We start from the raw sequence: 70,739 nt of genomic DNA, 5'->3' as shown, positions 1-70,739 counted from the left end.
GCAATGATGTTGACGTAGTCTTTATTTTCGTTCTCACGAATCCTAATTTTTTTTTATTACGATCATTTTATATTGTTTCATAGTGCAACTTAAATTGTTGGAATATTTTAGGCGATAAAATATTTTATATCTGTCCTCAATAATATTACATTACGGGAAAAGTTATAATTCTGGTGGTCATATTTTCATTTACGGATTTTCGAAAATCCAATGGTGCCTCTGCTGAGCCAAGCTGCCACTAACCACTGCTCCCTCAAGTTCGCCCACCCGAATCCTCCTCTCTTCTCCAAACGCCGCCCCAATTTCTCTCTCTCCCGCCGCCTGAGGCCGGTCACGCTCGCCAACGCTGCCGACTCTTCCGGCGGCGCTGCCACGAAACCCGCCGCATCCTCCAGCAACGTCCCTTCTGGGGACGAGACTTCTAACTCTATAGCTTTTGTTGGACAAGAAAATGTGCCGCTTGAAGGCGTTATTCAGTTCGAAAAGCCTAGCTCTACTTCCCTTCTCGTTAAATGGGGGTATGTATATGGTTTTCCCTCTGATTTTTTTTGTTTCTTTTATGAATTGGATTGAAAGTTTGAAATTGCAGCGTTGTGGCTGGACTGGCTGCCGGAGATGTGGCGGCGTTGGTTTTGTTCTCTGCGATTGGAAGATTTAGTCATGGATTCCCCGTTTTCGACCTCGAAACGTTGAAAACTGCTGACCCTTTTATTGCTGGTACGTCCTCTCTTTTCAATAAGTATGTTCTGAATAACAGTTTACTCACTGTTATTTATATTTCCACTTCTCCTTTGATTTCTGCCACATTTGTGGATTGAGAAACTGTGTTGTGGACTTTTTCGTTGTGTTTACCTTTCTTGCATGACAGGATGGTTTTTGAGTGCATATTTTCTTGGTGGATATGGAGAGGACGGCCGAGGAAAGAATGGTCTGTGGAGGGCTGTTACTGCGGCTGCCAAGTCCTGGTCTTTGGGTATTCCGGTAACTCCGAGATTGTTCTTATGTTCCATTTTGTTTTCAAGCTGTTGCTATCTGTTGTTCATTCTTTTCTTCTGGAGAGGAGAGTGAATTAGTTATATTTTTTGCTTCCTCTTGTAAGCATATAATAGCATAGCTTCTTCGTGGGTTGTCATGAAATTAGATAGTGGGTTAAGAACTAGTAGTATTTGTGGGTTCTGGTTTAATGAATTTGATGGGAATTTTGAATTGGCACTCAAGTTTACTTTGTTTGGTCTGTGATCAAGTTGGAGGATTTGCATAGTAGTGCTTTTTTATGGAGTTTCAATATTATTTTCTGGAATTGTTTTAATTGATGGATGAACATGATTAGAACGTGATTGTGAGAGCATCATCGAATTATAGATGCTTTTCTAAGGTTTAAACTATCCCGTGTTTGTTAGATGGTTGTGTTTTTATAAGATCATACAAGAATGATCAACTTCTTGTTGGATAACTATAGTGATCTATTATGGATTAGCTCCTTTTTGGCATACCAAACTGCCAAATAGAACAGTTGAGATGATGATTAGCATTTTCTGAAATTTCTCTGATCTTGCAGTTGGGATTAATCATAAGGGCTGCAACAATTGGACATGCGCCGCCAACCAATTTCATCTTAGTGACAATGGGCAGCACCGCAGTACTACTTGTTGGATGGAGAGCACTACTGTTTAGCATATTCCCTACTAATAAAGGCAAGAAGAATGATGTATATAAGCGCGGTAGCCCTTTCGAACTTTTTGAGGTGTGTTTTTTCTGCTTCCAGTTATCGTCTTAATGACATCGTAAAATTCTTTTACCTTCGCTCTTCTGTTGGTTTTTATGCTTCATTTGTTTGTCCCCATAAACTTATTGAACACATGATGAGTCGAAGCTGTTTCATTTATTACATTTACTTAGTGGTGTTCTTCTTGAGTTAGATTGAGTCTATTAAACGTCGAATAGTTGTTGTCTTAAAACCAGCCATAATTATGTAGTGTTGAACAGCCCGTAGTCTGAGTCAGTTACCATCTTAATGACATTGTAAAATTCTTTTACCTCAGCTCTTCTATTGGTTTTGATGCTTCATTCATGTGTCCGCTTGAACTTATTGAACTCATGACAAGTGGAAGCTGTTTCAGTTTTTAGATTTACTTGGTGTGCTTGTTGAGTTAGACCGAGTCTGGTTAACATTGAATAGTTGTGTCTCAAAACCGGCCATAATTAATTTTGTAATGAAGAACTGCCCTTTCACAATTTAAAATTCTGAATATTTTGGCAGAACTGACATTAACGAGCTGGTATCGCACTACTTACTACTGTGTGAAAATCATCTCTTTTGGACGAAACTGTCTCTGAGTTAAATGTTTGTTTCTTAGTTCCTATGTTGAATACATAACAAGTTGTTCTGTAATATAGATTTGCTATGATTTTAAACCTTATTTCAGTTGCTGTTTCATAATTGAGATAACATATAAATTCCTTGCAGTTGCTTACATCATTAGTGAGAAGGTGGTGAAGTTTGGTAGCGCATTGCCCCTTTTGAGCCTAACTATGATCCTTGGACTTCTTAAAGGTAACTGTATACATGTAATCCTTCTTGTTCTAGTGGGGGAAAATGATGTAATATACAGATACTAATATCTTGTATATCATATGTTCATTTTTTTTAATCATGTGCCTATATCTGTTAAAAGTTTCTACAACATGTACTCTTCTTTCTGTTCCATTTTAGTTGGAGTAATATGTTTAAGTTCTACAGTTTGTCTTGATCTTTTGTTTACTATTATTATACACCTACTGCTAAAATATGGCATATCGAACAGTCTGATTAATCTACTAGAGTTTAAGAAAAAAGTTTCAAATCAAATAATATGCTTGTTAACAGGTTGTTATGTGTTTCTTTGAATCCAAGGGTAACAACATTGATCACAAACATTGATATTAGTTCTCCTTGAATGAACAGTCATCCAATCTTATACTTTTCGTATGCTAGTTGCTTTCACTTGCTGCTTTACACTATCATACTCAAGCAAAGGGGTTAAAATTTACAAACAGATTCTATTCCCTTAGTTGAAGGTGCCAAGATTCATATATTCTTAGTTTGGGAAGACAAAGGGCCTGCAGAGGTCATCTAAGCAGTAAGCTCGATTCTTGGTTACACATACAACGCCAAATGATGTATTTCGCCTTGTCAATTGTATTGTTGAGAGCCTCAAATATAATAAAAGAAGCTTGGTGGAGGGAAAGACGAGTGTTGGGAGTTATTTTGTCATCTAAAACTTGCTCATTTTCATGTGAGGTGGAATGATATATATATATATATATATATGTATGTCCTTGTATTCCTCTATCTCATACCATACACATAATGTAGGGTTGAAAAGAGGAGGGACTTAGGTCTGCGAATAGGATGCTAAGTGGGCTGTGTGTAGCCGTCAGCTATGTGAAGGTTAATAGGATGGCTGAATCTCGTTTTGATTCTTTGAATGAATGAAACCACTCACTCATTCATGGATTCATTTTTTGTCACTTGTCAATATGTCAGACCACAAATCTTTATCTCCCATTTGTTTGAGTAATCACATCAGATCTTACCCTGCACTGCAGCACTGCATAGCAAATCTATCTCCCTCAATTCTCTAAGTCAAAAGCTTTCATCTCCCCTTTTTCTATCAACAACTACTCATTTGTGAATCAAACCTATCTTCAAACATGATTAGCTCTGGAATTGATCTCTTCCTAACAACATATCTTTAAAAAAAAAAAAATTGGGCGTCGCACAGTTTAAGTCAAAACAAATAATACCTCAATCAAATTAGAGTTAATCAATCGGTATGGGCTAATGCAACTCCTATTATTTGCGGCTATATATGTGTATAAGCTTCAAAGTGTCGTCGAGACACTTTTCGAACTCGATTTAAACGGACAATATCTCCCGGTAGGGCTATCACTTTGTCTAGAGGATAAATAGTATTTAGTCTTTAATATTGAAGGAAATTTAAGTACAAGATATTTGTATTTTCATAAAACAAGTAAAAAAAAAAAAAAAGTAAAGGAGAATCAATCAAATTAAACCTCATATTGAAGTGGGGCCATGAACAATATAACTGGCAAGAAGCTTTAAATAATGGCAGAGTACTGTTTGTCTTTGATTTCCAGGTTTAGTTCTTCCCTATTAATTCTTTTGCAGGCAACCTGTGACATGTTTGCTCTTCAAATCTCCCAACACCATTCTGGGGAAGGAAATCTTCTACGTATTTCTCCTTTTATATCTAAAGCAAATTCTTGTAATTGCTCAAGACTTTAATTTGCATTGTCAGCCCATTGCATCAGCATAAACATTAACTGCACTGTTGTAGGTGTTTGTGTTCTTGTGGAATAATTACATTTTAAGTCCCTCATCTTCTTCATGAAACTAATTGCAGTACCCTCTAGTCACATGTTACCAAATGGTCCAAATGTTTAAATTTGAGAAGAAAGAGGACCTAGAGGGGCTAAAATTGAATTAATAAATAAGGGTTAATTGCACTTAAACTCCTTCTGAAAATATGAAAGTACACTTTCCATCCAAAAAATTTTAAAATTATACTTACATCCTGCTATGAAAAATTTTCATTTATATTTGACCCTCTTTCGCTAGAGGTTGGAATGAAAATTCTGATGTCAAGAAAAAAATATTATATAAATTTTTAATTTTATCCTAATTTAATATTCTCATATAATATTTTTATGCTTATAAGAGGGTACACATAATATATAACGTCAAAAGGGTGTAATTGTAATGAAATATTATTTGTGAATTATAGTCATTGGATAAAAAGTAGCCGTTTATGAATGAAAAAATTGATCATTTTTTTTTTAATTTTCTATATATGGGGTGAGGTGAATACATTGAACAAGATCAAGAAATAGATAGAACAATGATGTTCACCCCACTTTATAGAAGATAAAAAAAATTAAAAGTTGACTGAGGGCTAAACTGAAAATTTAGCCCCTCATTAGTATAAAATATTATAGAAAAATATTGAATGAGGGATAAACTAAAAATTTATTTATTTATATTTTTTTTGCTGACGTCAATATTTTCCATCCAAATTCTAATGAAAGGAGTTAGATGTAAACGATCAATTTTAGAAAAGGGTGTAGGTATAATTTTAAAAAAATTAAAAAAAATTATAATTTTATATTTTTTGGGGAGTATAAGTATAATTAAGCATAAAAGAATTAAAAGAAGAAACATGTAGTTATCGGTGTCATTGTATTTAAAGTTTGAAATGGGACAAGTGCAGAATACAGAATTAATGTGTGATACCCCACGCATTTGGAGTTTTATGGTTAGCAGAAGAACGCTTTTAGAAGAAATGGTTGCAGCATGGAGTGGTGTCTTATTGGAGCTTTGTTTTAAATTCGTGTTAGCGTTTTCATAGTGGCTTATAATAGGGTATATCTATTCTGTCTCTTAGGTTGTTACTCTATTTGTGTTAAAGAGAAGCAGTCAATTTATCTACTCTGATATATATATAAAGAGAGGGGGAATCTATGGTGATTGCGACCTCACACTTAGCCTTAGATCATGACCTATCATTGCTGCTTCTCAGAGAGAGAGAAAGGTTCCAATTACTCTTTAATACTAAAAAGGATTAATTACACTTACAATCCTTATTAAAATGCGAAATTATATTTTTCATCCAAAAAAAAATTAAAACTGTACTTGCTATTTTTTCAAAAATTTATCGTTTATATCTAATCTCCTTTTGTTAGAATTTAAACGAATATGTTGATGTTTAGTAAAAATAAAATACATAAAATTTTAATTTTACCCCTCATTCAATATTCTTTTTTAATATTTTTATATTTGTAAATAGTAAATATAATATATATAGAGTCAAGTAAGTGTGATTATAATAAAATATATTTCTCATATTATAACTATTGGATTAAAAACTAGTTATAGGTGAATGAAAAAAGTTGTCACCTTTTAGTATTTTTTTTTTCTACTTTTTATATAGAAAGTGAGGTTAACATTATTATTACATCTATTTTTTGACAATGTCTTGTTCAAATACCTCATTCAGTACTTCAACAAACATACGGAAGAATGATATCCACCTCAATTCATATATAGAAAGTACAAAAAAATATTAGTTTTTTCATTCATAAAAGATTACTTTTTATTCAATGGATATAATTCGGGACTAATATTTCATTACAAAACACCTTTTAACTATATATGTTACTTTACCATCTTATAAGCATAAAAATGTACAATAATGTTAAATTATGGGTAAAATTATAATTTTGTGAAATTTTTTCTAACATCAGCATTTTCGTTTCAAGCCACAACGAAATGGAGTTAAATGTAAATGGAGAATTTTTATACAAAGTGTAAGTGTAACTGTGAAATTTTTTAAAATAAAGTATAATTTCATATTTTTAAAAGAAATGTACCGTTAATTAACCTTTTTGTTTTAACATTGAACAGGTAATTTCATAAATTGTATTGAGCACTGAATTTCATAGAATTTTGTAATATAATTGTCCTGTTGAAAACTTGTATTTGACAATTTTTTAATATGGATTCTTGTGGATGAGAACAACTCGAGACCTTAGAATCGCATTTATTGAAGAGTTTTAACATTTTGTCTGCTGATTTCATCTTATATGTGTGGGGAAAAAAAAGAAGAATAAATAGGCTGCACCTACCAAAAATTTTGATTGAGGTATTTGTTGTGGTGTAGTATTTTAGGGGTGGAATCGAGTATTTCGGATCTGATCTGACTTGAACGGTTTCGCCTCAAATTTTCAAATTTTTTTTATGAAACAAAATTCAGGTATTGGGTAATCGAATACCTGAATTAAAACATCGATTAGGAGAATCCTACCTGAATTATCCGATTGGGGACCCATTTTTTTTTTAAGTGTAATATATTTTTTTTTAGGGTTTTATAACTAAAATAACTACACAAAAGTCCGGGTATCCAACCCGAACTATCCAAATCCGCACTACCTGACCGAACACCCACTCCTATTTTAGAGTGTCTGTAACAATTTATGTATTGTGGTGCGAATAAGTTGTAAAAAAAATTGAAAATTTTAGCAGTAGTAAAAATGAAGAGTATTTAAAAATAAAAATTAAAAGTAAAAAATAAATAGAAGTTCGAGTGTTTTAAAAAACAACTTAATGATTACGATCTTACAAATAAATTACAGAACTTTATATGGATTTCTTTATAATTTACTTAAATCAACTTAATTTAAATAATTTAAAAATAAAAATAATAATTTCAACTAATTTTAATAATAACTCAATATAAAATAAGCGTTTGCAAAGAGGCGAGCGTAGATTTGGTTTTGGATTGTGTGTGTGTGTGTGTGTGTGTATCCCTCACACTTTTGACGTGAACACACTCTGTTTCTTGTACCTTTGCTTCATTTATTCTTCTACACATATCTGCCTCTCTCTCTCTCTATCTCTCTCGACAATAAATATTGTGTGATTGTTGGGCACTTGAAATTTAATGTGTCGGAGCATATAGATATCTGTGATTATTACTATCATTTAGCACCGTAGCCTCATAAATTAAATTGCAACATGCAAACCACATAAAATTGATCTAATACTGACAAAAAAATTAATTGAAATTGATTTATGAAAATTCATTTTGATTCGATTTGTTAAACTTAACGAATCAAATCTCTACAGATTTTTTTTGTTTGATAATTTTTTTAGTTTAACTCGAATTCGATTTGATCAGTGTTAACTAACAAAATATATTTAAAATTACGTATTCGAGCTCGACTCATGATTGATTCAATTAAAATTTGTTTGAACTCAATCAGATCAGCAATTTAACCAAATTTAAACGCATTTTTAAGTTTCTATATTAATTCAGACAAGATTGAAGAATAGTGTTTGACTCAACTCGAATCATTTGGTTATATTAAAGAATTTAAGGGGGAAATTTATAAATAAATTAGAAGATATTATAAAAAAAAAAAGGGTTATAAATACATGGAAATAGTAGTGTAGGGGGTGAAAGTGAGATGAAAAGATGGGATGGTGATGATTTGGTTTGAGGAAAAGGCAAAATATTTGTGATTAATAGTGTGGGTGGATTGAGTGATGATTACCCATTATCAAAAAAGAGAGCTCCTCATCTCCATCTCCATCTCCTTACAACTACTTTGCCTTTTTCCCTCCCAAAATCCCACTCTTTTTCTTCCTTCAAAGCTTCAGACAAAATCATTCACGTTTGAATATATGTCTCTAAAGAAATCCTACCTCTTTCATGCATTTCATGCAATCAACCGCACGAATACATCAATTCTTTCCCATCATTCATATTCTTCACTTAATTCCTCATATAAATAAACTTATTTCTTCATCCTATTCTACGTCTGCTCCACATTTTCCATTGCCATAATTTAGGACTACAATCTATCTTTTTCAACTTCAAATTTTATTTCCATCTTCAATTTGAGTTAATTATATGTTAGGCGATCAATCACATATCAAGTGTGATATACTTGTTTTGATGATTAAAATTTCATCCAGATAAGAATTTTCTTTTTAAACTTATCATAATGGAAATTCTAACCTGATCTTGCTCGAATTTTGCGACTTTGAGGGTTGACCTCTCAGTTAAATGCTAACTCCACCAAGATAGTATATTGGGTTCCTGAGAATAAAACAAGAACGTGAAGCTCGTCGGGTGCATTCCCGCCAACGACCCTCCAATGCTCAAGTTAGTATGATCGAGGTAAAAATGTGCGATTAGAAGTAAGCAGGTCGAAAAGTCTATGAATCAGTTACCTCGAAATATAAAGTTTTGGGGTATTTATAGGTCCTATATAGATACTGTTGTAAGGGATATATGTCATCATCCTGTTGACCATCATCCTTAATTGGACGATCTCATGCCGAGGTCCTCATATGGGGTTCGGATCCGAGTCTGGAGTCACCCGACCCGTCTTCTCAGAAGCACTCTGGTTTTGAATAGCGTAATGACTTAATTACCCTTCATTAAGGGTATTTGAGATATATCGTATAGAAATGGGTTTTACCCATCATTACCTACATCGGATTTGATCGGACCTGATCTAATTATAAGATAAATACAATATATTTGTAGTATGATCAATATACAATTTAGGAAAATAACTCATTATATAAAAAAATATATTGGGATTGATTTGGTTCATTAGAATCTAATGTGGAAAAATAATTTCTTAGAGCCAGTGGTCAAAATACCATATTGTATATGTACCTTTACTCTTAGAAACTATCAATGAATTGCATTTTTGCCCCTCAAAAACATAGGTAGACAAAAAAATATTACAATGGAGTTCTTACATGTAAGTGCTGTGTATTTTTTATTTTTATTTTATTGTTGGTGCACTAAAAGAAATATGCATTTTGTTATAATTAATAATCATGATTAAAAGTAAATATTTAATGTGAATACTAATTATCTACGACTACACAATAATTATTAGTCGTTATTTCTACAAGCAAAGCCAAAACACAATTACAACTAGAAATTATGGCAGATGTTTCAACTGAAGATAAAATCACAATAAATATTGATTGATCATACTAAAACTTTGAATTAGATAATATTAATTTATTATGATTTTAAATCATAATGATTTATAATACTAAGAATAATTATTATTATATTTATATTGGTAAAATATCCTTCACCGGCCTGAACTAATTATTACTTAATATTCTAATCTAGTAAGTTGTAAGGGCTGATTAGTCCTCAATCATAATATGTATAAATATGTTTGCCAACGCATAAAATAAGAGATCTTATCAATTTAAGATGCATCGTAATAAAAGTATTATCACCCAAAGCATTGTGATTTTAAAGGGCCCTTTGATCATCATTCCGGGAATATATGGGCGCGAAAAGAGGCCCATTCCCGCCTTTTGCATGCAAGCAGATGTTGACTAATACACCACCAATCTTAATGGTATGATTGTTTTAGTCAGATTAAACGTACATTCTAATATTTACGTTCCTTTTTAGATGGTTAAGTTTTTAATTTTTTATTATAATAAATTAAATATAGAAATTTAAATTGGGCGTAAATGTGATTTTTCTTAATATTGTTACTATTATTTTCTCATTTTTTAATAAACTTTTACATTTGTGCCATACAATTATTTTGTTATTTACGAATTTATGGAAAAGTAATATCATAAGGTTATAGGCCACCATTTTATACTCATCAAACTCATCACCTCACTTTGTTTTAGAACAAAAGAATTGATTAAAAATATACATTTGAAATTTCAAATATAATAATAGAATTATTATTACATAATGGAAGACGGTAATAATTCTATGTCCAGTTGGAGGTCGAAAACTGAAAAGTCTAGACCTCCTGCTGCTGTTGTCGAAATTGGACTTTTAGAGTGTGTGTGTGTGAGAGAGAGAGAGAGAGAGAGAGGGAAGAGAAAAGCTGTAGTGCATGAAATGACTGGATGGGCAGGCAGATCTACAGCTTCTGCCCCTCAAATCTATCCAAAGCCCTACTCCTCACCCACCCTCTTCACTGTAAATTCAAACCAATCTTGTTTTCGTTTTATATTATCTCTCTCCACTCATCTCTTTTATCCATTGGCCCTTCAAATCCCCCCATCACCATTCATCAGGACAACAAAAAGACTGAGTTCTCTATGGCAGCATACATACGTACATCATTTATGTACATGTTGCATGTAAAGTTTATTTCCTTATGAAAACGAATTAAGTATTTTTGACCGTATTTCTACCGTATATGACTTAAGTATAGTTCCATGAAAAGAAGTACGTACATACATATAGGTACAAGACAAATAAGGCGTCTACTTTATTGAACAGAATAGCTATAACAGTTCTGGCCTTGAAAAGGAGCCGTCTGCGGCTCAAAGAAAAGTGGGCTTGTAGAAAGAACTATTTGTTTAGTACATAATTGTTTTCTTTTAATTTATAAGGATGTTAGAGCGCTTAAGACAATCATTATAACTGCAGGGGTTATCTTCAAAGTGGGAACTGGGAAGTTAATTATGATCAGTGTTAATGTGGTTCGGGTTTTGTTTTCTTATGTTGTTAAGAGATCCTGGGTTTAAGGAAAGGGGTTTAAGAGTTGAGTAAATGTTGTTTGGGAGAGAAAAGAAAGTGAAAAAAAGGGTCTTTTTTCCTTTTTTTTTAATTCTTGGCTACCTCATATATATATATATATATGTACACAGATCCCTATGGAAGGTGGGGAGGAATACCACCCATTTCCCAGCATATGTTACTTGCTGAAATTCATTCTTTTTGTTTAGTTTAAAGTACTATATATATATGTATCAGTGTGGGTGTGTCTGAGAGAGAGAGAGAGAGAGAGAGGAGGGGATTGCATAATTGCATAGATAGGAGAGAATTTCTTGTTGAGGTGGTGGGCTTGTGTTCTCTTGTATTCATGGGCGTTTCTGCAGCAATACTACTAGAAACGCAGATTCAAGTGTTCTTTCCTGATGGTTGAAATGATTACTCTATTTTCTACCCAATGATTGATTTTGTCTAGAGAAGAACACTAGTGACAAGAAGTGTAAGTGTGTGTTTGTTTGTATAAAAAACTGAGAGAAACTATAACTCAAAGATGATGCCTGTGAAGGATGACAACAATGGCAGCAACGTTCCCACCAACTGGTGGGGGTTTTCTCTCTCACCCCACATGAAAATGGAGGCCAACACTTCTTCACCAAGCTTCTATCTTTCCTCTAATCCCCACCTCAACACCGCTGCAGTCTGTTATGGTGTGAGTGATCAAAATAATGAATTTCACTCTCCTTTGCAAGTAATGCCTCTCAAATCAGATGGTTCTCTTTGCATTCTTGAAGCCCTTTCCAGATCTCATTCACAAGGTTACTTATTAGTTTCAACTGTTGATACTGTTTTTTCTTTTCAACTCTCTTTAAGTCTTTGTTTTTGCTCAGGTTCTTCTCCCAAACTGGAAGATTTCTTGGGCGGGACAACAATGGCTCATCAGAGGGATGCCATGGTTTTGAGCCTTGACAGTGCATTTTACAACCAAGAACAGCAGTACTATTCTGGGCTTAACTTCAGTAGTAATGGGCTTCCTTCGATGCCTGAGGCTGAATTTCCATGCTTGAAAACATGGGCTGATCATGGCCAAGAACTTGAACATCAGCAGGTTAATAACAACACAAGTGTAGCAGAAGATAGAGGTGGAATGGGGTTTGATGAGTTGAAGTCTTTGAGCTTGTCCATGAGCCCTGGTTCTCAGTCGAGCTGTGTTACTAATTCCAGGCAGATCTCACCCACTGAGGCTACTGAGTGTGTGGCCATGGAAACTAAGAAAAGAGGGTCTGAAAAAATGGCACAGGTTAAGCAAACTGTTCATAGGAAATCTATTGACACATTTGGGCAGAGAACATCTCAGTATAGAGGTGTAACAAGGTCAGTTCCGTGCCTTTTCTTCTTTAGATTTCTTGTTCATTTTTGGCATAAGTTTGAACAGTTTTCAACTATTAGCGTGATTCTTGTGCTTTTGTTTTCTCTATTTCTGTTTTCAACTTTATTTGGTTTGATTTATTGCTGTTATGTCTGTCTTCTCTTCAGACACCGGTGGACAGGTAGGTATGAGGCTCACTTGTGGGACAACAGTTGCAAGAAGGAGGGGCAGACTAGAAAAGGAAGGCAAGGTTAGTAGTCATAATAAACAAACGCCCTTCTACACTATTCTTTTTTTATGTATTGGTTTTTCCACCTTATTTTTCTACAATTTCATTGTCTAACTGTTGGTGTGAATGTTGATGTCATGCTCCTGCTTCTGGTCTTTTCCCATGATGTTCAGTTTATCTTGGTAAGAATATACTTCTAACAAGAATAAAATTACGTAGTTCCTTAATGTGGGAATCATTTATATGTGAGTTACTGTTATTTATAACTGGTAAAAATTACTCAGGAGGCTATGATATGGAAGAGAAAGCTGCCAGAGCTTATGATCTTGCTGCTCTCAAATATTGGGGGCCGTCGACGCATATAAACTTTCCGGTATACACGATCGATTTGTACAATTGTATCCCATGTGTGTTTAATAGGTCTTGGGAATTTTTGCGAGTTAGCAGAGTTATATGTTGTGCTGTTTCTGCAGTTGGAAAACTACCATCAAGAACTTGAGGAAATGAAGAACATGAACCGACAAGAATACGTTGCCCACTTGAGGAGGTGAACTTACTCAAAAAACGACAGCTTCGGTGTCTTCCTGAGAAAATAACACTGGAAAGCAGCTGTTTTTGGGTTTAATCTTATGTTTGTCTGTTTGTTTGTTTCAACTTCAGGAGAAGCAGTGGATTTTCCAGAGGCGCTTCGATGTACAGAGGTGTCACGAGGTTAATTTTTAATCTCAATTTCCATTACAAATCGCAACGTTAATCTTCTTTAAGATCATGCTGTTCGTATCGCTTAAGTTCATTTTTTTTGTCCAGGCATCATCAGCACGGAAGATGGCAAGCTAGGATCGGGCGTGTTGCCGGGAACAAGGATCTCTACCTCGGAACTTTCAGTAAGTTTTTCTGTTTTTGTAAGCTTTGAGAGGTGCTGTATGGTAAAGTTGCTTCAGCATTATAGATTCTTGATTTGTGTCCCATCAGGTTTGGAGAAGTTGGTAATAATTGTTCATCTCATATTTCAGGCACACAGGAGGAAGCAGCCGAAGCCTACGACGTGGCTGCAATCAAGTTCCGGGGTGTTAATGCGGTTACTAATTTCGACATCTCCCGATACGACGTTGAGAAAATCATGGCGAGCAATACTCTGCCAACGGGGGAGGTGGCGAGACGGAACAAGGAGAGCGAGCCTATTGCAGAGACAGTGCAGAGAAGTGAGATTTCTGCTCAAGGAAACGCTAACGTAAAATCAACCACCGGTGGGAATTACCATAATCCTCTTTTCTCAGTGGCCCTGCAGCACGATCTGATTAACACTGCTTCAACCCAAATGGCCGCCCCTCCTCGACATTTCTCAAATTCGTCGTCTCTGGTTACGAGCTTGAACAGCTCGAGGGAAGCTAGCCCCGACAGAAACGGTGTCCCCTCTGCGAAGCCTGGTACCTTTGAGACTAAGTTCATCAACTCCTCAACCAATCTGAATTCCTGGATTCCGGTAGCTCAGCCGAGGCCTCTCCCGCTCACGACGACTCATTTGCCGGTTTTTGCTGCTTGGAATGACGTTTGAAACGCATCGGTGTATCGTCTTTCATGTTAAGTTTTTGCATGGAGTAGAACAAGGGGAAGAACATGTAATTGACAAGGGTGGGATCCAGTTATCTCTGTGTAATCATATCTTTTGTCAAAATCAAAAGACCTTTAATTAATTAGCTCAATATTGGAATCAAGATTTTGGCAAATGGAGGGAATGGTAGTAAAGATAGGTTTGTCTCATGATGAACTCTTACATATGATTGAATCTGCTTTTTCTGTTAGTTCATGTCATGAAGTACAAGAAACCAGCTCATGTTTCCTAATAATGTTAGAAAAAGCTAATGGTTTGACCACAACATCAACATTTTTCCCTCTCTATCCACATAATCCATCATTACAATTACCCCTTTTTTCTCCTCGGAGCTTTCCCCAAAGGCAATGGACGTCTGTTCCCACCCATAATTCATAAAGCAGATTCTTTCCTGAGGATAATCCTCTCCCTCTCTCTCCTTCTCTTCCTCTTGATGTAATTATATATTAATTTTTTTAATTTAAAAGGTTATATTTAATATCATTAATTTTTTGATTTCATTTAATAAATAAATTTCTTATTTAGTCAATCTTTATAAAATTTGCTAACATTAGCAAAAAAATTTAATAAAAATCTATATTTAGCTTGATTGGACTTTCAAGCCAAACAAATACTATTTTATCAAACCATCCTTATACATATTTATAAGTATAATTTGATTGAAAAAGATTTATTTGACCTACAATATTAAGTTAAACAGAGTTAAATATGGACTTTCATTCTATTTTTTTTAATATAATCAAATTCTGTGAATTTTGACTAGTGAATGGATCTGTTTATTGGCACAAATACAAACATTAGAGATACTACATGTAATTCACTTAAAATGTGCGCATAATTATACAAATTTTAGGAGAGGACAGTGTAATTATTCCAAATTCTAATTTTTTTTAAAAAAAAGTGGTACTTGTTAAAAAAATTGCAATGTTATTAAACATTTAATAATAAAATAGAATAACCAATCATGCCACATTTTATATTTTCTATAGAGAAAAAAATGAAAATATAAAAAAAGGAATCAAATTCTTGCAAACACTGGGGTAGCATGCTTTTGGATTTGTGGGGTCTGATTAGTTATAGTATTGTCTGAGTCTCCTATTTTATGCAGCACTCTGAATTGTATTGTACCCATAATAATTTCTTTCCAACCCTTTTTTTGCATTCCACTTGGGGGCTGTATTAGGTTTGGAAAAGCAGGTTTATGTCCTAATATGACATTTTCACTAAATAATGATTTTACCCTATTCTGCACAATCACACACGTACACACACTCATCTTCCCACGGCTGCATAATATTTATTAGCTGTTGTTTTTATATATGAAGATAAAATATTAACTAAAATTTAAAATTACTGCAAATAATTGTAATTAAAATTTAGTTTTAATATTAATTTTATTTGATCGTAGTAGATAATTTTAGTTTATTATAATTTAAAAAAATGCAATATAGATAGTGGGGTTTCGTCAAATAGATCGAATAATTCAACTTGTTACATTAAACAAATCAAATTGAAACAAAATATTTTATTCGTTAAACTTTTCAGCTCGATCCCATCTCGATGCGATTAGTGAAAAGATAATAAAATATATTTAAAAGAAAATCAAATTAATTATTTAAGCTTGATTCATGTTTGATTCAATAAAAATTCATTTTGCGCTTGATTGAATTAATAATCGAATAATTACAATAATTCAAATAAATATGAAGAATGATGCGTTGGACTCGACTCGAATAATTTACAATAGCAGAGGAGAGTGGTAGATGAGATTGATTGAGTATAAAAGATTGGTATATGGTGCATAATAATGTGGGGGACAATGAGGAAATAATGGCAGAAAAGCTGGGAAAAATGGGAGGGCAGTAAAGGTAATATTTAGGTAAGTGTGTGACTGTGTGGTAACAGGGAAAAGGAAAAGGCAAAGGCAATGCCCCCAATTTTGGATGTACGTGCAGCAATATTCACATTCTCCACAATTAGCCAAGTGATTGACGTAGACTTAAAGACGTAATATTCACATTCTCCACAATTAGCCAAGTGATTGACGTAGACCAAAATTAAAGACGTCATATTCAACTTCATCTGTAATCATTATGTTATTCTCATCACTTATAAACCCTCATTAGCTGGCCATCATCCAAATTAAACTTTTATTTCATTTCTTCAATATATAATATTTAGGTTTAGTGCTACACCATTTCATTTCATTTTTTTTGGTCGCATACAGCGGTTTAATCCTATTAATGTGATGGAGGTAAATTATTTATATTGATTAAAGTGGATCTCATGCTTGACTTTGGATTAATTTGTCCGTATGGGATATTATTAGGACTCGGGATCTTTTTTTAATTAATTTTTTCGGTAAATATAAAATACCCACAAGACGGGATTCGTGTATTTTTTATTTGGGTATAGGTATGGACATCTAATCTTATAAATATCTGCAACTAATTTGGGTTGTAGAAAGTCCTTTTTTATTTTGAACGAAGCATTCTTCATATTTCCTTCGATCTCATCTGAACTGACTTAAGTATTGAAGGATGTTATCTCCCACCTCACAACGAGCCTAACAATATGTTTCTTCTTATTAGGTATCCAAAATATATACTTGCCGATTGCTTTTAGGATCGTCCAGATCTTCTACTCGAATCAATACGCGATTCAACAATATTAATTTATAATCTAAAATCATATTAATTGTGTTAACTTATCTCATAATAATTGCTCTTGTGATGGAGTCAAAATAAAAAAAGACGACTGTTAAATTGCCAATAACTATTAATCAATAATTATTATTATAATAGATTAATACTCATATATTAATTAGACTCGAACACACGACCTCTTAATTATAGAACATCAATTTCATTAATTGAAGCGGGCTAATTGGCCCAATTACGTAAATACTTTAAACTAGCACGTCATGTAGTTTTGGTTGAAGACATGCATATCTACACATATCTTCATTTTTCAACATTTTCTTGTGCTTTTCCAACTTAAATTATTCAATACATTGTTAATCACTTATCGACAAATTAATAGGTGTATGTGATGAAGGAAGAAATTCCTCACTACAAAGAAATTGAAGGTCAGAAAATTGTCTAACTTTGATGGGACATTTGATAACAAATAAACAAATATATAGCAAATTAAATGCGACATACTGTAGTTTCATGTTAGCTAGATGGCCCAATCGAGCGTTCGATGGTCAAAAAGACCACAACTCACACCCGAAATTATTGAAAAAAGCACAAAGATACTTCGTCAATTTATGTGCAAAAGTTGGAACAACCTGATTCCAAATTCTTCAAACTTTAAGCTTAGTCAATATTAATGATTACGTTTATGTTGGATTTATTGCGAATACATATAATTAAGTTTTGTGTAAGACAGTTGTGTAAATAATGTTAGTGCACGACGACTGCATGGTTTCTTACAATAATAAGAAGCTTTAATCTATAAAGTTTTTATAATGTTGGTTTAATGGACCTGATCGCAATTGTTGATTTAGATCTCTTGCAAAATTCCAGCTACACTCTTTAAGGGGTGTTGGTTTAATATTTTTTTTGAAAAATACAACTACACCTCCTAAGGATTGTTAGTGTATAATTTTTTGGGGTATTCATGTAAACTTTGCCTTTGAATAGGGGTGTAGTTATAATTACGACTATAACATCAGGAGGTGTAGCTGTAATTTTGTATAAGTAAGGAGCATTTATATATTTTGACCTAATCTTAAAGGATGTCAATATAATTTACCTTGAAATTGAAGATCTTGAGTTTAAACTACATGAGGAGCGATTGTTGGCTTGTGAGGCCAAGACAAGCCTCATGACAATTGTTGGAGAGTAAATTGTATGTTTGTTTGGCAATAACTACTCTTATGATAGGGTCACAATTGAAATATAAGATTTGAACTGCTCGACGCTTTAAAGAAAAATGACTATTGATGCGGGATTATAGTCGAAAACGCGGTGTTTAAGCTGCTTAATGATTTTCTTTAATAATTTAAAATATGGAGTTGCAATGGGGCTATTTTAATTGTTCCCCGTGTAAAAAATTGAATTACACCACATTAACAATAATCTTAATTTTGAACACAACAACAATGTTGATTGTAAGTTTGTGCAATACACAACATCTGTTATATTAAGATGATGATATTAAACATAGTACTCTTTAAACATCTACTTCACTTTATATTTTGTTTTCGAAAATCACAAAATTTAGGACCACTAAACTAAAATGTATATGTTCGAGAAAATATAGAAGATTTGGACAGGAAATATTGTCTTAGGAAAAAATTATATAATAGAAGACAACCATGCTATAATCTTTAGTACCCCATGAAAATGATGGGACTAGTATAAGGTTCCAAAATTTCAAATATTAGGTGAAAGGTTTGTAACAGGTGTTTCCCCTACAGGGAGCTTGTTTCCTACCATGAAACTTACCTCTTTTACTAATTTCCAAAATTAATGGTCCCTCTTTTTTGTTTGGACCCCCAATAATTTATGCTGTTTTTTGGCTTATGCTGACAGTAATTTCTTAGTGCAATGCCAAACAGAGCGACAAATTATGTCCAAAAGTCTTGCATATAATTGTCCCATTTCAATCTTGTACGCGTATTGACATGCCGACACATATAAAATCATTCATAAACTACAATAATAACTTGTATTTGTGAATTGAGCATGGAGATAAAATTGATTTTTCAGATGTATTTAAGTATTTTATAGTTAGGCATCATGGGTTTCGACATCTTAAAATTCTCGTCGTGCGTCATTGTTCAAAATTTATATGTATGATTATGACGTTTCGAAACTAAATAAGACGTAATTGATATAAAATATTGTGTATCATATTCTTCTAAAGCTGTAAAGCTAACCAAACTACTTAGCCCATTTATGTGATTAGGCCCTTTGTACAACCATCCTATAGAATCGGGCCCAACCAAGTAACTAAATGACGGGCCATGTGTAAGCCAACTAGCCAAGGATAGAATTCTTTACTGTTCACGGCAAATAACTGATCCGTTGTCGTTAGACTCTCTGCAATGTATTCTCCTTATTTTGTTTTTTTCATTAATTGGGAAAAATGAAAAGGAAAATGTTTTTTTCTTTTTGAAATAATATTTTTACTCTTTTATTTTTATTATTTTACTTTTGTCTGGCTGAGAGAGTAAAAAGTTGCTTGTCCAAATATGTTCAATACGTTGTCTTTGGGCTTGACTTTTTTAAAGTTTTGAAAATGAGACCTATAAAAAAATACATTAGCACTTTGATATCCAAATTAATAAACACTAATAGAAATAAGAATTGAATTTGAGAAAGCGTTAAATCAGTTGATGACCTGGTGCAAGAGTGATTTTAGTACTAGTGTGTCTGTGCGTATGAATGTTAACAAAAAACGTTATCTTAGAATTGCGGGTACCAAGGTAAGTTGGTCTTTACTACTTTTGGGCTCCTTCAAGATTCCTCACATTTGTTTATTTTCTGACTTGCCATCCTTGGAGAGCTTTCTACAGTTGGCAAGCTTTGGCTATATCACTTGGGTACCACTTGTATCTTGTGTAACGAAGGGGCTACTGAAACACACAATCGCCTCTTCTTTCATTGCCCCTACTCAAGACACTGCTTGAGGGTGATCCGGCGCACCCTGTGTTTTCACTGGCCCCACCGTGACTGGACTACTGACGTTCTGTGGGCAGCAAAAAAGGTGGCGAGGAAAGCATTGTATCTCAACATCTTGTCGTGCACTATTGGGCTCTCTTGTATACCACATATGGCTCGAGTGCAATCTTCGACGATTTGATGGAGGAATACGCGGGGCACCTTCCGTAGAAAAATTTATTATTGAAGATGTTCGACACGGATACTTAATGTTGATTTACCTCCTTCTATTAGTACTTGTTCACTTTTTCGCTTATGGCGGATCCCTTGGCCTGTTGAGATGACTGCCTAGCCTTTCATGTCGTATTGTACTGATGTACTACGATTTATTTAATAAAACTTACATTTATCGAAAAAAAAAAATATTATCTTTAATGGAGGAATAAACCCTCTTTCATAGACCTCACCTTTTGTCGCCTAGAGGAGTCCAGACCTCCAGGGACTGGGGAAAGCAATACCCGCAGGATAGAATCAATTCTTTTCTCCTGATTTTTTTTCCATATTTTTAAATCGAGAAAGATTGAAACTATTGATTTTACACTTTGTAAACAACAAAACTCAAATTTACTGCACTAATTTTTGTGGAAATCCCTCACTGGCACCATTTTCATTTGAAAATAATGGGATCATTGAATTTTGAGGTTGCTCAAAATGTGGAGGATGCAAGTATTGTGTGTTGAGACTTAAATTGGAGAACAAACCTCCTCTCTCTTTGTGGACTTATTCCTTATTCATTTATTGAGTTGTCCTCTCTCTTTGTGGACTTATTCCTTATTCATTTATTGAGTTGGGTTTTCTTCATGTGGTGGTTTCAAAAAATTTTATTGTTATACATTTAATATCCTTGTGTGATTTTACAGAAACCACATTCGTTTATGTTATTAACATCATCATCTTTGCAGGTGTATCATAGAAAATATGTTGAAAAATTTATATTATACAACAATGAATTATTTCATTTATGAACTTTGAAACTAAAATGCTATATGCTAAAATGTTGAATAGTTGTCTAGATGCCAATTTAATTTTTTGTGAATGGATTAAGGAAATACATCTTTAATGATCTAATTTTTTGCATTATACACGTTATATTATTTTTTCAGAAAGAGTTAAAAATAGAAAAAATTATAGTACAATACAAGAGTTCTTTAAGTTAATTTATTCACCATTACCCTTAGTGTACCCTATACGAGCACGTTGATATGTGAAACTCAAAAAATACATTTTTAGCATTGTACTTTTGTGAAAATACGAGTTTTTTATTCTTTGTTTAGCACTATCCTTAAAACACCCTGTAGCACCCTCTGATGGTACTCAATTGTATCTCCCCTAAGTATCATACTTACAGTAAACTCTAATTTATATATACAAAAATATGCACATAATACAATTCTTGTTGAATATACATACGTAATCTCATCATTACAACAAACACAGTTAATTTCTCATCTGGAAGATTATAAATATATATATATATATATTCGCAAATAAAATACCACAAAATGAAACTATTATAATTAGTTCACACGTCATATATGTTCTTAATTTGTATTTATATATTTCCAAAATGTGACTTCTATTTTACTGATGGGTGAAGAAAAAACTACGTATTGTCGGTAGACCTCATAAAATAGGATATCTATTGAGCTGCAGAATCTGCAAAAATATGTTGAATCTTATAGTTATCTAAGGCAATAGAAATAACGAGAGCACCATTATGGGCTTAATGAACTCCCTGAGTATTATTAAGTCCAAAGTTGATCGTGGGATTCTTTGCTGGTGCTTTGTGGTCAATCTCCATCATGATTTGGGCAGCACGATCATGTGTACGCCTAGATTTCATGGAGTCCCATCCGTAGGTCTTCGACTATCATGTTTATCACCTCTTTGGCCGGTGTGTTATCGTGTTTTGCTCCTTAGTAGGAGCCTTATCCTTATGGCGCTCGACACTGCTTCCTAGAGGGATCAACAGGTTGATCCTCATTTCTACGGGAATATCTATGGCTAGAGCATTTCTCTTGTAGTTCACAATGCCAATTTTTGTAGATGTAGTCCTTTAGGTAACCAGCTTGGATGAACCTTTCTATCTTCTATCTTAGTTGGCGACATTTATTCGTATCATGTCTGTACTTTCTCTAGTATTTGAAAAGTATATAGATGTGGGAAGTTGTGGTCCTTCCTCAGCACCCTTAGACCACTACAAAATAGGGTGTTTGTTTATGGCCATCAGCATCCATGTTGAGCTAGTGATAAGTGGGGTGAAATGTTCGGTGCTGGGTCAACGGGATTCAACTATCCTCGTGGTTCTCTTCTATTTCTGAGAGAAGAGGTGGCTTCATAATCCCATCTTTTATCATAGATGTGCTTAGCAGGGAGTGTGGTGCCATTATAAGCAAGTTGGTGCTAGGGCATCTTGAGGTGAGCAAGGAGCTCTTCCGCCATAATATCTGCACTAAAGGGAATACTCGCTCTAATAGCGGGGCCTCCTTCCTTACCTGTTGACAGAGTTCCACCACTTCTTTCTTGAGAGAACTCTAGATTTATGGAGGTTCGTGATTGGCCCTCTCCTTGCAGACGAGATCAACTAGTGTAGGTTCGTCTTGCTGGAGTTGGTCATCGGTTCCTCGATTTCCTTGTGTGTTGAGCCTCTCCTGGTGAGAAGATTGTACTGCTCCCTTGGCTTGGGAGCCCCGAAGGGCTGAGTTGACGGTCTTGCGATGAACTGGAAAAACTGCTAGAGGAAGAGCGGGTTGGTTGTAGAAGACATGCTTGTCGGATCAAGAGTGAGAGCAGGGGTGTTGATATCCCTTAGTGTTTGTTCTGGAAGTGGAACTAAAAAACCTGCTGCAGCAAGGAGAGAAATGTTTCCTTAAAAAAAGCCATTGTCACATCCATTTTCAAAGTTGGACATTTCTTACATCTCTAGCTCAAATATCCCACAAATGGCACCAATAATGTGTACCAAGATCCAACACATCACAATGGTTGAAGGATCTTCACTGAAAATGAGGACTAACCTACAAACAGTTCTGATGCTTACGTGGATCTTCACTGAAAATGAGGACTAACCTACAAACAGTTCTGATGCTTACGTCAATAATGGATTTACTGAAGAGATAATTGAAAATTTTGAAATAGCATAAGAGTAATAATGAAATAGTTGAAACGACTTGACAAAGTATCAATTTAAAGTGGGAATAATGTTGGAGAGCGAAATAGGGCGAGAAGCTTACTGAAAATCAAGAGAAAAGACTAATTACATGAATAATACTTGATTCCCTCATGAATGCACAATGACCTTTATTTATAGGCCGATGAAGAGCAAATTTAAAAGTTGTAGCAACTTGTGATACATCGTTAGAAAGCTGCATGGTTAGATTACTAATAAAAAAGGAACAGATTGCTATTTGGACTTAACTTTAAGAAGTTATGACTATTTGACCAGTCATGTCAGTCAAGCCTACTTATGCATATTTCATTTACCTACTAATACCAAGTCAGCCACCATCACTTTAGGAGTTTGTTGAAAGTTTTTTGGCATGATATGTCTCATGGTGTTAGAAATACGTATAACTTGTCATCTCTAATATTTGTCGAGTTATCCTATTGGATTTGGCTTATTAGCCTGCCATGTTAGTATAATAGATGGACTATGGACATGATACCTTGCTCATGGGCCATTTGAACTAGGCCTGCTCGACCGATTATTTGTATTAAGTCTACTAGTTGGATGTGGCAAATTTGATGCATATGTATAAAAAATTTATAATAATTAAATATTATTTGATAAAAAATTTTACTATAGGAAAAATGATAATATGAAAATAATTATGATAAAGACTAAATAATTTTGTGAGAGAATATTTAAACGTAAGAAAATGAGAAAAAAGTTATCAACTAAAAATAAATAACTATTTTAAAAAAGTAGTTTTTTCCACTTGTAGATAGTGGATATATGAGAAGTTAGTGAGTAGAAAAAAAAAGGCATACTAAAATAAAAAAATACCAAAAAGATGCTCTCCTTTAATATACAACATAAGTACTCCATTTCAAAGGTTTCTTCTTCTTTTCTGTTTCATTTTAGTAATTTATTTTAGGAAAAATTGCGTAAAATCCTCATGTGTTATGAAAATTCAGCTAAAAAGCCATGTGTTAAATATATAGGCAAAAAAAATCCTGTATTTTTTGAAATTCTGCACACGCTCCTCTGGCCATTTGTTTTACTTAACGGTATTTTTCTTAAATTTCCGTTATACCCTTGTTGATATAAATTATTGTTATTATAATGATTGTTGGATCTTTTATGATTGCATCAAATCCATAGGATCTAATCAACTTTTAATAGCCATCTTCAATAAATAAAATTGAACGGTCCAAATTTTGTGTATTTTAAAAATGTATGTTACACATATATATACGTACAATTATGTATATGTATATGTATAGTTGTAGATGTCGATGGAAGGCCGTCGCTCCACCTCATGCCTAGATCTGGGTGGCCGACGATGCTCGTATCCGCCCAGATCGATCGTAGAAATAGGAAAATTTTCAATTTCTTTTTTTTAAAATAAAGTTGGGCTCTCCTATGGACTTTGTATTTTCAAGCATTACTTGCATAAAAAATCAATAAAACATTCTCACTACTTTTGAAAAATATGGAAGCTGAAACTAAATATAAAAACATAAAAAAGGGGCTATAATTTGCTTAATGTTTACTATTATTTTATGCAATGAATCTAACTCGTCTTTGTTGGTGGAATCCATGCCTTTTTGTGCACAATTTTTATTTCATAATATTTGTTTACTTTATGGAGTGTCTTTAACATGATTATTAAAAAAAATATTAAATATGAAATTCAAAGGACATCATATGCCCCCACCAACAAGGCTTTCGGCCTCTAAGTTTAACTCTCTCATAAAAAAAAATATGAACTGAGTCTAAATTATCAAATCGTGTAACTTAAATTATAAACGTACGGCTCAACTTTTATCATTTAATATTTTCGCAATAAAAAACTTTCATTATTATAATATAATATATAGAATAAATACAATTTTATTTTTACTCGATCCATATATGAAAAATCGTTATTACATCATATAAAAGAGAAGTAGGAATTTGGGGGATGGCTGAGGAAACGTGGGAGTGGTATTAAAATGATTATTGTTTAGGTAAGTCTGAACATGATGGAGGAAGATGAGATGCGAAGAATACTAAACGATCATCATGCTTCGTTATTGTTTTCGATTTCTTAAAAGCAGTCCCACCCCCCCCCCCCCCCCCCCCCCCATCCCAATCCCGTCAATCATTGCTTCTCTTCCGCGCATGCTTCCGTTTCAGTTATTCATCGATATGGGTTATGATTTACGACTCACTAACATGGAGAATTACATTAAGAGGAAGAGAACGACAAAACTTGGGAAAATTATAATCCGAGTCGGGTTTAGCTAGACATCTAAATCAATTGTACAGTGACTATAGTATATTTGTCATTATATTAATATATAATTTAAAAAAATAATTAATTACATATCAAGTATATATGATTAGTTTGATTCGACAAAACTTTAACCACCAACTAAGAATTGTTTTCAGAACTTGTGAGAGTTTTAGATTTGTTGTTGCGATGATATAACGATTTTAGTGTAATAAAGAGGCAAAATGATGGGGAGTAAGGACCACATCGTACATGAAAAGAAAGGGGCATTTGAAGGGCATGGCATAGCTCAGGCGTGATGCTGTCTGTGCCTCTTTTATATTTGCTTCACCTTTACTGTTTATTATTTAATATTACGTTACTTAAATATTTCAAGTACTACTACTATATAATGTTCACTCGTCTCATGATTTGGGTTATTTTCGTTTTTTGTTTTTTTATGCATATGATTCATTACAGTGGTGGTACTCAAATATTAAATGTTGATTGAATATTTAAAGGAATAAACGAATCAAAATTTTAATATAGAAATATGTACATGCTCATATTTATAAAATTTAAATATACAATTTTCTGATTGTGAGACTTTAATCTTAATTTCTATATGATTGATACAAATTGTGATTTTTCATTTTGCAGGTGATACGAATTATGATTGAGAGTCTTTATTCAAAACGTGGTTAATATATTATTTTACATGTTAATGATACGAATGAGAGTCTTAGATCATAAAAATAAGATTCTTGTTCAAAATGTATGACACTACTTTTTTACACGTTAATTTAAATTTAAAATTTATTGTGAAAATTGTGTGATTTGTGTTTATAATCATATCTCAAAATAATTTTATATATAAAATATCATTATATAAATTATCACAATTACATATAGTGTGTAAATGAATGAAATAAATTTAAAAATTAAAAAAGTTGCAACGATGAAAAGTCACAACATTGTCGCTAACCTAAAGTCATGATTGCCTCCCTACGTGCAGGTTTTAACGGTTGACCATGACTCCAGAATAAAATTTCATTAGCTCTCAGCAGACTCTCATCCCATGTGCACGATCACGATGTGACTAGGAACCAGTCCACAGTCACGTTGCAAAAACTCTACTAAATACTTGTGGGAGTATAAAATATTTTTCAACTCATAAGCTATGTAAATTCTATATGTCTCTCAATGCAAATGAAAAAAGTTAATGTCCCTTTAAATAGTTGTAATAATTTGACCGTTATAAAACATTAAGTGACCTAATTAAAATCATAATATTATAATAAATTCAATCATAAATAGACCACATAAATATATAAAATATAACAGTTAAATACTTATTAAACCTTATAAAATTACAATTAAATCATTATAATAATAGGGCCATAAACCTCAAATAGATATCAGATTAAACTGGCAAATTAAGATCAAACAAAGTGTTGGAAATAATTTGACAATGTAAAAAATTTTAAAGCTTATTTCCAACAAAATCTTATTATAATTTCTGTATAATTGATGCGAATTATGACATAATGATTTCTATTTAATTTGTATCTAAGTGCCCACTCTCCATCGAATCTACTAAATAAATTTGACAAACGAAAAGTCTATAAAACCTAACCCAATTAGTGAAATTGAGATACTTTAAAATTATGGTTTGAATCCCATTAACAAGTGAGATGTTACTATATTTTAATAGTAAGTATTGATTAGATATAAATATTTAATATTAATTATTAGTATTTGATTGTTATAATTGTCTGTTGTTATTAGATATAAATATTTTACTTTAATAATTGTACTGGATTCATTTAATAAATAATACTTTACTATTTTCATTTAAAAAAATAAAAAAACCAAAACTAAAAAATCCTTGTCATACTATCTCATGAAAAGCAATAAAAGTAGCAAAAAAAACAAATGGGCACCGACCAATAAATTATTCCGTTTTCATATAATTAATAATAATAGTTTGTCTCGTAAATAAAACCTTAAATTATAATGATTGAATAGAAATAGATGGATGTAGGATGTAGATGTCGAATCTAAGCCCACAGACTGACAACTTACGTCTTCTCTCTCTGTCTCTCACACAGTCATCCTAATTTTTCTCCTTTTGCTATTCTTATTTTCCCAGTGAAGCAATAGCTGTGGAGCTCTACTTCCGTACTAAATTATTATTATGGTTTTATATTATATTCCTTGTACTCCTCAATTATTTAATGTAGTTTGAAATTACAAGAATTAAAATGTTTAAATCAGTAACCAAAACATGTTATATATATATATATGGATTGTTTTTGTGTTGCTGACTTAGATATGCATGTACTAAACGTTTGTGGCTAATGAGGTGTAGTGTAGTCGGCAAAATTGAAATTCTATGATTATAAAATTGTCACTCACCCATTTGTAGTCGTTATTCTATTTTAATAGTAGTTATATATCGGCTCCTTTTATTGTAGTTGTCGATTAAGTATCAATATTTGATATTAATGATTAGTATATATTGATTGTTATGATCATGAATAATTCAAATTATAATATGATTATAATTGATTTAATCGAAAAAGTATCGAGAGTCGTGGCGTGACATTTTTATTACAGATTACCTAATTAAGAAGAAAATAATTTTGGGATTATATTTGATTTTCTTTTTATTCTTGTTCTATCATATGACAAAATTTATCTCTCTCAAACAAAAATTAAAATAAAAAGTAGTCGAGTTTGAAATTCAAAACTCCATCCATTTGAAAAAGTCGACTCTAGTCTGTTTTTGAGACGGTGAGGTCTTTCATTATTTCAATTAAGATTAAAATTTAAACATATGTTAGAACATTCCAAAAGGTAGAAAAATAATAAGATCGCATCTGAACGGAAGAATTTAAATTTGAGAAAGGATTTAGAGTAAGAATTTACACAAATATAGCTCAAAAAAAAATTAAAAAATTTCAAATATTTCATCCAGACGGGTTTAATGAATTTGTAATTCTCATTTTCAGATCGATGAATCCAAACATGACATCAGATAAAAGATTTGGGACAAATAATTTACAAGGATAACTAAGCTGGGTCTCATAGAATTTTTCGACAGCTAATGGAAAGAAGACTTGAATTTCCAGCAAGATCACAGCCTTGCAAGTTTATTGACCAGAAAATTAAGGTTTGACCAACAATAGTAGTTGAGAGTTAAGACATTATAATATTACTTTGTTTTTTCCTTTTCATTTAATTAGAAAAATGATTTATATAGTAGAGTATAGACAGCTACAGCTGGAGACTGTACGAGGACAATGAGGTAAAATTATGTGAATGAGATTCCCTATTCCTTGTGTTGTGAGGACCAAAGCTCCAAAGTAAAAGAAAAAGACTGCTCTGACAACCTCAATTTATTAACACATCTTCATATTTTATCAACCAAAAATGGGAAAAAACTACTCAAAATATTCATCAATGCTCATACCCCATTTCCATATACTACCAATTGTTCAAGAATTATGTGAATTGTCTCAATTTCTTTCACTTTCACAGCCAAATGTATATATAAACACAAATTTGATCTAGAAACTATAATGATCTACGCATTTGGTGTATTTTCAATATGCAACTTGTCAATGCATGCTTTTTTTCTAAGATAAAAATGAAATATGTATAAAAAAAAAAGGAAAAGTATTCATATTAACGAGACCCGTTTTTTCTTTTATTTGTTTTTCTCATGACTATAAGTTCCCATTATGAAATCTTGATGAAAAATAAATGAAATTAAAAGATTTGGAGGGGCCATCAGGGATGTATATGATGTGCCACTATTATGAATGGTGGACCTGAACAGGTGCATAATGAAGGTTGTCAAAAAGAATTGTTTGGTAATTAGTTGGCACTGAGGAAAATGAGTGTGTAACAGCAAAGAGGAGTCTGTAAGAATAGTTGAGTTGGCAAATGTGTCAGTAAAAAAACAAAACAAAAGGTTGTCAAGAAAGCTTGGTGTTCAAGAGAAGAACCTCTCCCATCCATGATAAGATCAGACCAAAAGCAAACTTAGCTTATGATATAAATATTTGGGAAATTAAAAAAGAAAAAGAAAGATTAGGTTGTGTAATAATTTAACCTGCAAGAGCAGTTGGCAGTAGTTAGTCTATCTTATAAAATCATGGAACCTGTTAACTTGGGCAGGTAAAAGGGTAGCTTTTCTTTTTTCTTATTAATCTGTGTGTGTCTGATCACTCTTTATATGGTGCCCATTTATGTACCTAAGTGCACATTGTTTGTTGTTGTTGTTGCGGGGGTATTTGTGAAGTGGGAAATTTGATGCTTTCTTCGAGTTCCCAGTTGGTGAATTTTCTCTTTTGTTGTAGAATTGAAGCAAGAATATGATGCTGTTGAGGGTACTGAATAAGCTCTGTATAGCTGTTGTTGCTGCTCTGAGAGTCTGCACGTATTCTGTTTGTTTATAGTTCAAGCAGAATTGGGTGCTTTTCTGCTACAAAATTTGAGTTGCCCGTACTGAGAATATCACAAAGGGGTCCCTGGAATTTTGTTTTTCTTGGATTCTTGTGGGGTTGGTTTTAGTTTTGAGTCAAAGCTTCAAATCCAGCATCTGGGATTGGGAACTCTTGTTTTCGTTTGTTTAGGAGTTAATCATTCTTGCAGATTAGTGTAAACTCCATAAATCCTAGTAAATTTGTACTGGCAAAAGAGAGGGGAAAAGGAAAAGGGAATCTGCTTTCTTTTCAACAGGAGTCTGGTGAGCTGTTACTTAGCCAATATCCTTCTTTTCTCCATTGCCTGCTTTAAGCTCTGAAAGATTCATACTTTCTTGTCTAGAGGGAATTACTTTTTCCCGTATTAGAGTGGGATTGGTTTTAGGGTTCTTAAAAGAGGAGCTGGAGCTTATTCCTTGCAGTCTTGTACATTGGATTTAACCTTTGTCTATCTGTAAGATGCTGCAATAAAGCTGCCTTGTTTCTTTGTTCCTTGTTCTATCTTGCAAGATTATTACCAGCTATTTCTGGTCAAAGCCCATATTCATCTTTAGTTGAATAGTTGTAAGAAAATTAGAGCTGGGGTGTCCCAAATTCTGGATTTTCTGATTTGCTTTTCCTGATTATGGATTCTGAAGAAATGGGGGATAGAGTATTCCAGCATAGAAATAGCAGCAGTATTCTGAACTGCCCTTCTTCAGTGATGGCCACAACTTCAATATCTGACAATGTTGCAGGAATGTCAATCTGTTCAGAGTCCATGTTCAAGCCTCCAAATGGGATAGACCCTTTTTACAGTTCTTCTGGTTGGGATCCAGTTATTTCACAGGATCAAAGTGGGAATTTCGGAAATTCTTCTATGGTTCTTCAAAATGAGTTTGCTAATCCAAATTATCCAGTTCTGCTTGAAAATCAGACAATGGGAAGCTCTTCCCACTTGGTCCATTTTCCTTCTGATTCAGGTTTAGTCGGTATGGTGCCAAAGATTCCAAGTTTTGGGAGTGGAAGTTTCTCAGAAATTGTTAGTTCATTTGGACACTCCAATTTTGCCCAAAATAATGGGGCTGGAGTGCAGAATACGGTGAAAAATGTAGAAGATGCTCAGGATCACCGCCAAGATTCAGAAAACGGGGTGTTAGGAGCTTCACCTAATGGGAAGAGGAAAAGAAAGGTATATCAATAGATTTTTCTGACTATAGCTCTTGTATGAAACTTTTGTTTTCCGCCTGTTGTCACTTTAACTCGAATAGCTTTGTTACTGTTGATTGTAGAATGTTGAGGTAGAAAAACAGAAGGATCAAACTCGGGACCTTGCTGAATTACCTAAAGAATATGATGAAAAGAAAAACTCAGGTCCAAGTTCTCGCAGTCGGCAGGCAGTTAAAGAAGCTAAGGATAACTCCAGTGGTGCAGAAGCTTCTAAAGAAAATTACATTCATGTGAGAGCCAAAAGGGGCCAGGCAACAAACAGTCACAGCCTTGCTGAACGGGTAATTTCTCGGTTTGCTAATCTTGATTTGTATTTGGAACTCTGCTTTAGTGCGCATGAGAATAAGCTAAAAGAGTGTTTTCGGCCTTTAGGTGAGAAGGGAGAGGATTAGTGAGAGGATGAGATTGCTGCAAGAACTGGTTCCTGGCTGTAATAAGGTAATTGGATGAGATATAATTTTCGACTTTTGTAATTCCTGAGCAGTTGGGCTAATTTAAATACTGAGTCCTGGTATTTCTAATTTTGAAGATTACTGGGAAAGCGGTGATGCTTGATGAGATTATCAACTATGTCCAATCACTACAACAGCAAGTTGAGGTATGCATTTGTGACGACTTAGTCCAAGAAACCCCATCTTGGCTAGTTTTTTAATATATATTAATTGTGAATGAACTGCCTGACAACTTTAGTCTTTCGCGCCTGGAAACATTAATGTTAAGGATATCTAATTTAGCAGGTCCGCATATTTCTATAGGCACTGATTCTTAACTAAGCACTCAGTCTGAATTGATATCCATTAGTTTGTTGTTTCATACCGTACTCCATGTTAAATGCTATACATACATTTTGTGCGCATCAGCGAAATGGAATGCAACAAAACCACCAAATAAGAATAGCTGCCAACTGCCACGCGCTAGGCACTAGAGTCGAGCTTCTGATGCTTCCCTGAGAAAGTGATTCTATTTATTGATTGCGTGGAAAAAATTGTGAATTCCGAAGCTATGTGCTACTGTTGCCAGCATTTGTACCATTGCATTGTATTATTTCATTGAGATGAGTTTATTTTCTTGTTCCAGTTTTTGTCAATGAAGCTCGCGACAGTAAATCCAGAGCTCAATGTGGATATAGAACGGCTATTGTCTAAAGATGTACGGCAAAATTTAGCTCACTGAGCATAAACTTATTGAAATTATATCATTTGATAACCAACTTAACATTCTTCTTGGCACATTCATTAGATTCTTCACTCTCGAGGTAGCAATGCAACAGCACTTGGAATTGGTCCAGGACTGAGTTCATCTCATCCTTTCCAGGGTCTACCCCAGGGAACCCTCAATGCTTTCCCAGGCACAGCTCCACAATTTCAGTCCTTACCTCAGGTATCATACTCAAAAGAACTCTCCGCCTTTTTTCTTCGACCGCTTCCTCTTATCAAATCTTTGACACACTATATACACATTTCTTCAGAACTTGTGGAACAATGAGCTCCAAAATATTCTCCAAAATGGATACGATTCTAATCCCTCTGTTGGCAGTTTGGGGCCAAGCGGTAACTGTTCAGATCTATTTGCCTTTTACGTCATACTACGTTCTCATTTTTACCCAATTCTCAAGGTGTGATCGATCATGTTGTGCAGGGCTGTCAAAAATGGAGCTGTAGAGTTTGCATGAAACACTGGAAATAATTGTTTCCTCTAACTGAAAATTCAAGCACTTGCCAACTGGAGATTAATCTGTGCTAAACAAAAACACAGAAAAGATTTGTAAACTTGTGTTCTATTCAGAGTTGTATAGGTTCCAATTATTGTCATTTACTCGCTGTTCTTCGAATTTTAGCAGAAGAAAATTACTGTTTTAGATTCAGAAGATGATATACATCGGTGACGAATATGGTTGATGCCGATGATTGATGTTTCTCTGGTGCAAATCTTTAGTACAGAATTGTGTGTAGCTTTTAAACTATGGTATTGGAAGGAAACCGTTGACAAGAATTTTACTTGTAAATTGCATTTTGTCCAAATTTATTAGATTGTTATTACTACTCGGGTAATTTAAGCTTGAGTTCCGACATGTGTTCCTTTTAGAAATGAAAAAATATGATTAAATGAAATTATAATTTAAAAATGAGATGCATATCGTATTATACGTATTGGTGTGAAAACATTGTCTAACACTAGATTTATGAATAGGGTTAAAATAGTATGCTCATAGTAAAAAAAAAAATATAATTATATTTACTATATTATATGATTTTTAAATGGGGCTTAGTATTATCTGTTTATAGAATTATAATAGTAATAATAGAATAAATAAAACAGAAGAACTCAAGTTGCACTCATAGTCATGAAGGCGCGAGCTTAAAGATTTTGAGTTTGAATTGAGCCTCAATTCATGATACTTGTGAGCCAGGTCGATTCAATTATTACTGGAGTCGAGTCGGGTCGGGTCGGGTCGGGTCTGCCACCTGAGGTCACTACTGATTGCTTTATTTTCAATTTATAATGTTTTATCAAGACCCTGAACATTGCCTTGTGGAATACGAGAAGATGCAATATTTACATCATGTATTGAATTTAATTTGAATATACATCTCCATTTTTTGGAAAAAGAAAAAGTATGGAATACTAAACGATTGTGATCTTAACAACAATTAGAAGAAACAAAATGAAAGCCTCATCCTGACTTTTCAGTTATTAATACTTTACCACTAATTCAGCCATATATTATTATATATAGCTAGGGATAAATTCAAATTATCCCTAAAATATTGGAAAATAGCAAAAAAAACTCCTAAAAGAATAGGGCAACGAGCCTCTCCAATCTTTTAATAAAAAAACATATTACCCCATCTGCTGGATTGTATAGTTCACTCGCCCATTTTGCAATTGGTTTTGCTATTTTGATTTGTAGCCCATTACTTTTATCCCTTATATTTTTCAACTTTTATATTTAGTAATTAAGGATAAAAGTCATCAGTTACGGATCAAAATAACTAAACCAATTACAAAATGGACGAGTGAATTATATTGTCCAGGAGAGTAATATATTTTTTTTATTAAAAAGTTGTGAGGCTCTTTGCTCCTCTTATTAAGCACTAGTGGGCAACGAGGTTAGATTGGTCCTAGATTTGCCCACTATCAATTGCTACAAAACTGCAAAATCCCTCTCAGTTCCCTTATGAATGTGGTGGCTGGAGATGATTAACGTACTCTGTTGCATGCGGCATTGGACATCTTTTCGAAATGCAAACAAAGTAGCTACGAACTAATAACAAACTCTAATAAATTTGAACCAAAATGTAATCTTGAAAATGAAGAATACCAAATAGTGTGCATGGAATACTAAGAGATTTACATCTTAAGAGAAACAAAAAGCCGCCTCCCGACTTTTCAGTTTTTTATTAATACATTATTGGCATTACAGCTATATATAAATACCCCTCCAGACTCGAAAGCCTTCACATTCAGGCAAGTATGGGAGGGTGTGAGGGCGATAGACTTAGCAACCTTCCACGTAATATCATGGATAACATTCTTAAGTCATTGTCTGTGGTTGAAGCTGTGAGGACAAGCATACTCTCAAGAGAATGGCGGTATAAATGGGTAACTATTCCACATCTCTGTTTTAATTGGAAAACTTTCCCACCAAAATCAACTCAAAAGTACAAACCTTCGTCCGTCATCTATCAAGTATTGTTACTTCACAAAGGGCCTATAGTCAAGTTCTCACTCAAAACTGGTTATCCAGTGATTTATATTGATCATCTTGACCAGTCCCTGCAATTCTTGTCAAATCATCCCATAGAGGAACTCACACTCGACTATCACCCGCTACGCCCGATTTCTCACTTTCTATTTGCTTTTGAGCATCTCAAACATCTGTATCTCGTTGATGCTGCTCTTAGGCCTCCTCCCACCTTCAAAGGATTAGGTAGGCTTGTAACCCTTCACCTTGAACAGGTCTACTTTTTGCCTGGAGAGTTGAAAAAGTTTATCACTCAATGTCCAGTGCTCGAGTGTTTGAATTTGATAGACACTTGTGACGCATATAGATGGTACGAGCTTCAGAATATTGATACTCCTAATCTCAAGTCCTTCTATTTCTCAGGCTTCTTCATACTAATTAACTTTAAAAATGCACCACTCCTTACTGAGTTGTCAATGATGTCTTCGTCATACGGTGTTAATGACTATCAGAATGATGTGATCGAGTATGTCGATCCATTTGGTGACATCGCAATGCTGGCGTACGATGACCCCTTATTCGATGTAAGGGAGTTGATTTCCACCCCTCACCCCCCCCCCCCCAAATATACTTGTGTTTTTAACTCCACTAATCTCTCATTTTCTTTTCCAATATAAGTCTCAGTTGATCGAGTTTCTCAATCGACTTTCTTCCATCACAAGACTGGAGTTAGATGGCTGTGTTCTCTATGTAAAGGAAGTCGATTTTATAATTTTTTTTTAAATATATGAGTTTCCCCAACTAAACTAATCTCTGATTTTGTTTTACTTTTTCTCATTTTGTTTCAGGTCTTGAGTAGATTTGGCCTGCCACAGAAACTTCCTCACAACCTTAACTTTCTACATTTTCTTTCGTTTCCAAGAATTTCGTTTAGTTCCATATCAGAAGTGAGTTGTGCAGTTTGCTTGATCAGAAGCTCTCCTAATTTGCGGAGTCTTGAAATTACCGTAAGTGACACCACTATTTCCAGGGTATGCATTTCCTTCTTCAAATTTCCTCGTCTCAGAACCTTATACTTATGATTCAATTATAGTTATCAACCAGCTCAGATGTGCCGGAAATGAAGACAACCGCTGAATTTCTGATGAAGATGCAAAAGGAAGGTGAATTTCCTGTCATGAGTCGGCTTGAGTATGTGAAGATTGAAGCACTCTCAGGCTTGGAACCCGAAATGGAATTCGTGAAGCTTCTCCTGTCAGCTGCAACTGTTCTTAGTAAACTTGAAATCTGCTCCATATATTCAGGAGCAGGATCAGAAGCGGGATCCAAGATGTTCAATGAGTTGTTGAGTTTCAGACCATCATTTCCGAACGTCCAATTCATATTAGAACATCTTAATCTTAATCCCATTTGAAACATTGTTTGCATCTTTTATTATATCCGCTAAAAAAACTCGCTCAAATTTTCTTTTATGAGTTTTATATTTTGCTTTGAACACGAGACAATGTACATCGATGAAGAATAGGGTCGCCCAAGATGATTGATCATGTCCATTGAATATAACAATCTAATATCTTACAATTAAAAATTGAGATAAAATTGCTCTCTTCCTCTAAATTTTAGTATAATTACGTATAAATCTCTTATAATTTAATAAATTACATCTAGCTCCCTTTGTCTAAGAAATAGGTTCTTTATTAGTCAAATTTTTTTGAATTTATTGATATTAATAAAAAGTTGAATGAAAATTGCTATTTACTGTTCATTGATTTAGAATTGATTATTGCAAGTAAAATATTTTCTTTTTATGTTTAAATGGTGAAGATAAACTCGCTTACATGCGTGAAGATGTGTGAGTATAATTTTGTTATAAAAACTTTTATTTGATTTGCAATAAATTAATTATAAATCAATAGGGTTCAAGTATAATTTTTATTTATTTTGTTAACATCAATAAATTCGGTGAATTTGACTTAACCTCAATAAAAGTAAATATAATTTTTTAAATTATAAGGAGTTTATATGTAATTATACTAAATTTATCCCTTTTAAATTAGATTACCAAACACATTTTTTTTTCAATATCATATAAATTTTCAATATCTTAACACATCAAGAATTTTTTAATAAGTAATCGACATGTGTTGTTTTTAATTTTCTGCTTTTATCAACTTTTTTTTTTTTCAAACCTTAGGCTAAGGTGGGGGAATTTGATTGACCCCTACCTGTAAATAGGTCTTAATTTTTTCTATATAAATATTAATCAAATTGCACATTACACCAATTGAAATATCGATAAACATGATTTAGATTGTCCCCAGTATTGTTAGCAATGTGAAGCATCCATATACGCAAACAATTGAACTGTTAAATTGTTGTTTTGAGCTTAACCAATGCAACAGGGGTAAAGCAAGTCCTGTCAAGCACTACTGGGCAACGAGGTTAGATTGGTCCTAGAAATGCCCACTATCAATTGCTACAAAAATGCAAAGTCCCTTCCGTTCCCTTATGAATGTGGTAAGTTGATTAACGTTGTCTGTTGCATGCGGCATTGTGAACCAAATGTAATCTTGAAAATGAAGAATACTGAAAAGTGTGCATGGAATACTAAGAGATTTACATCTTAAGAGAAACCAAAGGCCGCCTCCCGACTTTTCAGTTTTTTTATTAATACTTTATTAGCATTACAGCTATATATAGATACCCCTCCAGGCTCAAAAGCCTTCACATTCAGGCAAGTATGGGAGGGTGTGAGGGCGATAGACTTAGCAACCTTCCATGTGATATCATGGATAACATTCTTAAGTTATTGCCTTTGGTTGAAGCTGTGAGAACAAGCATTCTCTCAAGAGAATGGCGGTATAAGTGGGTAACTATTCCACATCTCATTTTTGATCCAAAAACTTTCCCACCAAAATCAATTACTAAAAAGTACATAGCTTGGTCCGTTATCTATCAAGTATTGTTACTTCACAAGGGACCTATAGTCAAGTTCTCACTCAAAACTGGTCCTAAAACGATTTATAGTCCTTATCTTGACCACTCCCTGCAATTCTTGTCAAATCATCCCATAGAAGAACTCACACTTGATCATCTCCCGTTTGGCCCGATTCCTCACTTTCTATTTGCTTTTGAGCATCTCAAACATCTGTATCTTGTTGATGCTGTTCTTAGGCCTCCTCGCACCTTCAAAGGATTAGGTAGGCTTGTCACTCTTCACCTTGAGCAGGTCGACTTTATGCCTGGAGAGTTTAAAAGGGTTATCTCTCAATGTCCAATGCTCGAGTGTTTGAATTTGATACACACTTGTGACGTATATACATGGGGCGACCTTGAGGATATTGATGCTCCTAATCTCAAGTCCTTTTATTTCTCAGGCTTCCTCACATTAATTAGTTTTAAAAATGCACCACTCCTTACTGAATTGTCAATGATGTCTTGGTCATACGGACTTGATGACTATAAGAATGATTTGATTGAGTATTTCGATGTACGTGGTTCCGTCACAAGGCTGGTGTACGATGACCACTTTTTCAATGTAAGGGAGTTGATAGCGCTCCACGTGTGCTTTTAACTCCCCTAATCTCATTTTCTTTTCCAATATAAGAATGATTTGATCAAGTTTCTCCATCCACTTTGTTCCATCACAAGACTGGAGTTAGATGGCTGCTTTCTCGATGTAAAGGAAGTCGATTTTATTTATATTTTGTTTTTTAAATATATGAATTTCCCCAACTAATCTAATCTCTGATTTTGTTTTGTTGTTTCTCATTTTGATTCAGGTCTTGAGTAGATGTGGCCTGCCACAGAAACTTCCTCACAACCTTAACTTTCTACAGTTTCTTTCGTTTCCTAGAATTTCGTTTAGTTCCATATCAGAAGTGAGTTGTGCAGTTTGCTTGATCAGAAGCTCTCCTAATTTGCGGAGTCTTGAAATTACTGTAAGTGACACCACTATTTCCAGGGTATGCATTTCCTTCAAATTTCCTCGTCTCAGAACCTCATACATATGACATCATCTTATGATTCAATTATAGTTATCAACCAGCTCAGATGTGCCGGAAATGAAGACAACCGCTGAATTTCTGATGAAGATGCAAAAGGAAGGTGAATTTCCTGTCATGAGTCGGCTTGAATATGTGAAGATTGAAGCACTCTCAGGTTTGGAACCCGAAATGGAATTCGTGAAGCTTCTCCTGTCAGCTGCAACTGTTCTTAGGAAACTTGAAATCTGCTCCATATATTCAGGAGCAGGATCAGAAGCGGGATCCAAGATGTTCAGTGAGTTGTTGAGTTTCAGACCAGCATCACCAAACGTCCAATTCATATTGGAACATCTTAATCTTAATCCCATTTGAAACATTGTTTGCATCTTTTATTATATCCGCTGAAAACAACTCGCTCAAATTTTCTTTTATGAGTTTTATATTTTGCTTTGTTCACGACACAATCTACATCGATGACGAATAGGGTCGCACAAGATGATTGATCATGTCCATTGAATATAACAATCTAATAAACTTGATCCAAATACAATTCATATTCAATCTTCGAATTAAAAATTGGGATAATTATGTTCTCTTGCCCTAAATTTTGATATAATTACGTATAAATCTCTTATAATTTAATAAATTACATCTAGTTTCCTTCGTCTAAGCAATAGGTTCTTTATTAGTCAAAATATTTTGAATTTATTAATATTAATAAAAAATTGAATGAAAATTGTGCTCGCATTGAAATGGTAAAGATATATCTCGCTTGCACGCGTGAAGACGTGTGAGTGTAATTTTGTCATATTAAAAATTTATTTGATCTGCAATAAATTAGTAATAAGTCAATTGTGTTCAAGTATAATTTTTTTTTTGTTAACATCAATAAATTCGGTGAATATGACTTAATCTCAATGGTGGTAAATGTAATTTTTTAAATTATACGGAGTTTATATGTAATTATACTGAATTTATCCCCTTTTAATTAGATATACCAAACACTTTTGTTTTCAATATCTTAACACATCAAGAATTTTTTAATAAGTGATCGACATATGTTGTTTTTAAATTTTAAAAATATAATTAAATTATAATAATAGCACACACTTGGGTATTAACTTAGTGGCACAAAAATATAACAGAAAATCTTTTATGCAAAGAATTGCGATCCTAAGCATAAACGCTTTCACAATTTAGTATACAAATTTTTGACTTAGTATCCGCAATAGGTCTGGAAAAGTATTAACTTAGATTTTTTGTATATTATCCAGTAATACAAAAAAAAGAAGCATAAGTTTGCTAGAAGTTGAGCTTTTCCTGGATTCTTACGGCTATTTAACACCAAATCATATGCAAATCGTACCCGTACGCTTCACACGCTGATTCAATTGAAATTCTCTCTCAGGTAAACTTTTGTAGTTTTTTTTCCGTCTTTCACTTGAAATTTCTGTGTGTTATTGTCTATGAACTATGCGATGCCATGATGGATAATAGTGTTTTTCCTGTTACTTTTGCCTTGTTGTTTGCCCATGATTTTGTGCTATCCCGTCTTTGGATCACTTTGCAGTGCAAGAATATGAATGTAATTCTTATTCTTTTCGGCCTTCTCTGTGGTAATAACGAAGATGAAAAACAGATTACTACGTTTTACTCTATATGTTGTGAATGTTAGAAAAAAGATTTAGTCTTTCCTCTTAGGAAATTAAATAGTTCAATACTTGCATTCGGAGAAGTTCAAGATTTAGTCTTTGTTCAATAAATCATGTTTTGGTCTGGTGGTTAAAACTGAGGTATCGTACTATAGTGTTTTGAGTCTTACCAGACATGTCCGTGACTGCTTGTCTCCTAATTTAATTGTAATTTATTGAACTACTATATTGTTTAGTTGCTCGTTTTACTGTAACATTGATTTACTTTTTCTAAAAGAAAAAGAGAAGTGCTTCAAAAAATATGCTTTTCAAGCAACCAAATCAACCGAGAAATCAAGAAGCTGAGGATTGAACTTGTTTCCAAATTACAGGAATTGTTTTGTTCTTGCAAACGAAAGCAGTCATATTTTATTCTTTGATTTGTGATTTCAGCAGTTTTTGTTCTGTTTCCTGAGTTTTCCGAGTACGTAGCATCTGTATTATAGTCGCCTCCTGTGAGAAAAACGGGTTCTGGTGCTGACATTGTAGTAACTGCATATATAATCTAGTCTAGACAAACTCCTTTTGCCTTTCAATTTACCTTATAATGTTTGTTGATCAAAGCTGTATCATGCGAAAGCTCTGATAATTGTGAATCAAGGCCTTTTTGTCTCTCGATGCACCTGTTGACAATTACTAATTTCTTGATAATCATTGGCAGGATTTGTGAACATTATATCGACATGAGAAGGACAAAGATTTGCATGGAAACTGATCGAATTAGCAGCCTTCCATGTGATGTCATTGATAACATTCTTAAGTATTTGCCTTTATGTGAGGCAGTGAGGACAAGCGTCCTTTCAAGAGAGTGGCGGTATCAATGGGAAACTATACCATGTCTTGTATTTGGTTCGACTTGCAAAGTAAACTTATTGAGGAAGTACGACTGGGTTTCCATTATTGATCAAATACTTTTACTTCACAAAGGAAGCATAACCAAGTTCTCACTCACAATTGCTGATTTGAAAATGTGTCGTGGTATCGACAACTGGCTGCGTTTCTTGTCGAACTGTCATGTTGAAGAGCTCACCTTTTGTTTTGATTTCCCAGACAGCCATCCCGTGATTTCTGAATTTCTATTTACTCTTGATGAACTCACACATTTGTGTCTTGTCTATGGTGAGCTCAAGCCGCCTCCCGCATTCAGAGGATTTGAAAGGCTTGTCAGACTTGATCTTTTTAATGTCTTCATTTCAGCTGGAGAATTCAAAAGTTTTATCTCTAAATGTCCAATGCTTGAGTATATGAAACTGGAGAGCTTTGGTACCAAAGCAATTGGAGACCTCGAGATTGACGCTCCTAATCTCAAGTTCTTTTCCTACCGGGGCAGACTCAGTTCAATTTGTTTCAAAAATACATTGCTTCTTGCAGAAATGACGATGACTTCTCACAGACTTAAAAGCCTTCATGATCTTCAGATGCCAAATGATTTTGCAAAATTCGAGCCCAACGATAGTAATGTTGTCAGGATTCTTGGTCAACTCCCATCCATTACAAAACTGACAGTTAATAGAGACTTTCTGCAGGTGGGATAATTTGATTTTGCTTTTCTTTCTGAAAGTGTGAATTTTCTTGCCTCTGATCTCTGACTTTTATCTTGAATATTTGTTCCAGTACTTGGCTGGAGGTGGAAGTGGAGATGGTGTGCCGAAGAAACTCCCAAACGACCTTAACCATATGAGGCTTCTTACTTTTTGGATCATTAATTTGAGTACCATAGCTGAAGTGACTTGTGCACTTTGCTTGATCAGAAGCTCTCCAAAGTTGCAGAGTCTTACAATTACGGTAAGTGGCGCCCCGCGGAGCACATGTTTCTTTGTATTTCCTCTTTCCAGAAAGGGCATACTAATTCACTCCTGTGATACTCTTATAGGCATTAGGCTTGCGTAATCCGGAGAACTTGAAGACTGCTGCTGAATTTATCAAGGCACAACAAGAATGTGAAATTACTCTCAGTAGCCTGGAAAACATAAACATCCGAAACTTCTCAGGTCTGGAACCTGAAATGGAATTTGTGAAGCTTCTTCTGTCGGCGGCAACTGCACTCAGGAAGCTGGAAATCATCACTAAAAATAGTAATGTTTCAGGAAAAGCCCGACCTGAGATTTTTGAAGAGTTGGTGAGCTCCCGTCGAGCATCAGTGCAAGCTGAGATCATAGTTCGAGATTTTGATCATATCTAAAAGATTAAGCTCTGGTTTATCAACCAGCTCAAAATTCCAATGGACAATGCTTTATTGCTCTTCTGAAACCTGTTTTCAGGATTTACTCCATTTTGCTATTGCTCTTTGCTTCTTATTTTAGGTGGTTCTGCTTTATATATCTTTTGTTGTTTTTTTCCTTTGTGAATTTTAAATTATAGATTTAGTAATAAATTCTTTGCATTTATTTTGAATAATTTTAGGACTAATTACTCATTGTGCTAGTTAATTCAAGAATTTGAATGGATGAATTAATTATGAGATCAGTTATAATTAAGTTGGTTAATTAATTAGCCAGGGTAAAGATTGAATTTAGATGCATTAGTTAATTGATTAAATTTAAACAAATCAATTTGATTGATTAATTAATTAATTAATTAAATGATGAGATCATTCAATTAACCTACAACCCTTTAAATAATTAACTAACTCATAAGATCAACTAATTCCGCTTTTATGAATTACTTCAAGCACTTTAATGTGTATTGGTAAAAAAATTCATCTATACGGTAAAAAAATAATTTAACATATATGAGGTAAACAAATAGAATCTACTACACAATATAACTTCCAAATCAAAAATTTTATTTTTTTAACTCATCTACTATCATTAATTGTGACCACACCTATCAAGAAATCCCCTCGAACATTGTGTTTTCACTTGTGCCGCGGGTAAAATTTCTATTTATACTTTCGTAAATTTCAACCACATCACACTGGATTAATTTTAATGGTTTGATAAATAATCAAATGAAGTTAATTAATTAAATTAACCCCAATGGACATCATAAGATATATAATATTTAATTATGACAATATTTAAGTTCAATCAATATATTCCTCGTGCATTAATGGATAACTATACCTATCTTATTTTTTATGGAAGTTTGAGAGAAAGTTTACATGGAAATTATTGAGGGATTATCTATCAAATATTGTTACTTCACAAAGGAAGCATAGTGAGGTTCCCTCTTAACACTTGATGTTGATGGTACCGAAATCATTCCTAGGATCAATCACTGGCTCCATTTCTTGTCAAACCGAAGAACTGATGCTACGGCCTTCCACCTTCCGCATAAGCTATGTGATTTCTCGGCATCTATTTACTTTTGATCATCTCAAACGTTTGTATCTTGCCAAGGTTGAGATGAGTCTGCCCCCTGCATTCAAAGGATTCAGCAGGCTTCTCAGACTTGATCTTGAATCTGTCCTAATTGCACCTGCAGAGTTGAAAAAGTTGATCTCTAAATGTTCAATGCTTGAATATGTGGATCTGCATAACTTAGACTGGGAAACAGAAGAACTAGAGATTGATGCTCCTAATCTCAAATCTTTTCTATATATAACTGTCCTTGGCGACCCATCGATATCTGATTTTTCAGTTGTATATTTCTTTTAGTTCTTGGCTAGAGGTGGTGTGCCGCGGAAACTTCCTACCAACGTTAACCATCCAACGGATCTTTGCCTTTCCTATTTTGGTTTTCAATGCATAGCTCAAGTCATGTCTGCACTATGCTTGATTAGAAACTCCCCGAATTTGCAAAGTCTTGAAGTCATAGTAAGTTATGCCGTTTGTGCATGCAATCGTGTCTTTCTAAATGTAAACGACCATACTTACTCTTAGCGTCCTTTTCTAGTGAGACGCGTATTCTGATGCGGACATGGAGAGCACCACACAACAAAAACTTGTTCTTCTTTTCCCATGAAATTTGAATACCCATTTATGTGCTCGCTAGTGAGTGATAATGCAAAATGAGTGGATGCGGCTGCGCAAGGCCATTTTCTGAAGTTCCCAAACATTTCTTCCATGTGAAATACTTGAATTTTCAATAAATCTATATATATCAAACTATTTTTGTTGGGATTTTAAATATTATTTCTCAAACTCAAAAAACTGTATTGATTTCTTATAAACGGCGCCAATTTGATGGTACTAAAAATCATGGAGGGTCCCATTTCATATAATTATAATAGAACGTAAATACAAGTTTTTTATTTTTTCCTGCCCTCATCTCAATGATGAATAGGGTATTTTTACTAATTTAATAAGTCAATTTTTTCCTTTTTTAATTAGCTTCTTTCATTTTTCAATACATTCTTTACCTGGAATGTCAACCTTTCCCTTTTTTAACACCTTTTATTCTTGGAATGTTAATCTTTCCATTTTTTATTGATTTCTTTCTTTGTTCAACACCTTTTTCTTTTTATAAATGAAAATCTTTTTATTTCTAATTTGATCTTTATCTCTGATGCTGTCTAATTTTTCAAAACTTCCAAAATTATGCTATTTTTTAATTTTTTAATTTTCATTATTAAAATAATTTCCCCCTCTTCCTGTTGTAGGGGTTTTTTAAAATTTCAAGGCCTTTTGTTTCTTTTTAATGGCTGAAGACGCATTAAAAAACCCTACTGACTTTCCAGTTGCTCCTCGTAATAGTGCCACAACCTACAAACACAGATCAGTATTCGTTCGGTTCAAACAGTTAGAGACTTGGAGTGGCTCTTAAGAAGAAATTCTAACTCAGGTAAAGTTTTGGTCCCTCTGTTAAAGTGTAAGTCTTGGTATATATTGAAGAATCACACTTTCTCATGCATTAAAATGAAAGGATGAAACAATCCAAAGGCTAGGAATTTGAAAACTATAAGAAATCAGAGTCGCTTGTTGTTGATGATTTTGCTAAGGTGGTTTCTTGTACATTAGTGAAGTAAAGAACTAGGAGCACTTTGTTTATTTTTTAGGATTTACATTTCGTTTCCAGCTGTCTAATATGATGTCAAAGTTATGTTAGCAAGAAAATTGTTTTGGTTTTTGTCCTGATCAACTTGATCCATGAAACTGTGTACTGTTCCTCTCAGTTTGTATCGTATCAGCAAGAGCCCTGTATGTAATACAGATTTCTACTGAAAATAAAACATTACCATTATTCGAACTCTTCCATTCTCTTGTTTTCTTGTGTTTCCACGGACTCATTAATTGGGATTTTGCTTTATTGATAATCATTGCAGGACATTTTTGAACCTCATGGACAGAACAAGGATTAAGAGTTCCATTTCGTCCGACAGAATTAGCAACCTTCCATGCGATATCATAGATAACATTCTTAAATACTTGCCATTGCGTGAAGTGGTGAGGACAAGCATTCTATCAAGAGGGTGGCGGTGCAAATGGGTATCTATACCTTATCTTGTATTCAATGAAATCTTCCAAGAAAGTTTACCTGAAGAATACGACATTGAGCCCATTATCTATCAAATACTGTTACTTCACAAAGGGCCCATAATCAAATTCATACTCAAGGATATTGATTTCAAAGTCTATCCTGCTATCGGCCACTGGCTCCATTTTTTGTCGAACCATCATGTTGAAGAACTCGCACTTCGTTATACCTTTATCGAACAGCCGATTCCTTATCATCTCTTTACTTTTGATCATCTCAGACATTTGTATCTTGCCAATGTTTTCATCAGTCTGCCCCCTGCATTCAAAGGATTCAACAGGCTTCTGAGACTTGAACTTGTAGATGTTGAGATTGCACTTGCAGAGTTAAAAATGTTGATCTCTAAGTGTCCAATGCTTGAGTATATGGATCTGGAAGACTTATACTGCGTAACAGGAGAGCTCGAGATTGATGCTCCAAATCTCAAGTCTTTTTTCTTCTCTGGCGAATTGTTTATATTTTGCTTCAAAAATGCATCACACCTTTCGACGATGTCTTTTATGACCACATCTGATGACTATTCAACACTTGAGCCAACTGAAAGTGATAGGAACCTGATTCAGGTTCTTGGTAAACTATCATCTTTGAAATCTGATGGTGGCTTTTTGCGGGTAGAAAATATCTTGTTTGCCTCTTTTCAATATATAAGTGTCCTTGGCGCTCCACTGATATCTGCTTTTTCTGTTGCATGTCTTTTAGTTCTTGGCTAAAGGTGGTGAGCCGCAGAACCTTCCGTGGTACTTTAACCATCTAACGGATCTCAGCCTTTCTCTCATTGATTTCCAGTACATAGTTGAAGTCAAGTGTGTACTATGCTTGATTAGAAGCTGCCCTAATTTGCAGAGTCTTAAAATCGAAGTAAGTGTGATGTTGTTTGCACATGTATGTGTATCTTTCTTCATTTTTCTTCATGTGTTAGACTACACGTGCTCACTTGCATCCTCCTCTTCTAGTCATCAAAGTCATCTGAAGCAGACATGGCGACCACCTCTCAATATCTAAAGGCACAACAAAATTATAACATTCCTCTAGGTCGCCTGCAAAATGTGAAGATCTCTTGCGCATCAAGTCTGGAGCCTGAAATGGAATTTGTGAAGCTTCTTCTATTGAAGGCCACTGCACTTAGGAAACTGGAGTTTCATTGTGGGTATGCAGCTGGAGAAAAAGCAAGATCCAACATGTTAAAACAGTTGCTTAGTTTCCGACGAGCATCACCAAAGGCTAGGATCATATTTCGAGATGTTTGATGTCCATTGTCTTAACAGATTTCTTTGGTAGACAACTAGCTTAAGTTTCTAGTTTATGACATGTTATGTTGCCTTGACTCAGTGTTTAAACTGTTGAAGACAGCCTTACTGCATTGACTGTTTATTGATATATTAAGTGTTTTGTTTATTTCTCTCACTCTCTCCCTCTCTCTGCCTCTCTCTCGAGTTACTAATTATTTTAGAGCTGGAGAAATGAGAATCATTTTCTTCTTAATTGCCCCTCCTAACTTTAAAATTTAGATGAAAGATGGTGTTGCGATTCATTGGTGTTAAGTGAAATCCTCGTATTTCAGTTGAGTTCCTCCGACATGTTCTCTTACATAGTTACATGTTCTTAGGACATTTTGTTTAGTTAAGAACGAGTTCTGTCTTGAAATCATAGAAAAGAGAACCCATTTTTTCCCGTCTTTTTATTGATATTCAATCCTCGTGCAGAATGCAACGTTTTTAGTCATTTATACCTACAAGCACCTATTGGAAGTGATTCTTTTACTTATTGATAACCATTGGCAGATGAGTGTGAGGTATATATGGACAGAAGACTTTGAGGCTGATAGAATTAACAAACTTCCGCACAATGTCATAAACAACATTCTTAAGTTGTTGTCCTTGCATGATGTTGCGAGGACAAGCATACTCTCAAGATGGTGGTGATACAAATGGGGGTTACTATTCGGTTCCTTGTATTTGATTGGAATTTCAAACTGAAATTACCCGTAAAGTACCACATTGAGTCCGTTATCTGTCAAGTTATGTTCCTTCATAAAGGATCCATAGTCAAGTTTGATTAAAATCAAGGGTATTGATTTTCGAAGCTCTCCTGCTATTGACCATTGGATGCATTTCTTGTCAAACCATTGCGTTGAAGAACTCATGCTCTTCTTATCCATCTCAGATGCCCACAGCCTGATTTCTTATTGTCTATTTACTTTTGATCATCTCAGACATTTGCATCTTTCCTACGGTGGACTCTGGCCTCCTACAGATTTCAAAAGGTTTATCTCTACCACTCCATTGCTTGAGGATATGTTACTGGATAACTTCTATTGTGATAAAGGAGTGATGCTACTAATCTCAAGTACTTTAGTTTCTCAGGCACATCCAGTTCAATTTGTCTTAAAAATGTGTCACTCCTTGCAGAAATGTCAATATATCTCAAAACTTTACAGAATTTCTAAATATCTGATCCACATGAAAATAGTAGTAACCTGATCAAGGTTCTTGGCCAATTATCATCCATTGCAAGCCTGACATCGAATGAAATTCGTGAAGTTTCTTATTTCGGCAGCAACTCTACTTAGGAAACTGGAAATCATCCATTGCATTGCTTCTTTCATATTATTCACTGAGTAATGGATTTACTCCATGAACTAGCTCAATTTGAATTTCACGATTTTGTGAAACGACATTCATATTTTTACTTAATCTTTTTAATAATTAATCGAATTTAGTTAGCAAAGAATAATATTATATCAGAAAAGAAAAAAATTATTTAATAGTCCTAATACCTCTAAACTACTTGGACAGTGATAAATGCAATAAAAAAATTAAATACGAAATAATATTTTGACACGATTAATTTGTTAGAAGATATTTTAATTAAATACTTTAAGTGAAAAATAATTTACTGCACATAATAAAAACTATAATAAATAACATTTGAATAATATATAAAAAAATACTAACCTAAACTTCAATAAATATTAAAGAATAAATATCATGTATGATTTTTTTGAAAAAATATCAATTTTGCTTTTGAAACACTTAAAATAGTTAACTAATTGATTTTATTTTAATATTAATTATAAATAACAATTTTTGGATTGTGTACTAATGTATTTTTAATTTTTACCACAATGTGTTTGAGGTAAGATAATATCACTAAGTACAAGATATGATTGTTAAATATATAAAATAAAGAATCCCTTAGAGTTATATTTGGGTTGAAGAATTTTAGTTTTATAGGAGGATTTGACATAAAAGATTTGAAAAGACTTCATATTAAAGGAATTTAATATTCATCAGTATTTAACAAAATATAGTTTAAATTTAAAATATGAAGGATTTAAAAGTCTTTTGAATTTAGAATTAATCAGATGAATTCATAGAATTTGTTACTAAAGATTTGAAATCAATAACTTCAAATCCATCGATCCGCATGTAGTCTAAGTTTTATTCGTATTGTGAAAAGACATTTGTTCATTTACTTGGGACAATATTTCCAGTAATTAGTAAGAAATAGTTATAAGAGCAAAACTCTGACAAAAAAGAAAATTATTTGGCATTCTTAATTCCTCTAAACTACTTAGAGAATGAATAATATATATCTTAAAAATAAATGGGAAATAATATTTCAATGTGGTTAATTTACTAAGAAATAATTTAAAAATATTTCTTTTCTAGAAGATTGATTCACCTACGCAAAGTAAAAGTTATAATGATTGCATATGAGTAAGATCTAAATACTAATCCAAACTTCAAAAGTAAAAATAACATTAGAAATTTCTAGACAAAAATTCTCAAATTTATTAAATTAGAAGTACTATTGAAAATTTTAAAATGAATGACTTTTGACTTACTGAATTTATTTTAATATTAATATCAGATAATTTTTTTAGATTGTATATTTATTGTATGATACTTAAAAGAAAAAATAGTACTAATTTGACAAAATAAATGAAATAATATAAGAACCTATCAAAGTGATGAAATACAAGTCTCTTTTTTTTTTTTTTTTCCTTCCCTCATCTCAATGATGAATGGGTTATACTAATACAATATTACACTAATTTGGCAAGTCAATCTTTTCCTTTTTTTTCTTTAGCTTCTTTCATACCTTTCCCATTTTCTTTGATTTCTTTCATTTTTCAACACCTTCTTTTTTGTAAATCACGACCTTTTTATTTCTAGTTTGGTTTTTACCTCTATCAACAACCCTCAATTCTTGAATATCCTTAGGATATTTAGGAATTCAATCGGATCATGGGCTCTTCCGTAGATATGGTCTGTCTTAAAGTATCGATAGTAAAAATTCAAAAGCTGAGTGTAAAAATAATTTCAAAATGAATTAGCCTGATCCTTGCAACTAGATCCATTACAAATTTGGTTACAAGGCTTAGCCTCACCCGCTGAGAGTCGAGATAATGTCTCTTGATGGTAATTTAAATTCGAGGTTTATATAATTAAGAATTTTTTCCCTACTTTAACATTAACTTCATTTTGAGTTTGAACTTTAATGTTTTTGTATTTTTACTGCATGCTTTATTTTAGTATTTTGTCTAGTATGTTTATTTTTTGTATGAGTTCTCATATTTATTCCTTGCTTCGGGGTATTATATTATGCGCCTTAAGACAACTTGATTTTTGTTAGCTTCAGGGGGTTGCAGTTTGAGCCTTAAGGAAGCTTTGATTATCATTTTGTTTCAGGACGTTTTATTATTCATTTCAAGGAAGCTTTGATTATCATTTTGATTCGAGGCATTCTATTATGCACCTCAATGAAGTTTTGATCATCATTTTTCTTCTGGGAATCTATTTTGCGCCTTAAAAAAATTTTATTATCATTTTGCTCCGGGGCGTTCTTATATGCACCTCAAGGAAGACTGTTGTTGGCTTCCAAACATTCTATTATATGCCTTAAGAAAGTTATTACGAATATCGATAAAAAGTTGAATTTATCACCGCCTTTTGGGGGTCATGTTTGTTGCAATAATCACTATACAGGATATGTGCATTTTCTTCTAAAATTTTATCCTTAAAGTGTTATATTATCATGCATAAACAAAAATGTATTAGCTCAAGTTTAGAACGTCAAGCGAATTACAACAAGTGTTACAATCTGATGCTTTGAAAATATAACTAACAAAAAGCTGGAACAAGAGATAGGTCACCGCACATAGGTGGGAGAGTCGGAGCAATCTCTATACCATCTCCCCCTCAAACCAAAAATAATTTTCTTTTATTATGTATTGTTTTGTCATGTTGGCACACATCATGGCAAAGGTCTACCACACCTCACCTCTGTATCACATCTCTTTTTTCTTGGAAAAATTATTTTTTAAATACAAAAAAGAATTATGAAAATATGCTATTTTAAATTTTTTTAAAATATAGGTAGAATCGGGATTTGAAATCCCAGTTCTGACACAATTTTTTAGAAAAAAAATAAATATGCAACAAAACTGGGATTTGAAATTTCATTTATGGCTTTTGTTAGATGAAAATAGACGTCAATGTTTTTCAAATCACGTGAGATTTGCGTGTGGTTACACCAAACCTCAGAAGAAATGGTGTAGCTATCTCTAATTTTTATTACTAGTGCGTGTGGCAATTCAAAAATGTATGTGCACAGTTAATTTTAAAAAATTTAAGATAATTATATTTTATTTTAATTGAATAAATTAAAAAATAATAAGAAGTTTTTGAGGAAAAAGAGAAAAAATGAATGCAAAAATTAACCAGAGAAAACAAAAAACAATCAGTGAAATAATTTTAAAAATTCAAAAAAGAAAAAAAAAAGAACGTTCAAATTGAAAAAGATAAAATTTTGGTCAAATATTTAAAAGCAAATAATAGATATAAAAAAATCAAAATGGGAAATCCCATTTCAAAACAGGATATTTATTTTTTTGAAAAAAAAAATTGTGAGAGAATTGGGATTTCAAATCCCAGTTCTGTCTATATTTTTCAAAATTTTAAAAATAGCACCGTTTTTCATAATTTTTTTTTGCATTTAAAAGTTAATTTTCCCTTTTTTCTTTTTCATCTTTTGACTACAAAATCATTCTCACTCTTTTTTTTTTTTTTTTTCTGTAGAAGGATTACCTCGCTTTTCATACCACTACTATATTAAGAAAAATGAAACATGCAAGAACATCAAATAAAATAACTTCCCTTGAGAATTTTCATTCCATTTGAAACTTGTATTCATCGGGACCTTGTCTAAATTCTCTTAGAATTTTTGTACTCTTCCATACAATCAAATTTGATGTATCCTTTTCTTGTAGAATCCTCAAAATATTTTTGACTTACAACATTAACTGGAAATTCGGATAAAATTATATACACAAATTATAACATTAAAATTTTACCACTTTATTTCACCATTGCTGGGAATTAATCTCTAAAGCATATCGCAGGTGGCTGACCAAAAACTTGTTCTTCTTCCCATGAATTTTGAATACCCATTTATGTGCTCGCAATGAAGAGACGGTGCTAGTGAGTGCTAATGCAAAATGAGTGGATGCGGCTGCGCAAGGCCATTTTCTGAAGTTCCCAAACATTTCTTCCATGTGAAATACTTGAATTTTCAATAAATCTATATATATCAAACTATTTTTGTTGGGATTTTAAATATTATTTCTCAAACTCAAAAAACTGTGTTGATTTCTTATAAACGACGCCAATTTGATGGTACTAAAAATCATGGTGGGTCCTATTTTATATAATTATAATAGAACGTAAATACAAGTTTTTTATTTTTTCCTGCCCTCATCTCAATGGTGAATAGGGTATTTTTACTAATTTAATAAGTCAATTTTTTCCTTTTTTAATTAGCTTCTTTCATTTTTCAATACATTCTTTACCTGGAATGTCAACCTTTCCCTTTTTTAACACCTTTTATTCTTGGAATGTTAATCTTTCCCTTTTTTATTGATTTCTTTCTTTGTTCAACACATTTTTCTTTTTATAAATGAAAATCTTTTTATTTCTAATTTGATCTTTATCTCTGATGCTGCCTAATTTTTCAAAACTTCCAAAATTATGCTATTCTTTAATTTTTTAATTTTCATTATTAAAATAATTTCCCCCTCTTTCTGTTGTAGGGGTTTTTTTAAAATTTCAAGGCCTTTTGTTTCTATTTAATGGCTGAAGACGCATTAAAAAACCCTACTGACTTTCCAGTTGCTCCTCGTAATAGTGCCACAACCTACAAACACATATCAGTATTCGTTCGGTTCAAACAGTTAGAGACTTGGAGTGGCTCTTAAGAAGAAATTCTAACTCAGGTAAAGTTTTGGTCCCTCTGTTAAAGTGTAAGTCTTGGTATATTTTCAAGAATCACACTTTCTCATGCATTAAAATGAAAGGATGAAACAATCCAAAGGCTAGGAATTTGAAAACTATAAGAAATCAGAGTCGCTTGTTGTTGATGATTTTGCTAAGGTGGTTTCTTGTACATTAGTGAAGTAAAGAACTAGGAGCACTTTGTTTATTTTTGAGGATTTACATTTCATTTCCAGCTGTCTAATATGATGTCAAAGTTATGTTAGCAAGAAAATTGTTTTGGTTTTTGTCCTGATCAACTTGATCCATGAAACTGTGTACTGTTCCTCTCACCAAAGTTTGTATCAGCAAGAGCCCTGTATGTAATACAGATTTCTACTGAAAATAAAACATTACCATTAACTCTTCCATTCCATTCTCTTGTTTTCTTGTGTTTCCACGGACTCATTAATTGGGATTTTGCTTTATTGATAATCATTGCAGGACATTTTTGAACCTCATGGACAGAACAAGGATTAAGAGTTCCATTTCGTCCGACAGAATTAGCAACCTTCCATGCGATATCATAGATAACATTCTTAAATACTTGCCATTGCGTGAAGTGGTGAGGACAAGCATTCTATCAAGAGGGTGGCGGTGCAAATGGGTATCTATACCTTACCTTGTATTCAATGAAATCTTCCAAGGAAGTTTACCCGAAGAATACGACATTGAGCCCATTATCTATCAAATACTGTTACTTCACAAAGGGCCCATAATCAAATTCATACTCAAGGATGTTGATTTCAAAGTCTATCCTGCTATCGGCCACTGGCTCCATTTTTTGTCGAACCATCAAGTTGAAGAACTCGCACTTCGTTATACCTTTATCGCACAGCCGATTCCTTATCATCTCTTTACTTTTGATCATCTCAGACATTTGTATCTTGCCGATGTTTTCATCAGTCTGCCCCCTGCATTCAAAGGATTCAACAGGCTTCTAAGACTTGAACTTGTAGATGTTGAGATTGCACTTGCAGAGTTAAAAATGTTGATCTCTAAGTGTCCAATGCTTGAGTATTTGGATCTGGAAGACTTATACTGCGAAACAGGAGAGCTCGAGATTGATGCTCCAAATCTCAAGTCTTTTTTCTTCTATGGCCAATTGTTTGTATTTTGCTTCAAAAATGCATCACACCTTTCGACGATGTCTTTTATGACCACATTTGATGAGTATTCAACATTTGAGCCAACTGAAAGTGATAGGAACCTGATTCAGGTTCTTGGTAAACTATCATCTTTGAAATCTGATGGTGGCTTTTTGCGGGTAGAAAATATCTTGTTTGCCTCTTTTCAATATATAAGTGTCCTTGGCGCTCCACTGATATCTGCTTTTTCTGTTGCATGTCTTTTAGTTCTTGGCTAAAGGTGCTGAGCCGCAGAACCTTCCGTGGTACTTTAACCATCTAACGGATCTCAGCCTTTCTCTCATTGATTTCCGGTACATAGTTGAAGTCAAGTGTGTACTATGCTTGATTAGAAGCTGCCCTAATTTGCAGAGTCTTAAAATCGAAGTAAGTGTGATGTTGTTTGCACATGTATGTGTATCTTTCTTCATTTTTCTTCATGTGTTAGACTACACGTGCTCACTTGCATCCTCCTCTTCTAGTCATCAAAGTCATCTAAAGCAGACATGGCGACCACCTCTCAATATCTAAAGGCACAACAAAATTATAACATTCCTCTAGGTCGCCTGCAAAATGTGAAGATCTCTTGCGCATCAAGTCTGGAGCCTGAAATGGAATTTGTGAAGCTTCTTCTATTGAAGGCCACTGCACTTAGGAAACTGGAGTTTCATTGTGGGTATGCAGCTGGAGAAGAAGCAAGATCCAACATGTTAAAACAGTTGGTTAGTTTCCGACGAGCATCACCAATGGCTAGGATCATATTTCGAGATGTTTGATGTCCATTGTCTTAACAGATTTCTTTGGTAGACAACTAGCTTAAGTTTCTAGTTTTGAATATGACATGTTGCCTTGACTCAGTGTTTAAACTGTTGAAGACAGCCTTACTGCATTGACTGTTTATTGATATATTAAGTGTTTTGTTTATTTCTCTCACTCTCTCCCTCTCTCTCGAGTTACTAATTATTTTAGAGCTGGAGAAATGAGAATCATTTTCTTCTTAATTGCCCCTCCTAACTTTAAAATTTAGATGAAAGATGGTGTTGCGATTCACTGGTGTTAAGTGAAATCCTCGTATTTCAGTTGAGTTCCTCCGACATGTTCTCTTACATAGTTACATGTTCTTAGGACATTTTGTTTCGTTAAGAACGAGTTCTGTCTTGAAATCATAGAAAAGAGAACCCATTTTTTCCCGTCTTTTTATTGATATTCATCCTCGTGCAGAATGCAGCGTTTTCAGTCATTTATACCTACAAGCACCTATCGGAAGTGATTCTTTTACTTATTGATAACCATTGGCAGACGAGTGTGAGGTATATATGGACAGAAGACTTTGAGGCTGATAGAATTAACAACCTTCCGCACAATGTCATAAACAACATTCTTAAGTTGTTGTCCTTGCATGATGTTGCGAGGACAAGCATACTCTCAAGATGGTGGTGGTACAAATGGGGGTTACTATTCGGTTCCTTGTATTTGATTGGAATTTCAAACTGAAATTACCCGTAAAGTACCACATTGAGTCCGTTATCTGTCAAGTTATGTTCCTTCATAAAGGATCCATAGTCAAGTTTGATTAAAATCAAGGGTATTGATTTTCGAAGCTCTCCTGCTATTGACCATTGGATGCATTTCTTGTCAAACCATTGCATTGAAGAACTCATGCTCTTCTCATCCATCTCAGATGCCCACCGCCTGATCTCTTACCATCTATTTACTTTTGATCATCTCAGACATTTGCATCTTTCCTACGGTGGACTCTGGCCTCCTACAGATTTCAAAAGGTTTATCTCTACCACTCCATTGCTTGAGGATATGTTACTGGTTAACTTCTACTGTGATAAAGGAGTGATGCTACTAATCTCAAGTACTTTAGTTTCTCAGGCACATCCAGTTCAATTTGTCTTAAAAATGTGTCACTCCTTGCAGAAATGTCAATATATCTCAAAACTTTGCAGAATTTCTGAATATCTGATCCACATGAAAATAGTAGTAACCTAATCAAGGTTCTTGGCCAATTATCATCCATTGCAAGCCTGACATCGAATGAAATTCGTGAAGTTTCTTATTTCGGCAGCAACTCTACTTAGGAAACTGGAAATCATCCATTGCGTTGCTTCTTTCATATTATTCACTGAGTAATGGATTTACTCCATGAACTAGCTCAATTTGAATTTCACGATTTTGTCTTTTATGCGTCTCAAGTTCTTCTATGCATCTGGCATTGGTATCACAATTTCGTAAAATCATTTCTTTTTACATCAATAATTTCTTTATTTTTTATTCTTTTGAATCCTAAAAAGCGACTTTATTTCTTTCAACTTGTTAGATAAATATATAGTATAAAAATTAAAAGCGAAAAATCATGGCGATATTTTTAAAATAAGTGCATGTCTTGGCCCCATATTGTTGGGCTGTCTATTGTAGGTGACGTTAACGGTATATGGACGTTGTTTCTCGCTAGCCGTTTGCTAAACAAACTCTTCTACCGACAAATGTCAAAATCCACATGTTTCACAACGTCAAATTTGCTAAACCCTTCAATTCATCAACCCCTCCCTCTCTCTCCAAATTTATTCTAAATCATTTTGCACACATGACGTGAATATTAAAAAATAAAATAAAAGATACAACAAGAATTATAGTAAAAATTTCAATTTCTAAACCGGAATGGGTGAGACCAATTAAACTACCGTAATGATGGTTGCAAACAACTACATATTTACTTCCTCAATGAATGCCTGTCCAAATTCATAGCCGATCTGTTGTAAAAGAGAAGGGCTGTCGATCATAAATTTTCATAATTTCTATTCTTAATTACTTAGTTCTTGCAACTGCATTCGAGTAGGAGAAAGGACAAGAAAATTTAATGCTGGTAAAATAGGCCAGATAATCCACAGCATAGACCATCCGTCCCACAGAGGAACTCAGCAGAGACATCATTCCCAACTACCATGTGGTAAAAGTACTTGAACAAGAACCACAGCCAAACCCTGAAAATGATGCAATTATTTCCTTCACGTCACTGATAGGGACTGCCCAAATTTTCAAGAAACAGAAATTTTCTTCACCACACCTTCAGCCCACATGAAAATTTTGGAAAGTGATGGTCCCTTTACCTCTTTGAAAGTTCAGTATGCTTTGTAGTTTCGAGTGAAAGTATGAAAAATTTTTAACTTGAATCAAACTTGAACTAAATATAATATATTTACTGTATGATTAATTTATAATTTAAGAAAAATAACTAATCATATATATAATTACTATGCGATTGGTTTGAGTTTACAAATCTAATTTGAGTAAGAATTTTTGGTGAACGTAGATTATGAGAAAAAACAAGTTTAATAAAAATGAAAAACTATGTCATGTACAAGCTTTTCTTCAACCAGCGGCCTGGACTGAGAAGAGACAAATCTCCACCCTCAAACATCCAGACCATCTCAAAACTAGTGTATCATGAACATTTTTTGGTCGAGAAGATGTACGGTACTCCTACTGCTGCCTGCCCTCTGAACAAACACCGTTGTTCCAATTCTCACCGGGCCAATTTTTCTTACAAAAGAATATAAAGAAAAAAGAATCAAAAAAAGGAAAAAAGAAATGTAATCTAGTAATGAACATCACTAATCTATACCGGATCATCTATGATCCCAGGAGACGGGCGGTCTTTTTCGTTCAGTCTCCCGTTAGATGTCTTCGAGGCTCAAAATGGGAGGAAATGCAAGGGAAAAGTGTTTCCCTTCCAGTTTTTGACATTTCCACGACATTATTAACTTCTGTCTTCACAGCTAGTCGACAAGATGATGTTGGCGTATGCATGAATTACTGGACCTGCTCGCCTATCAAGTCTAGACCCACGAGCAAGAATGATATACCTTGAAAGAGCAAGAAGTAAAAATGGATCCCCTGAGCCGACAGGAGACTTCTTGCTGCAGCTGTCAACAGAAGGAAAGCTAGCGCCAACTCTTTTGTATAAATCCGATTGTGCTTCTTCTTCCGTGAAGAACTCTGCGCTTGTTGCTTAATTTCCTCCCGCAGCTCCTCTAAGTTTGGCTCTGAGCTGCCTCTTTGGTGAGTCGGCTGTTTCTCAACCAAGGATATGAGATCGCCCTCAGAGGATCGACCAGATTTCTTGGTGACAACCCACTCATACGCGCTTCCGAGTTGGAAGAGGCCAGAGACCATGGCATTGAACTTGGTAACCGACATGGTGTTTTCAAAGAGGAGGTAAGGGACTATGAAGGGAAATGACTTGGGAGCTGGGAGTATATTGAGAAATGTTATGGTGGCAGGGACGTAGCACACAACCCATGATGGAAGTGTAGCCTCTGGGACGAACATTGTCATGGGTAGAATGATACAAAAAAGGGTGAATGAGTAAAAAGGGAGTATAACTTTTCTTAGCAGGAAGAAGAGAAAAATCAAGTTGCCTTTCTTCCAAATGCTGATCTGCATTTACCAAATTCAGAGAGCAAATTACCATCACCATTCAGATTCCATTTTTATCAACAAATTCATTAGAATGAATATTTTTAGTTATTACAGGAAGTTTCCAAGAATCGTCAAATACCTTTGATTTAATAATTGCTGGCAAACAGAGACGGAACAACTGCATCGGCCCAGAATGCCATCTATGTTGTTGCTTCCGGTATGCTTCATAAGATTCCGGCAATTCACATTGGCACTGAGAATTCCATAAAGCATGATTGAATCAGATTACAAACAATTAAATGGAGAAAAGCCAAATCAATCAGCATGTTACAAGTGAAATACCTCAACATCATTGAGGAAGATGAATTTCCAACCATGGAGATGGGCTCGGACAGCAATGTCCATGTCCTCCACCGTGGTTCTCTCCATCCATCCACCCGATTCTTCCAACGCCTTTATCCTCCACACACCGGCAGTCCCATTAAACCCAAAGAAATTTAGAAAAATCCCATTAACCTGCTGCTCTACTTCAAAATGAAAAGCTAAATTGATGAGCTGCAGTCTTGTAAGTAGATTTTCATCCTTGTTCACAAATGACCACCTTGCCTGAACCAACCCTAGCTCCTCATTATCCTACAAATTCAAAGTGAACACCGATGCTTTTATTAGCTCAGTTCAACTGAATTCAAGTGAAACAGAAATGCTGAGATATGTCCAAATAACTGCCACACTAATCTATATGAGTATAACAGATGCCAGGAAATAGGACAAATAGGAATCAGAATTCAAGAACACATTTGATCAATGTCAATGCAAACTCCAACACCTCTGCATTTATTCAGACTTGGGGTGATAAAAGATACCTTGAAGTGAGGAACGGTCCGTTTAAGAAAATCCGGGTTAGGCTGGAAATCAGCATCAAAAATGGCAACGAACTCATAATCTTTAACGTAGCTACAATTCATGGCAGACTTAAGATTGCCAGCTTTATAACCCTCCCTAATCACTCTATGTCTGTATATAATGTTGGCACCTTCCTGCTGCCATTTATGCACCTCTTCTTTAATTAGCATCTGCGTTGTCGGGTCATCAGAATCATCCAAAATTTGGACGAGCAATCTACCTTTGGGCCAGTCCAAATTACACACGGCCGCGATGGATTGTTGATAAACCTATAACAATTCAAGACCAACAACACCACCAATCAGTTCACAAGGCTAGTATGACAAAAGTAACCATGAAAACAAACAATTAGGCAACTGAATTGTTCTTTTCTCCAAGATAATAACCGAGTTATTAAGAAGGAAAGGGGGAAATGAGAGTGTTACCTCTTTCTCATTGCACATGGGGATCTGAACTAAGACCATAGGGAAATAACCATCTCCATCTCCAGACTCAAGATCTGCAGGGTCTTGTTTGGGTACCGGTTTGATCTTCCTGAGCTTGATCCAGAAACAGCCCAAACACAGGACTAGCCTATCCATGCTCTGGATGAGGAAGAGCACAATACACACATTGGCCAAGAACTGAAGCGGTGGAGCAAGATACTCAACCCTGATCAAAACCCACCTAGAATAGAGCAAATCGAACGCATCCTTCACAGCAAAAGGATGTGTCAATGCATAAAGACGCTGCAGCTGAAGATCCGGGGCCCCAAAATGCCACCCTTTGAAATATGCAGCCAGTTCAAAACCAAGCAGTATCAGGGAGAGCCAAAGGAAGAGTTTAATGCAAGTATAGAATCTAGATTTCATGGTTGGGTTTTCCGTCAACATGGTGTCGGTGGAGTCCGTACGGCCGGAGGCTACGCGGCGGCGGACGATGGCAGCAAGGGAGAAGAATGCGGACCCAATGGAGGTAAGACAGCCGGCCGCCTTGTGGGCTTTCAAGAGAATAACCCAAGTGAGCTGCTTGGCGTTCTTGTTGCGACCACCTTTGGGAACGGCATGGTTGGGATACATGAAATCTTCATCCGAAGGGGATTCAAGCTCCACCATAGACCAATTGTTCGGGTTCTCCATTTTCACTACCACAGGGGTGCCCCTGTGAGTTTCCTTTCCCCACCAGTACAAAGATGGAGCCATTACTAAAGACTAGTTTTTTCCTCAACAACCAAGTGAAGAAGATCTTCAAAAATGGCTTAAAATGTCAAGCCTTAAAGCGATTTCTGAGCTGAAACTGCGAGAAGGGGATAAACCCAGATGCGGAATCTGCTCAAGAATGGCGTAAAGATTGAATTTTTCGGAATAGTTTTGAAGCAAACACGGGGAAAGAAATGTGGGAAAATGCTGAAAAAAATGCCAAAGTGAGTGGGAAAAAGCAGAAGAAGACTGCAAAGAACAGGATCTAAAGCATGGAATCCCCTTCTTTTGTGGATATCTTGAGCTCAGCAGAAAATTTAATGAGATGGGGTTTAGGCACAGTGACGCAGAATGCTACAAAAACTTCATTTTTGGATGACAATGAGAAAGCCCAAAACAGGGGTTGAAGAGATGGAAAAGGAGGAGTCTTATATGGGAATACAAGAAAAATACAATTAAGCTATTGTGGGAGGAAGAAAAAGAAGAACGGAGGAAGGCAGGAACAGTACAAAAGGTCCTATACATCCATTACATTCATTTACAGCTTGCAACAAGTGTGTTTGTAGAGAGATTTTTGAATTGAAAAAGATGTAGAGAGAGAGAGAGAGAGAGAGAGAGAGAGAGGAAAAGGAGAACAGCTCAACACGTCTTTGATTTATGATTCCACAGTCTAAAGGGAATTCCAAAATCAAAAATCAAGAAAATCAGAAATGGCCACCACCACCTCCACAACAAACCCCTCCTCCTCCTCCCCCTCCCCCGATATAAAAATGGAAAATCACTTCAACAATATTTTCGGTTTCCTACAAATTTTCATTTCTTGTTTTGTGCATGAATCAAAAAAGAAAAAACAAGGAAATTTGGGAATATTAAAATTTAAAAGCCAATCAAAAGGGATCGATGTTGTTGGTCTTTGGTCAAGAGAGCTTCGCAAAGGAACAAAACTCTTTTACCAATACAAAAAAGGAAGGATGGGAAATAAAAACACAAAAAGTGAGATCATAAACAAGAAATCTATTAAATACGCAGACAATAAGTTGTGGGCAATTGTTTTTCTTTTCTTTTTGGTGCTATTTTTTTAAATCCAAACACAACAAATTAAAAAAAGAAAAAAAAATAATTACTTTCTCATTCCATAAAGTTTGGTATAATTATATATAAATTTTTTATAATTTAAAAAATTATATTTATTTTTTTCTAAATTTACATCCGTCTAACAAATAAATTCATTTATTAGTTAAAATTTATTGAATTTATTGATATTAATAAAGAAAAATGAATGAAAATTAATTTTTATTCTCAATTGATAAGTATGGTCAAATAAAATTTTTCTGACTAAACTATCCTTATAACAATAAAAATATAAGTCCTCATATATATTAATGTATGACGATTTATAAAGGTAATATCTTCGTAAAATAATTTATTTGATCTGTAATAAATAAATAATAAGTTAATTGGCCTAAACTTAAATTTTAATCCGGGTTTTTTGTTACATCAGCAAATCGGCAAATTTGACTAACAAACGGGACATATCTGTTAGGCGAAAATAAATCTCAAAAATATTAAATATAAATTTTTAAATTATAAAATTTTACGTATAATTATATTAAAATTCAGGAAAAGAGCATGTAATTAGTCGTGGAGAAAAAAAATCTTGAAGGCAAAGATCACTTTATAAAATTACAATACAATTTGGAGAGACGGCATCCAATTCAAGAGGGTAAAAGAAAAAACTGATGAAAGAACGCGGAATTGACTGAATATTAAAGGGCGGAATTAAAATTTACAGCCACTGTGATTGAATTCTTGAATTTACTGAAAATCAATGAACATAAATGAAGAAAATAAATACTCCAACAATCAAAATAAACAAACTCTACTCCTTTCCCACACACCAAAAAGATCCACTTTTGTGCAATTTGGGGGAGAAATGGATAGGAAGAAGAAGAAAATTATTTTCTTGAAAAAAAAAACAGTTTTTATCTTTTAATTTGGATTAAATGCAATTTATTCTTATATTAATTAAATAGAGAGCGAGCGAGATTCAACATCGAGATTGGAAGGAGGGGAAGACGAGGGAAGTGGCGGGGAAGGGAGACCGGAGCAAACAACTACTGGGAGAGGCTAGCGACCGGGCAAGGCGAGCGGTAGTGGCACACCGGGCAAGTCCGACTGGATTACAATGAAGGAGGACTTATGTATTACATTTTTTTTTTCCATAGATTATTTTTATTTTATTTTAAAAGATATGAAGAGATAAATTATTATTTTTTTCATTTAAATTTTTTAATATATTATCAATATCACAATGACGCAAAATGCATTAGTCTCTTTTTAATTTATATGTTTGATTAATGTAAGATCAATCAGGAGCGCTGTTTGATGACCAGCAGATCCATAGAAAAAATTGGAGCCGTTGATGCAAGTGGAGTTTGAACAGATGTACGTTCCAAAACAGGGTAATTATGGGTGTGCTTTGACTAGAATAATGTGGTAGTAATTCGGGCTTGGTCGAAGACAATGTGCAAATCCAAGACTTGCCTGTTCAAACCTAATTTATCCTTTGTCTATTTACTATTTGGTTTCATTTGTGATGGTGAGTACGATTTTAAGCAAGTGGCATTTAAGTCGAGTACAAGGACAAACAAAGCGTGTTTAAATAATAATTTGGAGTCGAAATCAGTATATAGAAAAAATTCGAGTTCCAACCAAATATTTAAAAATATTTTGATTCGATGGTATCTTCAGTCGCTTTAAATTTATAAAACAACGATTGATAATCCTTATTAAAATGAAAAATACATTAATTCAATATGATTGACAATAAAAAAGTGAAACCATACAAAAAATCAATTATGAGAATAAAAACACATCAATTTTCTTCCCATCTTTCTGGCTTGTTTTTGTGATGTATTGGAATAACTAATGATATCCGATGTGAATCATAGCATTTTAATTTTGAGCGGCAATTATATATTATTCGATCAGATGTTTTTGACATTACGATTAATCAAAAGGGATTTTAAACATAGATCGTCGAACACTTTATTTTCATTGTTAAAATTTAAAATTAATTTTTGAGAACTCAAATTATCGAACAAACACATACACTGTATATAGGAGTACTTATCATTTAATGCACCCCGATTAAAACGTGAAAATTAAATTTTATAATCACCAAAAGAGGAAAAACAAAATGTGCTGATTCGCAAGTACATGTTGACATGAAATGGTGTCAAAATCATCACGTCTGCTATTAAGTGTTAGTTCAATGTGTTATCTTTTTGGAAGACTTTATATTTTCAATTAGAATTCTCGACTTAGATAGAAAAATATATTAAATTTGAATACTTATCTTTATAGATTATGTTTATGTTCAGATGAATACTTTTACGTTAACGAGATTTTTGTTTAAATAGTAAGATTAAAGACTTAAAATTAAAATATTACGAGCTTGAAGCCCATGAAAATAGGTGTGTATGTGTATATATATTACGATAATTTATTGTCTTTTTAGTGTATATTTGGCGAAGTACGAATATATTTTATTAGTTTTTTTAATTTAAATATATGATGAACTATATTCTACAATAAAAAAAAAAGAAAAGAAATAAAGAGTCATAGTGGTTAATTGTGACAAACTTTTTCTCTTTTTCTGCATTTATTTTATTTATTAAAGATGGAAAAAGTCAGAAAATGACATAATAAAATACAATTTCACTGAAAAATGTTGCTTTCTCTAGTCAATTCCGGAGTGAGGTATCAACGGTCGGGATTAATAATAATAATGAAAAATTGTAGGAATGGTCGGAAATGACCTCGTCTCCTTGGAACCACCGACAGTCATAGACCTAGGCAGCCCGCTGAAGGGATGTCTAATTGGGTAAAATCGCAAAGCGGGTTTGATGTACAAGTGCTAGTTCATCCATCAACATCTGTAACAGTGTTAACGTTAATGCAAATTTTGGGAACTGAAAAGAAAAATGAAAAAAGACAGGTTTTTGGAAGTTTCCAAGAGTGAGGAGAGAGTTCCCAGAGATGATGTCGAAAAATCTTTGAGATGTTCCTCGTACATTTGTTCTACTTTCACATCTCACGTTTCAAACATATATATATAAAAATAATTTGATCAGATAATATTTATTTGACCTATAATAAATAATAATAAATTTATTTAAGAGTAAATATAATTATTTATTTATTTTTATTAATATAAATAAATTTTAAAAATATTAATTTATTTATTGAATAGAAACAAAAGTTATAAACACTATTCATTTCTTCTTTCTTTCTGATAAATATTATAAAAATACACACACATATCTCTATTTTTTCCTATCGATCTCAATAAATAGAAAAAAAAATATAGTAAAAATACAATCAATCAAAGCTATAGACTTTTGTTAAGAGTGCAAATAAGTCCCACATATATATTTACATTAGTGCATGTCCCGTGCATCTAATTTAATTATGATTAAAATTGTATTTTATAAAATTTATAAATTATGTGAAAGTATATTTAAGATTTTTTTCTTAATGTGATCAATAATGTAGAATTATTTTTTCTCCAAATTATAATGGATTAATATCAATAAAATTAAAAAAAATTACAATTATCAAAATAAGAATGAAGAGGTAACGTCGAATAAAATTCTAACTCTGTCAAAATAAATAAATAAATAAAATGCTAGTTTTCTCTCTTTTTGTCACACGTTGTTTTCATTTTTAACATCCATTAGGTAGTAAAAATAAAAATAAAAATAAAACCTTTTGCATTACTTTAGATTAATATATCGTAATTTCGTAGAAAAATCTGACTCCGTAATGTACGCCAACTTAAAATAAAATTAATTAACTATATTAAAATTTTAGATTTTTACATAAACTAATTATATATCAATGATCATAGTACTGAATCATGAGTATTTTACAGATTTACAATGAAAGATCCTAATAAAAATTAACGATAAAATAAATCATAACTACTATAAATATTTCTATATAAATATATATTATTATTTTTATTCTATTTCTTTTCGATCCCCATTATTTTATAATTATTCATTTATAAAAAAATCACGATCCATAAAAAAATTTCATAAAATTTTAGAAAATAAATAAAATTATAATTTTTAATCTACAATGGCATTTTAATAAGTTTATTAAAATAAATAAATGAAAACTTAACAAAAATTTATATATTGAGTTAATTTTTAGACGACTATTAAAATCATAAAGCATTTATAATTTTTCAAATAACGAAAAAATATCGATAAATATGTTAAATGTGATGAGAATTCACAATACTTTATTTTAAAAAAGAAAAAAAGGTAGAAAGGCATGGTTCACCGTTTGGGGAAAAGAAAAAATCCAAAAATTGGAAATAGGGAGGTGTGCATGCAATGCCAAGTGCCTCCTACTCCTCCTACTTACACTCTAAAAACACTTTCACCCAAAGACAAAAAATCTCCTCACCATTGAAATGAAATAGTATTACCACCTTTTACACTCTGAACTTTGTACAGTGGGCTCAGAGGATAAGACCTAAATTCATCATCATTCATACCAACGCATTTCGATATCGACAACATCATCATCATTCCAACAACATTAATAAATGTCGTGTTTTTCCATTATTTTTCACATTGTTTTAACTTCATAACTCATTCACTTATACATTTCAGTCCAGCTATATGATGAGTTCAATCATATAGCTCTTTCCACTATCCATGCCATCAACACACACCACAACAAATATGTATTTTCGTTCATGTCAAAATTTACGGTGAATATTAATTAATCATGATTATGCCGTAATTATTAGCTTTGTTTTTTTTAATTTAGCTTTTATTTTTTATAAACGAGGTCAAAATATTTACTACAGTTAAAATTATAGAAATATTTTGGCTATAAATAAAACGACAACGAATATTGATAATTGTAATCAAAACTTATGTTTTCGTATTAATATCATCTAACTGTATTATATAATATCAGTTTACTGTGATTTTTAAGTTGTACTGATTTATAATATGGGAATAATTAATTTTTTTCCTTTTTTGGCGGGGATAGGAGAGACGGGGATAAATCTATCGACTTTGTCTTGAATGATCAAATTTCAATATTGTTGAAAAAAGTTATTAATAGATAAATTAAGTGGTAAATTCTGCTTATAATTATAGATTTTACTATGCACTTAAAAGGATAAAATAAATTGAGTCGAAAATATTATTATTCAAATTTATTTGAAACTTTATCAAGTTTTAAAATTCTCACATTTGAGTTGAGCTTGAATGGATTTTATTCGAATCAAACATGAATTATATTCTAATAATTTAATTTTTTAAGTATATTTTATAATTTTTTTAACTAATCAGATCAACTTTAAATTGGGCTTGGAAGCTTACCGAAGATAAGACTATATATAATTTTGATTTGTTATGTTTATTATTTCTTATAAAATTTGATTCATTATTATATTATTCATAAATTTAAATTTAAAGAAGAATTTAATATATTGATATTTACAAATCTAACGAACATGTTTAAAGAAAACAAAGAAATAAGAAATTAGTGTTTCTAAGGATGATTACACTCCCCTCCCTTGATATTTGGTGTAATTACACGTAAATTCTATGTGGTTGGAATGGAACCCATGAGGTTGCTTCCGTCTAATAAATAAGTTTACCCATTAGTCAAAGTTCACCGAATTTGCTGATATTAATAAAAAATAAAAAAAAATTATTTACTCCCGATTAACTTATTATCGATTCATTGCAGGTCAAGTAAATATTTTTATAACTAAATTATCATCATACGTCTTCACATGTTAATGCATATAAGAAAATATATTTTTACAGTTACAAAGGTAGTTTAGTCGGAAAAAAATTGTATGACATGTAAGTCAGTAATAAGCTAATCGATGGTGAATAACAATTTTCAGTGAATTTTGACTAACGAATGGACTTATTTGTTAGACAAAAACAAACTCAAGGGTATTAGCTGTAGATTTTCAAATCACAAAAAAATTATGTATACTTAAACAAAATCTTAGTCGAAGAGAAACATAATTATCTCTATTTTTAAATAAATAAATAATTTTTGAATAAATAAAAAATCAAATATTACTATAAAAAAATAAATTATATACTCGCATTCGCGAGGACGGTGAGTTTACAATCCACCACATTCTATAACCTTTCTTTTTCATGCATTTCAAATACCGTGAAAAAAAAAAAGAAAAAAAGGTGCGGGTTTTGTCGGTGTCAAAATCAAAGGTCAATATTGACAGCAAAAAACAGATTGAGGACAAAAGGGGAATTCAAAGTATCATCGGATTCCCGTTATCCGGATTCCGGAGCGTGCATAGGTGTCTTTTAAATTTTAAAAAAATAAAAGGAAAAAAAGAAAAAAAAGGATATCCAAAAGAATATTAGCTTATATTATTAATGAAGGTGAGATAGAGTGCACGGGGGTTGACGCGCCTGGAGTAGGTGGAGACGTTACATGATGAGCGGAGGGAATGACACGTGGAGGAATAGATGTGTCCAAGTCTTTTTTATGATGTACAGGCTGTCACCTACCGTCGGCCGGGCGGCGGTAGGGCCGCCCCGTTCACCACGTTCCATCATCTGTGCTTTGTATTTGAATTTTGAATGTTGAAGAAGGGGTCTGTACCTGCACCTGCACCTGCACCAGTACTTAACAAATTTATTTTAACAACCGCAAAAGCTAGAAGGCAAATTTTATTTTTTTCTCATTCAAATAAAAAAAATTAAAATATTAACATATATATTCATTTTTTTTTTATAAATAAAAATCTTGTAGCAGTTCTTCACGAGCGACTGTGAGAGTCGTCCACACGAAATGTCTGAATTGAACCATAATTATTAGGGATAGTTATATTTACATTATTTCTTACACAATTCATTCATAGTTTTTGCATAATTACACATACACTTAGTAGAAACATCAACATCATCTACACAAACTACTATGATTTTTTGAAAAATTTCCAAATACGTATATATTATACAAAAACTATCTGTATTTTTTTATTGCCATGAATTATTTCTATAATTATACAAAAACAGAGATAATTTCTGTGAAAAGACTATATAAAAATATAATTATTCACAATTTATTGTTCAAGATCGAGTTTGTAGCTGTCAACTCAATTGAAATACAAAATAGATTAAAAAGGAAACAAAATTATTATTTCAAATTGCAGATTTTATACCATGAGTAAGTGGTATTTAAATCGATTTGATTTTATAATTAATTATGAGAATAGGGACTTTATTCCACTTGGATACCATTCTAGTGGTAAATTATATGATTATTGAAAAGTTCATATAAATTGAGTTATGACTCTCAATCATAATGAGTCAGATATTACCATGTAAATGAAGTAACTGAAAAATGAAAATATTTCCATATAATCAGAAGAGTGTTGGATTGTTACCTTAAGATTCGGTCTCCTGACAGTCACCAATGTTGCGTCTCTTGTACCGCACGGCAAATAGGTTTATTTTTGGAATAACTATAATTTTGATCCTCAAAATTTTTAAATAATTTAAGGGTGTAATTTTAATCTTCGAATTATTATATTTTTAATATTATTAGTTATTCATTAAATAAAACTGTTAAAGTTAGTGTAAGTTTTATTGGAACGGAAAAAAGTAACAATTTTCCTTCCATAAAAATACCATAAAATGGAAGAAAAATGACTTTTTTTTTTTCAATGAAACTTTATTAATTTTAACCGTTTACTTTATGGAAGGATTTAAACATAATAATAATAATAATAATAATAATTTAAGGATCAAAACTACACCATCTGATTTTTAATAACCAAAATAGCATAAATAGCTATATTTGATAACAGGGTCACATAGTTATATTTCAGAGTAATTTAATACATATATTGTCCCAAATTATATTTTATAGAGGGCCAATTGTCAGGAATTATACAAAACCATGCTCCCTCCTAAAATCTCTTGTATGGAATAAATTTCAACGATTAATATTTCTCGTTTCTAGATTGATGGGGTCGAATATTAATTTTTGAGAAGCAAAGTCATCATATATGCTATTTTAGACCGTTTAAACTCTATCAAAGCGAAACTCAGACAAATATTTATTGGGAATTACTTATATTATTTTCTAGGAGCAAATAACTTATAATATTACCTATTTATTTCCTATGCAAGAAGTGGATGATGTGTTATTGCCATATTTATGACATTTGATGATCTTAACGCTATCAATTTATGATTACTTTTCAATAAAGACATTAAAATTTAATGTGTTGTCCAAGTCATGTACATACAGTGAAAAGTACATATCATTCAAATTAATTCAACCCAACATTTTCTATTTTTATTAAAAAATGTCTAGAAAGTTATAGTCAATTTCACATGAGGACCTCTGATTCTACTCTACTTTTTTAAATAAATCATGCACTCTACGCATATAAAGTTATACTCTTTCTAAAATGTATTTGTATTATTAATTATTTATAATAGTAATTTTATGAATAATTTTTTAATCAATATACGATCGAGAATATTGTAATTTTTGCCACTAATAAAATTGTATTTAAAAATATTTTCATTTAATATCCACGGTATTAAAAATTATGCGCTTAACAATTGTTTTTTCTCTTAATCTAATTAAAAATAATTATTGCATTATTATTTATCAATTTTCATTTTTTTTTAAGAATGCAAGAAAACCAAGGGAAAAAGGTTGAAGAAATAAACAAGAGTTGGTCTGCAGTGATTGGTGCGTGGATGGCTCTATATTGCAAGACAGCTTTCCTTATAATGTACATACAAAATTATTCCTTAAACTTTTAATGATTGCATAAGCTTCTGCAACACTAGACTAATACATAAACCTAACCATCTACTAATTCAACCAGAGAAAGAAGATAATT

General features: G+C 33.3%; 9 protein-coding genes across 9 annotated transcripts; 8 read left to right on the top strand and 1 right to left on the bottom strand.

Moving 5' to 3' along the window:
- Nucleotides 235-2,684, top strand: LOC105159086 (the record flags this gene model as incomplete). The annotated part of the gene is given in 5 exon segments (XM_011076030.2): nt 235-518; nt 590-717; nt 869-981; nt 1,559-1,744; nt 2,468-2,684. Coding segments are annotated over 5 exon segments (741 nt in total), but the record flags the coding sequence as incomplete, so codon positions are not given.
- Nucleotides 10,951-14,414, top strand: LOC105159085 (AP2-like ethylene-responsive transcription factor ANT). The gene is made up of 9 exons (XM_011076029.2): nt 10,951-11,884; nt 11,957-12,440; nt 12,603-12,685; nt 12,838-12,846; nt 12,949-13,037; nt 13,138-13,211; nt 13,325-13,375; nt 13,472-13,548; nt 13,678-14,414. The coding sequence occupies exons 1-9, from the start codon at nt 11,620-11,622 to the stop codon at nt 14,217-14,219; spliced, it is 1,674 nt and encodes a 557-aa protein (XP_011074331.1). The 5' UTR covers nt 10,951-11,619; the 3' UTR covers nt 14,220-14,414.
- LOC105159084 (transcription factor bHLH74) lies at nt 29,296-33,092 on the top strand. The gene is made up of 8 exons (XM_011076027.2): nt 29,296-31,029; nt 31,130-31,348; nt 31,440-31,505; nt 31,597-31,665; nt 32,145-32,216; nt 32,307-32,447; nt 32,536-32,617; nt 32,706-33,092. The coding sequence occupies exons 1-8, from the start codon at nt 30,484-30,486 to the stop codon at nt 32,726-32,728; spliced, it is 1,218 nt and encodes a 405-aa protein (XP_011074329.1). The 5' UTR covers nt 29,296-30,483; the 3' UTR covers nt 32,729-33,092.
- On the top strand, nt 34,542-36,166 carry LOC105159271 (F-box/FBD/LRR-repeat protein At1g13570-like). The gene is made up of 4 exons (XM_011076280.1): nt 34,542-35,336; nt 35,431-35,502; nt 35,601-35,783; nt 35,846-36,166. Exons 1-4 carry the CDS (start codon nt 34,542-34,544, stop codon nt 36,164-36,166), a joined length of 1,371 nt encoding a protein of 456 aa, XP_011074582.1.
- LOC105159269 (F-box/FBD/LRR-repeat protein At1g13570-like) lies at nt 37,493-39,110 on the top strand. Its single transcript, XM_011076279.1, has 3 exons — nt 37,493-38,290; nt 38,535-38,693; nt 38,790-39,110. The coding sequence occupies exons 1-3, from the start codon at nt 37,493-37,495 to the stop codon at nt 39,108-39,110; spliced, it is 1,278 nt and encodes a 425-aa protein (XP_011074581.1).
- LOC105159268 (F-box/FBD/LRR-repeat protein At1g13570-like) lies at nt 40,787-42,724 on the top strand. Its single transcript, XM_020692933.1, has 3 exons — nt 40,787-41,955; nt 42,044-42,214; nt 42,303-42,724. The coding sequence occupies exons 1-3, from the start codon at nt 41,047-41,049 to the stop codon at nt 42,609-42,611; spliced, it is 1,389 nt and encodes a 462-aa protein (XP_020548592.1). The 5' UTR covers nt 40,787-41,046; the 3' UTR covers nt 42,612-42,724.
- LOC105159267 (F-box/FBD/LRR-repeat protein At1g13570-like) lies at nt 45,026-47,119 on the top strand. The gene is made up of 4 exons (XM_011076277.2): nt 45,026-45,154; nt 45,636-46,458; nt 46,547-46,705; nt 46,801-47,119. The coding sequence occupies exons 2-4, from the start codon at nt 45,652-45,654 to the stop codon at nt 47,092-47,094; spliced, it is 1,260 nt and encodes a 419-aa protein (XP_011074579.1). The 5' UTR covers nt 45,026-45,154; nt 45,636-45,651; the 3' UTR covers nt 47,095-47,119.
- LOC105159083 (F-box/FBD/LRR-repeat protein At1g13570-like) lies at nt 53,006-55,153 on the top strand. The gene is made up of 4 exons (XM_011076026.2): nt 53,006-53,123; nt 53,605-54,427; nt 54,516-54,674; nt 54,770-55,153. The coding sequence occupies exons 2-4, from the start codon at nt 53,621-53,623 to the stop codon at nt 55,061-55,063; spliced, it is 1,260 nt and encodes a 419-aa protein (XP_011074328.1). The 5' UTR covers nt 53,006-53,123; nt 53,605-53,620; the 3' UTR covers nt 55,064-55,153.
- Nucleotides 57,611-61,444, bottom strand: LOC105159082 (probable xyloglucan glycosyltransferase 12). The gene is made up of 5 exons (XM_011076025.2): nt 60,044-61,444; nt 59,579-59,887; nt 59,058-59,348; nt 58,855-58,968; nt 57,611-58,733 (listed from the first exon to the last, which is right to left on the bottom strand). The coding sequence occupies exons 1-5, from the start codon at nt 60,797-60,799 to the stop codon at nt 58,107-58,109; spliced, it is 2,097 nt and encodes a 698-aa protein (XP_011074327.1). The 5' UTR covers nt 60,800-61,444; the 3' UTR covers nt 57,611-58,106.

This window comes from Sesamum indicum, linkage group LG3 (genome assembly GCF_000512975.1).
Source record: "Sesamum indicum cultivar Zhongzhi No. 13 linkage group LG3, S_indicum_v1.0, whole genome shotgun sequence".
Classification (NCBI taxonomy): domain Eukaryota; kingdom Viridiplantae; phylum Streptophyta; class Magnoliopsida; order Lamiales; family Pedaliaceae; genus Sesamum; species Sesamum indicum.
The sequence above is the reverse complement of the archived record's forward strand: the minus strand, read 5'-3'. Positions and strand labels throughout refer to the sequence as shown.

Bases quoted from the DNA above. Each gene is read 5' to 3' on its own strand.
- LOC105159271 (XM_011076280.1), top strand. From the start codon at position 34,542: ATGGGAGGGTGTGAGGGCGATAGACTTAGCAACCTTCCACGTAATATC. The intron at 35,503-35,600 runs GTAAAGGAAGTC...ATTTTGTTTCAG, and splicing joins TAGATGGCTGTGTTCTCTAT to GTCTTGAGTAGATTTGGCCT. The intron at 35,784-35,845 runs GTATGCATTTCC...ATTCAATTATAG, and splicing joins GTGACACCACTATTTCCAGG to TTATCAACCAGCTCAGATGT.
- LOC105159082 (XM_011076025.2), bottom strand. From the start codon at position 60,799: ATGGCTCCATCTTTGTACTGGTGGGGAAAGGAAACTCACAGGGGCACC. The intron at 58,969-59,057 runs GTATTTCACTTG...TGGAATTCTCAG, and splicing joins TCTTCCTCAATGATGTTGAG to TGCCAATGTGAATTGCCGGA. The intron at 58,734-58,854 runs GTATTTGACGAT...TGGTAAATGCAG, and splicing joins CAGCAATTATTAAATCAAAG to ATCAGCATTTGGAAGAAAGG.
- LOC105159269 (XM_011076279.1), top strand. From the start codon at position 37,493: ATGGGAGGGTGTGAGGGCGATAGACTTAGCAACCTTCCATGTGATATC. The intron at 38,291-38,534 runs GTAAGGGAGTTG...ATTTTGATTCAG, and splicing joins ACGATGACCACTTTTTCAAT to GTCTTGAGTAGATGTGGCCT. The intron at 38,694-38,789 runs GTAAGTGACACC...ATTCAATTATAG, and splicing joins TGCGGAGTCTTGAAATTACT to TTATCAACCAGCTCAGATGT.
- LOC105159083 (XM_011076026.2), top strand. From the start codon at position 53,621: ATGGACAGAACAAGGATTAAGAGTTCCATTTCGTCCGACAGAATTAGC. The intron at 54,428-54,515 runs GTAGAAAATATC...CATGTCTTTTAG, and splicing joins CTGATGGTGGCTTTTTGCGG to TTCTTGGCTAAAGGTGCTGA. The intron at 54,675-54,769 runs GTAAGTGTGATG...CTCCTCTTCTAG, and splicing joins TGCAGAGTCTTAAAATCGAA to TCATCAAAGTCATCTAAAGC.
- LOC105159085 (XM_011076029.2), top strand. From the start codon at position 11,620: ATGATGCCTGTGAAGGATGACAACAATGGCAGCAACGTTCCCACCAAC. The intron at 11,885-11,956 runs GTTACTTATTAG...GTTTTTGCTCAG, and splicing joins TTCCAGATCTCATTCACAAG to GTTCTTCTCCCAAACTGGAA. The intron at 13,212-13,324 runs GTGAACTTACTC...TTTCAACTTCAG, and splicing joins TACGTTGCCCACTTGAGGAG to GAGAAGCAGTGGATTTTCCA.
- LOC105159084 (XM_011076027.2), top strand. From the start codon at position 30,484: ATGGATTCTGAAGAAATGGGGGATAGAGTATTCCAGCATAGAAATAGC. The intron at 31,666-32,144 runs GTATGCATTTGT...TTCTTGTTCCAG, and splicing joins CACTACAACAGCAAGTTGAG to TTTTTGTCAATGAAGCTCGC. The intron at 32,217-32,306 runs GTACGGCAAAAT...CACATTCATTAG, and splicing joins AACGGCTATTGTCTAAAGAT to ATTCTTCACTCTCGAGGTAG.
- LOC105159267 (XM_011076277.2), top strand. From the start codon at position 45,652: ATGGACAGAACAAGGATTAAGAGTTCCATTTCGTCCGACAGAATTAGC. The intron at 46,459-46,546 runs GTAGAAAATATC...CATGTCTTTTAG, and splicing joins CTGATGGTGGCTTTTTGCGG to TTCTTGGCTAAAGGTGGTGA. The intron at 46,706-46,800 runs GTAAGTGTGATG...CTCCTCTTCTAG, and splicing joins TGCAGAGTCTTAAAATCGAA to TCATCAAAGTCATCTGAAGC.
- LOC105159268 (XM_020692933.1), top strand. From the start codon at position 41,047: ATGCACCTGTTGACAATTACTAATTTCTTGATAATCATTGGCAGGATT. The intron at 41,956-42,043 runs GTGGGATAATTT...TATTTGTTCCAG, and splicing joins TTAATAGAGACTTTCTGCAG to TACTTGGCTGGAGGTGGAAG. The intron at 42,215-42,302 runs GTAAGTGGCGCC...ATACTCTTATAG, and splicing joins TGCAGAGTCTTACAATTACG to GCATTAGGCTTGCGTAATCC.